This window comes from Mirounga leonina, unplaced genomic scaffold, assembly GCF_011800145.1.
Source record: "Mirounga leonina isolate KUSES-001 unplaced genomic scaffold, KU_Mleo_1.0 Mir_177, whole genome shotgun sequence".
NCBI classification, from domain to species: Eukaryota; Metazoa; Chordata; class Mammalia; order Carnivora; family Phocidae; genus Mirounga; species Mirounga leonina.
In genome coordinates this window covers 4,558,190-4,626,324 of record NW_023270459.1, presented here as the reverse complement: position 1 = coordinate 4,626,324, position 68,135 = coordinate 4,558,190, and the positions used below count along the sequence as shown (strand labels likewise).

The window sequence follows — 68,135 nt, the reverse complement described above, 5'->3', positions numbered from 1 at the left end:
AACGAGCTGCTGAGGCAGCAGGTGAGGGGCGGGGCGGGGCGGGGCCGGGGGGAGCCGGCGCAGGTGTGGGCAGCCAGCCCCTGGCTCCTCGCCCCCTGCCCGGTCCCCCTGTCGTGTCCTGTGTGCCAGATCGAGGAGCTGAAGAACGAGAACGCCGTGCTTCGCGCCCAGCTGCAGCAGCACAACCTGGAGATGGTGGGCGAGAGCGCGCGGCAGTGACGCCCACCCCACTGCGGCCTCGGCTGCCCCTTCCCCAGCCCTTAGCACAGAGAGGGACAGACGCCCCTCCCCCAGCTGCGTTTTTTTATAGTAGATTTTTAACAAAACGGGGAGAAATAATACATTTCTGTGGATAAGCGCCCGCCGCTCTCCTCAACTTGGGAAGCGATATCCTCCCCCCCTTCTGTCTTGTCTCCCTTCTCCCGGCCCCCACTAAGCCCCAGCACTTCTAGTGGTCTCGCCTGGAGGCAAGAGGGAGGAGGACAGAGGCCCTGCCGTATCCCGCTGCCTCCTTGGTCTCTAGAGGTACTGAGACAGGGTGCTTTCGGGAAGGAGGGGAGCCTTTAGGGGGGCCATCCCCGGGGCCTGGACCTAAGCAGGGAGGCCATGTCCCACCCCACCTCTTGTTTCTGGATCCCTGCTCCCCTTTGAGTGTGTGTGTGTGTTTTAATTTTCTTTATGGAAAAGTGGACGAAAAAAATAGAGAGAGAGGTATTTAACTGCAATAAACTGGCCCCATGTGGCCCCGCCTTGTCTGTCTGTGTCTCTGTGCATCTCGGGGATGGGGAGGGGGCCCGGGGACCGTGGGGAGCTCCACGACGGCAGTGCCTCAGCTGCGGCGTGTGTGGCGGCGTGCCAGTCCCTGCCATCCTTCCTGTACCTCCCGGACCCCAGTCTGTTGGTCGGTCGGACGGGTGGAGAGATTAAGGACTGAATATCCCCTTTGAGGCTCCAGGTGTGCATGTGTGGTGTGAGGGCGTGGGGAGCTGGGGTCAAGGACGTGTCCCATGTTTTCGGAGGAAAGGCTGGGGTCTTTCATCTGTTACTAAAAACAGCACTGGCTCCTGACCCTGCCCTTAAGGGTTGAAGCCCTCCCCTCTGCACCAGCCAATGGTGGAGCCTGGCCTTGAGCCCCCCCACCCCCAGGAAGGGCAGATGGCCAGGAAGCCGGGCTTGGCCCGTCAGCCTGTCGCCTCACCCCGTGGCCCTGGCGCCTGCACTGTGACCCCTGCCCCGGCTGGTGACGAAACCTGGCCTGAGCTGCGATGCAGTGCTGCTTGGCGGTGCTGGGAGCCGCCGCCGTGTCTCCCCGGGGCTGAGCGTGTGGCCCGTGGCCCCATGCAACTCCCAGGACCGGGGCCTGCCTGCCAGCTCACCTGGCCGAGCTCCCCACCCGGACCCATCCCAAATGCTCCCAACTGGGCTGCCCTCGGACGGCCCCGTCTCCCTTTCCCCCTCAGCGTGAGGCCGGCTTAGAGTGAAGGTGTGTGCAGCAGGGAGCGGCCTGCACTTCCCGGACCCCACAGCCCCCATTTTTGTGGTTTCGAGTGGGCCTTGGCAGCAGCTTAGGGCCAGGAAGAGTGTTCATTCCTTGGCAGCATCGTCCACAGGCCCTTAGGCTGCAGCTGACCCTGCCTGGGTAGTCCGCGAGAGTCAGGGAGGAAACACGGCCAAAGGCCCGTCTGTGGAATCAGGGTTGTGGTTCCCGGGACCATGTGCACCCAAAGATGGCTCAGAGTAGGTGGGAGTGGGGTTGCCACGGTCAGGCCACCTGCTTCGTCTCTCCATCCAGTGGCCTGCTGGAGAACCGGCCCTCAAGAAAAAAGGCCCAGGTTTGTAGAGTCAGCCGATGTCTGTGGTTTAAATGCTCCCACCACTGCCGGATTCCAGGTGCCAGTGTGGGCCCAGTCCAGCGTGCTCCCCTGTGGCCTCCTGTGCTTGTGGGGAGACGGGAAAGCCCAGTGGTGCGAACACACGCCCCAGAGTCAGGCTGCTCAGGCTGGAACCCTAGCTCTTGCCTCTGGGTGAGCTTGGGCACTGCCCCCATCTCTCCCTGCAGTTCCCCCTATAGAATGAAGAAATCAAGTCTTGGGGTGGGCACAGTGCTAAGAGGGAGCAAGGCCTGGGCAGCCAGGCCCCGGGGATTGGGGGCGAAGAAGGCAGCCGTGGCCCCTGAATACAGAGCAGAGCCCAGCACGGGGCCGGCAGGAGCCGCTCGGACAGGTGGCACAGATGTGGGTCCGTACATCTGGCACAGAAGAGGCAGGCCTCAGGGGTTAGCAATGACCAACACTGTGGGCTTCAATGGGCAAAAACTCCAGAGACCTTTTCTGATACTCAGAAAACCACACGCACGCTGGGGGCTTGTGCCGACATAAACCCGTGCGTCTGGCTGCCCCAGCGTTTCCTGCCTGGATCTGCGCCCTGTGTGAAGGGAGCCTGAAGCGGGAGGAATGATGCTGGGCACCCCCGGGGGGGCCCTTAAGCAACGGCCAGCCTCCCTGGGGATGAGGACATCGGGAAAGGGTGGGGAATAGGAGGTCACCTCGCTCCTACTCATCGACCTGTTCAACTTCTGGGGCAAAAGGGGGAATTTTTTTCCCCGAGGACAACAGGGTGATGCTATGTCAGGGAAAGTGTTCCCAGGTGGCTGGCTAGAGGCGCGTGTCTGTGGCCCCGACTGCCCCACCCCCTGGACACACCTCTGCTAAGGGTGACATAACACTGTTCCCTGTCACTCTGTTCCCGCTTATCTCCGGTCTTGTCGGCGCCACCACCTTCTTGGAAATGAGTTAGGACAAAGGGGAGGGGGCTTAGCACCCCCGCCTCCTCCAGAAGAACCCATAAAAGCAACTGAAACGGGGCCCCAGACACCACAGCCAGTCCTGAACCCAACGGGACAGCAGGACAGCCAGACAGACGGCACGATGGCAATGAGCATGCGGATCCAGGCTGCGGGCCTCCTGTCCCTCCTCCTGGCCGGTCTGGCCAGTGGCTGGGTTCTTCCGCCCCAGGTGAGAGCCCACAGGGCCTGGGTCCGGCTCAGTGGCCGAGACCACCGGAGAGCCAGGCCCTGGGCGGGGAGTGCTGAGGGTAGCCGCAGACCCCTTAGCACGGGACAGAGCTCAGGGCAGGGAAGGGGGGGTACAGAGCCGGGGGCCTGAGTATCAGGGACTGGAGGCCCCAAACGAATTGCACCGTGAGTGGCGTGTCTGTTCCGTGTTCAGTCCTAGTCTGGACAGTGGGGAGCACACAGGGAACAAGGAAGATGAGAGGAGTTCTGCTCTCACGGACCTTACATCCCAGTCAGGGAATTAGTCCGGGAACCATTAAAACAGGAATAAGATCATTGTGTTTTAGTAAAGGCTCTTCATGAATAACGGAAAATGATGATGATACCCGAGTGACCATGAGGGGTGGGGGGAGGACTTCAGATGGGATCAAGAGTTTGGTGAGAGAATGAAATCTGACCTAGGACTGGGAGGATAAGAGAAGGGGACAGCAAACAAATGCCCGGGAGAGAGCAAGTGTGGCGAAAGTCCCCAAGGATCAGGAGGTGTAGGGAGTGAAGGGGACGGTACTTGGAGAGGAGATTGAGGGGCGGCCATGCCAAGTCTTGCAGACAACTGTGGAAATACTGATTTTCCTCCACGTGCAAGGGGAGCCCCGCAGGCTTTTAATCGGACTGCTAAGGCATGGGGAACAGAATGGATGGGGCAAGATGCAGGAGACGTGTTCCAGGCGGGGGTGGCAGCAGGCCGGGGAGGGCGATGTGCCCAAGAAGAGTAGCTGTGGGGAGAGAAGGAGACAGATCTGGGATGTCTATGGGAAGAGCTGCGTGAGCGGAGGGGAGAAAAGTCCGGACCGCCAGGCGGCTCCCAGGACACCCACGGAGCCCCAGGACACTGACCCTTGGGGAGGAGCCGGTGTGTGGGGGCAAGTCTGAGAGCTCCCCTGGGCCCTGGCCTTCCTCACCACCCCTTCTGCTCCCGCAGACAGAACAGCTCGCAGCCCTGCAAGTCCAGGACGCAGCTGGAGCCCAGGCTGGCTTGATGGTGAGAGCACTGACGACTCCCTCCTGAGCCTCCCCCAGCCCTTGCCTGGGCCTGAGCTCCGCTCACTCTCCCTTCCTCCCCACAGCCCACGCTCCCGAGGCTGAGGAGGCGAGACACCCACTTCCCCATCTGCCTGTTCTGCTGTGGCTGCTGTAATAAACCAATGTGTGGGCTATGCTGCAGGACCTAGAGCCTCCCAGCCTGGCCCCCCGCCCCCGCCGGTCCTCCCCGCCCCCGCCGGTCCTCCCCGCCTCTTGTATTTATTCCTGCCTTGCCCTCCAACCCACCGTGACCGGACGTGGAATAAAATGTTTCTGTCTGTTGTTTTCCATACTACAGTGTCTGTTGCCCTTTCTTCCTGCCCGAGGCCCATGCCAGAGGCTTGTTCTGGCCCCTGTCTGGTTACGGGTATGCGGGGTTGGTGGGTACCGGGGTTGGCACGGAGGTTTGGTGAAGGAAAATCTGTTTCCTGCTCTTCCCTTCCTCCTTCCCTGCTTCAGAAGACCTAGAACCTATGTTGCAACAGCAGGGGCTGGAAGTGAAACCGAGTTTCCTCTCATTGAAGCCTTCTTAAAAGAACGGTAACTAGGGTGCCTGGGTGGCTCAGTTGGTTAAGCGACTGCCTTCGGCTCAGGTCATGATCCTGGAGTCCCGGGATCGAGTCCCGCATCGGGCTCCCTGCTCAGCAGGGAGTCTGCTTCTCCCTCTGACCCTCCCCCTCTCCTGCTCTTTGTCTCTCATTCTCTCTCTCTCAAATAAATAAATAAAATCTTTAAAAAAAAAAAAAAGAAGGGTAACTAATGCAGAGTCCTCACAAGGGTTCTCAAAGCAAGGTCCGGGGAACCCCTGATAGGGCTCCATCAGGCTCACTCGCCTCCCATCGGGGGCGCATGGGCTCACGGGCTCGGTGACGCCAGGTCAACCTCATCGCTCCGACGGGAACGGGTTGTGTGTGCTGGTGTGCCTTGGGCTTTCAAAATGTCCCGGTCTCAGTTTCTAAGACGTGGAGCAGCTAGAGATGGAACCCACGTAAACAAGTTTTCTGGGGAGTCCTCGATGATTTTGCAGAGTAGAAAGGGATCCTGCCACCAAAAAGTCTGAGAACCACCGGCCTTGCAGGCAGGCACAGTGACCGAGTGAGGGGCGGTGGCTGGGTTTCAGAGAGCACCATAAGGGGTATCCTCTGAGTAAGGACACACTGCCCGTGAGACACGCGGGAGGAGACCGCTCACCTCCACAAGGAGTTAAGTTCCCTCCCATTCTTCTTGAAACCGTGTCCCTCTCAATGTATCCCATTTCCCCACTTTTTTTTAAATAAAGATTTTTATTTATTTATTTGACAGAGAGAGACAGCGAGAGAGGGAACACAAGCAGGGGGAGTGGGCAGAGGGAGAAGCAGGCTTCCCATTGAGCAGGGAGCCCAACACGGGGCTCGATCCCAGCACCCTGGGATCCTGACCTGAGCCGAAGGCAGACGCTTAACGACTGAGCCCCCTAGGCGCCCCGCATTTCCCCACTTTTGACAGAAACAGAGAAGATGCACCATCTTCTTAGCCCATGAGAAAACGTCAGCACTAGCACGGTGATAAATGGCCTTGGCTATTTGGCCTCAATGTTGCATATGGATGGGAGGCCTGGGTTAGATCGTTAGGGGGACCGGGAGATGGCTTGTCATGCCCAAAGGCAGGCCAAACATGGCTAGAGCTTCTTTTCAAGAGAAGGCGGCCATGCTTATTTTGATGTGAGATTTCCTGGTTTTTAAGATATTGGCAACTGATTACAGGGATTTTGTTGTTTAAATCAACACTCTGGTAGCCAAAGTGAATTCAGCTGGGAGCCAGATCAGTCCCGTACACCACCACCTTCTACCTTCTGTCTTGGAAACCATGAGAGGCTCATCCTCTGGGAGAGGTTTCCCTGAATGGAGGCTGAAGGGTGGGGAGGGGAAGGCAGGTGGACAGCTTGGGCTCCCATGAGCTGTGGGACCTTGCCGTCATCCTCTCTCTGCTCGGCAACCCCACAGAGTACGGCTGCTTATGAGTTATGAGCTGAACTGTGTGTCCCCCCACCCTCCCAAATTTAAATGTTGAGGTCTTAACTCCCAGAACCTCAGGTTGTGACCTGATTTGGAAAGAGGGTCTTCATAGAGATAGTCAAGTTAAAATGAGGTCAGTAGGTTAGACCCTAATCCAAGAGGGCTGGTGTCCTTACAAAAAGTGGGGATTTGGACACAGAAGCCTGTATGCAGGGAGAAGGCCATGTGAACATGAAGACCGTCATCTAGAAGCCAAGAAGAGAAGCCTAGAACAGATCCTTCCCCCCGGCGCTCAAAAGGATCAACCCTGCCAACCCCTTGACGTCAGACTGTGGCCTCCAGCACCGTGAGACAATCAATTCTGTTTTTTAAGCCACCCAGTCTGTGATGCTCTATCACAGCAGCCCTATCACACCTGCCTGGTTTCGAAGGCTTGGTTGGATCCGAGTGGTGGCTCCCCATTTGGACAGGCACAGGCCCTGCAGTGCCCTATCCTCCTGTGGCCTGGGGACCCGGGATTGCAGATTTCAGCGATGGTTGCCAGTGCCCTCTGTGGACACACTGGCCTGTGCGTCCTGCCCCCCAGGACAGCCTTCAGTTCACACCTAGAGAGGGGGTGGACCCCCAAATGGTGCAGGCACATGACCCCAAGGGGGTTGGCGTTGAGGTTGAAGGCTGTGACGCAGGAGTACCCCAGGATCTCAGCATCGTCCTCCAAAGCCCAGGCACCAGGGTCCTCTCTTCTCTAGGACCCAGGCGCTCAAGCCCCACCCCACTCTCAATGGGCTTTTGTCCCTGTCTGGGAAAGGCACGGGCAGAGTCTGACATCATGAAGCCTGAGGTGGGGGTGGGAGGGACTCCCCCTCCCCCTCCATCAGCCTTCTCTGACTCCACACGCCTGGGTCTGAGGGATTTCCCTGCCCCTCACCCTCCCCACCCCAGCTGGGTTCTCCCTTGGGAGAAAGGACCCCCCCACCCCCACTCCCCGAAAACTGCTCCGGCCTAAAGGAGGATAGAAGATGCTCCAGTGTGACTGAGCAGCTCATGGTCAAACCATTACTACACTTGGTCACAGTACCATCAGCTCCCTCCACCGCCCCCCCACACAAGCACCTTGCAAAGGTCATGATCAATGGGCGGGGTTGGGCTGGGAGGAGGGTCACTGTGGAGTGTGGAATCTGCACACAGTGGGTCCTCACCTAGCTCAAAGAGTAAGCATGGCGCTAGATAAGCCCCACTGTGCACCAGGCATTGTTCTAGGGGACAGAGGGCGAAGCGGACAGACAGTCAGAAACCCTGCCCTCTGGGAGCTCCCGTGCTGGTGGGGAAGGAGGCCCCCCTGGAGTGCAGTCGGCAAACGCGCTGAGGGCCATGGAAGGACGGGGCAGCATTGAATGGAGGGGCTTGGCGTGGTGAGAGGGGCAGGGCAGGCTTCCAGAGGAAGTGGCATCCAGGCTGGAAGCCTACAGGATGTGCAGGCTGTGGCCCATGGCACTGGGTAACCAGTGCTGCGGGATGGGGTGGGGAGGCCTGTCCAGGAGGAAGGAACGAGTGCAAAGGTCTCCGGTCAGAAGGTGCCGCTGGGTATTTGAGGAACAATGTGTGCACCAGCTCTGTGGTTATGAAGCTTAACTCTGTGCCAGGAGCCATTCTACAAACAGGATAGATTAGAACTCAGCGGGCGAAGCCCTTATCTTCCTGGAGATCATGTTCTCATGAGAGGAGACAATCAATGCATAAGGTCATTTTTTTTTTTTAAAGATTTTATTTATTTAACAGAGAGAGACATAGCGAGAGCGGGAACACAAGCAGGGGGAGTGGGAGAGGGAGAAGCAGGCTTCCCGCAGAGCGGGAAGCCCGATGCGGGGCTCGATCCCAGGACCCTGGGATCATGACCTGAGCCGAAGGCAGACGCTTAACGACTGAGCCACCCAGGCGCCCGCATAAGGTCATTTTTGACAGCAAGACGAGTCTGGAAAATAGACCAGGATGTGGGCACCAAACATGACCCAGGGAAGTGATTCAAGAGAGGGTGGAGGTGACGCTGAAGGCAAGAGTGGGCAGGTCCCGTCTCCTGCTCACCCCCTCTGTGGCCTCTTGGGACCGAGGTTATACCTGTCCTGGCCACCAAGTTTCCCTAGACAATGAGAACAACACTTTCTGTTTCTTAGCCTGAGACTTCCAGAGACATTAGAAGACCCTCCCAGGGACCCAGAACCAGGGTGCACAGTGATGGAGGAGGGGAGAGCAAGTGAGGCTGCCTCCCCCTATCCCCTCCAGGAAGGAGCTAGTAGAACCCAGGCGTCAGGCTGCCCAGTTCCAACAGTGGTGACAAGGGCCCCTTTGTGCCCCCCTCCCTCGGGGGCAGGGAGGAGCTGGGCCCTGGAGGCAGGCGGCCCCTGGCACACAGGGGGAGGGGACGGGCTGGCAAGTGGGGGCCTGGACCCTGGGAGGCCAGGGGACTGTAAGTGGGGCCGGTGGAGCAGAGGGTGCAGAAGCAAGAGCATCCAAGTGAGTACTGCAGCCAAGAGGGGCCAGCCATGAGGCGGAGAGTCGAGGACTGGGGCTGAGAGGGTGCAGCAAAGGATGCCCAGAAGCACGTGCAAGACAAGGTGCTCTGGGCCATGGATGGTCACTGGGAACTGCCCCTAGTTTAGGATGGGGCAGGGTGCTGCTCAGGATGGCTTGGGGAACGGGCTGGGACTGTGGCAGGGACCGTGACCGGGCTTAGGGAAGGAACCACAAAGAGGAAGAATGCAGGGCTCTTCTCAGCATCTCTGTGGTGGAAAGTCTGCAGTAACAGCTGCCCTGGGGCTCCTAAGTTTGGGCCAGATGGCAGGGTTGGGGGTGAGGGGGGCTGGATGAAGAGCAGAGGGATGGGCAGGTGATCATCCACCTGCATCCTGCCATCTGTGAGGGGGTGGGGGCAGTGAGCTATGTGTGAGACAGTGTCAGCACCCGGGTGCATGACAGGTGTGTGTGTGTTCGCGTGCATGTGCACGCACACACCTCCCCTGGGTGAGTCTTAATCTACATCAGTGCTCCTCAACCTTGTTCTCTTTTTTTTTTTTTTTAAAGATTTTATTTATTTATTTGACAGAGAGATAGAGAGAGAGCACAAGTAGGCAGAGAGGCAGGCAGAGGGAGAGGGAGAAGCAGACTCTCCACTGAGCAGGGAGCCCCGACGTGGGGCTCGATCCCAGAACCCTGGGATCATGACCTGAGCCGAAGGCAGACGCTTAACCGACTGAGCCACCCAGGTGCCCCAACCTTGTTTTCATTATACCCCGCTAAGGAATAATTTTAGAGCTATTTTTCCTAATCCCATTCCCACCATGAAATTTTACGACCATAGACATATAGTACATACGTTTATGTACTGTGGCCCTTTAGAGAGTCACAGCTCACCGTAACAGCTAAGACTTTCCTGGCCCCCACCCTAAGAACCCATCTCAGCCCCCATTACGAACGGGTGGTCTACCTGCTTGTGTCACAAGTCTGCCAGGGCCCTGTAACCGGCCCTCGCCTGTGTCCCGTATCTTCTTGTTGCAGTGTGTCCATCAGCCTGTGTCTGGGTGGGTCCGTTCTTGGCTGCCTCCCAGTGTGTGTATGCAGGTCCATGTGTCTTTGTGTGCATGGCCTGCAGGCGGGTCCATGTGTGTGCCTGCATGCCCGTGTCAGCCCTGGGGTGTGGTGGGCGGGAGGCAGGGCAGTGCAGGGACGCTTCTGTGACCGTGTGTGTGTGTGTGTGTGTGTGTAGGGTATCTGCAGGTGCAGGGGGCTCGCTGCCCTGCCCAGGTGTGCACCTGCATCACTATTGTGTGAGCCTGTTCCTTCTGGTTGGGTCTAGATCTGTCACATTTCAGACCGGCATTTGCATGTGTCTGACTGCATTCGCCCGTGTCCGTGGGAAGAGGGCGGCCAAGGCCAGGGAAGGCAGCCACTTGAAACCCTGGCTTCGACCCTGACGCGACCCACAGAGCAGCCGGGTGCCAGGGACTCACGAGCTCCCAACCCTGGGCTCCTTCCTGGCCCGGCTCCAGGCCCAGCCAGGAGCGCCCGACTCTTCTTTCATCCCACCTACCCCGAGAAGCCCCCCAGGCTGAGGCACCCTCACCCTGAGGGAACAGGGCTCTTTTGTCCCGGGCCCTGGCCTCTGTTGAGGGTGGGGACACCAGGGGCTGTCTGTGGGGTGGGAGAGGGCGGCAGGAATTCCCGCGGCATGCTGGGAATGCTGATGCTGTGAAACCCAGTCATTGATGGGCTGGGTCCCTGCCCGCCACCCCCAGGCCTCCGCCGTGGGACATCTGCTCCCTCACCCCACTCACCACACAGCCCGCCTCCCCCCCACCCCAATGCTCCGCTGCTCCCCTTTCCTCCCCAAAGTTCTCCGCCATCACGGCTCGGGGCGGGCAGGCTGTGACTGCAGCTTCCAGGCTGTGTGGGAAGGTCCCAAGCATCCCCGGGCAGCGGAGACCACGTGGGCAGCCCTACAGCGGGCCGCCACTCAGAGCGGACACGGAGAGAGGGCGGCCGGCGCGGCACCTGTCTGGCTCTCATTCCAGGTTGGCTGGCTGACAGCTTCAAGTGAGACCCGAAGGCATTCCCAACTCAGGGAGACTGAGGTGAGGGGCAGGGTTCCAACTGCTCTTTCCCCCTGGCTTCCCCTGCTTCTTGTGGCCGGTCCAGCCCTGGCTCTGTCCTTACTTTCTGGAAACGCCCAGGGGCACGATGGCGATGAAGATAGTTATCAGCATTTCACTACAACGTAGAGACAGGGCAGTCTGGTGGTTAAGTCTGCAGACGCGGAGCTAGGCAGACTGGCCACCAGCTGTGTGCCCTTGGGCAAATTACTTAATCTCTCTGGACCGCAGCTATAACATGCGGGTTCTAACTGCCCCTACCTCAAAGAGACCAAATGAATTAATACAGCGGAGTCAAGCACTGGGGCCTGATGCATGGTCAATGCGTTAGAAATGTTTGTAATTCCAAATAATGATACTGGCAGCAGCCAACCTCTGAACAGGCCCCCTCCTGAAGCCTTACCAGAGGCACCCTTCACCTCTTCCCCCGGCCTTTAGTGCTCTCCTCTCCCCTCTCCAGCTGTCGCTCACTTGCTGGACAAAATGATGTTCCTCACGACACTGCCGCTGTTTTGGATTATGATTTCAGGTAAGGGCTAGGGGTGCGGGGGATCCTGGGGCCTTGGCCCCTGAGTGGGCTGGGGCTGTTTCTGTGGGTCCCTGCAGCCCCCAGGGGCATGGTGGAAGGTGATGGGAGTGTGGGGGGGGCGTGGTGATCGGGGAAGGACATGTCCCTCCCCCTCAGTGGTCCTGCTTGCCCACAGCCTCTCGAGGGGGTCACTGGGGTGCCTGGATGCCCTCCTCCATCTCTGCCTTCGAGGGCACGTGCGTCTCCATCCCCTGCCGCTTCGACTTCCCCGATGAGCTGCGGCCAGCCGTGGTGCATGGCGTCTGGTACTTCAACAGCCCCTACCCGAAAAACTATCCCCCGGTGGTCTTCAAGTCTCGAACCCAAGTCGTGCATGAGAGCTTTCAGGGCCGCAGCCGCCTCCTGGGGGACCTGGGCCTGCGTAACTGCACCCTCCTGCTCAGCAGCCTCAGCCCCGAGCTGGGCGGCAAGTACTACTTCCGCGGGGACCTAGGGGGCTACAACCAGTACACCTTCTCAGAGCACAGTGTCCTGGATATCATCAGTGAGTCCCCAGAGGGTGTGCGCATGCAGTGGGCGGGGGGTTTGGGGGGGGCGCCAAGTCCTCCCCAGAGCCTTTCCAGGGAGGTCTGGGATGGCCGGGCCAGGGATTTCTCAGTCTGGCTGGGGGGTGCAAACTCCCATGCCCTCACGGACCAGGTAGATGACAGAAATAGGCAAAGCAGGGCCCCAAACAAGAGGAAAAATGAGGGCTCTTCCTCTTCTAGAAATAACTGGAAGGAAAGCAGTGGGGCCCAGGGGTTAGGGGTAAGGCCTCAGGATCCCTGAGTTAGCTGGGTGCCTGTGGGCATGTTACTTAATGTCTCTGGGCCTTGTTTTCCTCTTCTGTAAGATGGGAATAAGAATAGCACTTACAGTTCAATGAGTGAATCCTTGTGGAGTGTGCAGAGCAATGCCTGGTTCTGGGTAACCAGTGCTGGGGGAGAATGTGGAGATACTGCTCTCAAGACAGTCTGAATTTTTAAGAGAAACCAGAACTGTGTGTTTTTCTGTGTAATCTCCTAATTCCTAAACATTGGCTGCTGATTCAGATTTTTAAAAACAAATCCTAAGTTTAGGCCGAATAACATGCAGTTCTGGGCCAGATTTGGCAGAGTGGGGCATGCCGCCTAATTCCTGAGAGGCCCTATAGCACGGAGTCCCTAGATTCGGGTTCCCCATCAGCACAGAGTCCAAATGAGCCAGGTTACAGCCCCGATGCAGAAACAGACCCCAATGGTACAGCTAGACATGTATCTCCAGGACATAACACACACAAACAGACACACACACACACACACACACAAGTGGAAAATAAACCAAAGCAGACAGGGGAAAGAAGTTTCTTCAGGGTTACAGTGCAGTATCCAGAGCACAGATGATGAAACCAGAGTGACAGAGTTTGAAGCTCAGTTTTACTCCACACTAGCTGTGGCCTCAGTTTCATCATCTAAAACATGAGCAAAATAACATTACCCACCTTCTGGCATGGCTGGAAGGACTGGCAAGGGAAACACTGTAAAGTACTCAGCCCATTATATTGTTATTTTCATTATTACCCATCTGAGGTCGGATGGTGGAGGGCCTCTGGGTGAAGGATAACCAGGAGGAGAGAAGATTGTAGGGAATTCTGTATGCAAGGATGGGGAGGGGACCAGGAGCCAAGAATGCTTCCTCAACCCTCCTGTTCCCCCCTCTCATCTAGACACCCCCAACATCGTGGTCCCCCCGGAGGTGGTGGTAGGCTCGGAAGTGGAGGTGAGCTGCATGGTGCCTGACAACTGCCCAGAGCTGCGCCCGGAGCTCAGCTGGCTGGGCCACGAAGGGCTGGGGGAGCCCGCGGTGCTGGGTCGGCTGCGCGAGGACGAGGGCACCTGGGTGCAGGTGTCACTGCTACACTTCGTGCCCACTAGGGAGGCCAACGGCCACCGGCTGGGCTGCCAGGCCTCCTTCCCCAACACCACCCTGCAGTTCGAGGGCTATGCCAGCCTGGACGTCAAGTGTGAGCCTGGGGGCGGGGCGAGGCGGGGGCGGGGGCGGGGTCAGGGCCAGGGGCGGGGTCTGCGGTCCCAGCCCGCTGACCCCCACCCCGTCCTTGTGTCGCGGGCCTCAGACCCCCCTGTGATCGTGGAGATGAATGCCTCGGTGGAAGCCATCGAGGGCTCGCACGTCAGCCTGCTCTGCGGGGCGGACAGCAACCCCCTGCCCCTGCTGACCTGGATGCGGGACGGCACGGTGCTCCGGGAGGCCGTGGCTGAGAGCCTGTTCTTGGATCTGGAAGAGGTGACCCCCGCGGAGGACGGCGTCTACGCCTGCCTGGCAGAGAACGCCTACGGCCAGGACAACCGCACCGTGGGGCTCAGCGTCATGTGTGAGTGGCGCCCGCGCCCCGCACCGGCCCCAGGCGGACAGAGGAGGGGAGACAGGCGGCGGAGCCAGGGGGCTGGTGGAGCTGGGCGGGGGGCGGGGGCGGGCCCCCCAGGCCACAAACAAGGTGGAGGCCAAGGTGGAGCGGAGGGCTGCGGGTCAAGGCGTTCCTTCCTGCGTCCCACAAGTATCTGATGAACACCTACTGCGCACCACTCTCATCCCCCAGACGAGGTGTGAAGACAGATGGGTCCCTGACCCCCAGGGGAGCCAGTGAAACTCCGTTTCCTTCAGACCAGCCTTCGCTGGTCTAGGAGTAGATCTGGGCCCTGGAAATCCGCATTTCCCAATGAGCCCCAGTGCAGCTGTAGGGATAGGGACGAAGGGACCCCAGACCTCACCCAGACCCTTGCACACTGTGTACATTCTGGAGTCCCCCGGGGAGGGCGGGGAACGACGGGCTGGTCAGATAAGGTTCTTTGTTAGGAACCAAGGAGAGGTCATTCATTCATTCACAAATATTTATTGAGGCAAAATGCCCAGGGCTGTGGATAATAATAATGAGAGCTGCGGCCAACATTTACTCAGCAGTTTCTGAGAGCTTTCCACAAATACGCTTACCCCGGACATCCCCACGGCTGGCCCCGACCCACCTCTTCTCTTCTCAGGGAAGCCTTCCCTCACCATCCTAGTTAAAACTCCAAATACCCTGATTTCCCATACCACGTTTCCTTTTCTACAAAGCCCTTATCCCCATCTTGCCAACTACATTTATTTACTAACACAGTGTCCACTCAGGTGGTTGGGAATCTTCATCTTATTTTGTTCAGGCTAAAACAGCGCCTGTCCCATAGGTTCTCAGTGGCTCCTGTGTGGTTGGGACTATTATTAAGTTCATTTTCCAGATAAGAGAAATGAGGTCCTGAGGGGTTAGGACATGGGTCCACACCCAGCTAGCTGGTAAGGGGTAGAGCTGGGATTTGAGCACAAGCGCTCTGACCGCAGAGCCCCTGTTCTTGTAAACAGGATAGCCAGACAGGGGTTACCTGAACCATCCTGAGCCAGTGTGCTGAGATTGGGGTATATGGGGTCACATTGGGGGTGGGAGTTGGCTGGCAGAAGAGGCACCCTTGGCTTCTGACCATTGGCGCCCCCTGTCCTGCCCCCCCCCCAGATGCACCCCGGAAGCCGATGGTGAACGGGACGATGGTGGCCGTGGAGGGGGAGACGGTCTCCATCTTGTGCTCCACACAGAGCAACCCGGATCCTATTCTCACCATCTTCAAGGAGAAGCAGATTCTGGCCACGGTCATCTACGAGAGCGAGCTGCAGCTTGAGCTGCCTGCCGTCACTCCGGAGGATGACGGAGAGTACTGGTGTGTGGCTGAGAACCAGTATGGCCAGAGGGCCACCACCTTCAACCTATCCGTGGAATGTGAGTACCCCCCTCCACTCCCCCCCCTCCCATTGTCCTGCTGAGAGCCAGCTGGACTTGATCTCTTTCCACATTCCCTGTCTCAGTGGATGGTTCAGTGGGCGCACCTGGGTTACTGGGAAGCATCCATGCATCCCAACCAAGGGTCAGCTTTGCACCAGTAGATGAGAATAAGCAAGGGAGGGAAGCTGAATCCACAGCAAGAAATTGGAAGTCCCACCTGAGAGTACTGTGTTCCCATATCCTGGGGTATGCTTTTGACCAAGGAGATTTCTGGATCCTGTGGCCTCTGACCCCTTTGCATTCACCAATAACCACAACATCTAACCCTTGAGTTGCATTGCTATGTACCAGGCATTGCTGGAAGCTTTGTACGGGGATCCACTCAATTGATCCACATGACATTCCCAGGAGAGAGGTTCTATTACTGTCTCCAGTTTCCCGAGAAGCAAACTGAGGCCCAGAGAGGTTATGCCATTTACCCAAGGTCACACAGCTAGAGAACGGTTCAAATCCAGACAGTCTGGCTCCACTGTTCTGTACTGCCATGGTTGACCTCATCCTATGTTACTACATCAGAATACATTGATCAAGCAGTTGTTATGTGCCAAGGGCAGGGTGACTCTGGGGGACGTGGGGGAGAGGACCAAGAGGACACCAAGCTTATTAACAGATGCAGTATAGCCAGATCAACAGGATGGATGCACATAGAAAGCCTGGAGGTCTTGGAAATGAAGCTCAACCTTCCACTGGCAATCAGCACCTGTCCCGACCTCCCCACTGGATGATACCAACACCCCCACCCCCATCTCGACCCCAGCCCGTGCACGGGGCTGTAGCTCCCAGCTTGCGGTTTCCATTCCCTCTCCTGCAGCAACTCCCTCTGGAATGTCACCTCCGTGTTGCCATCTCCTCTGCCTCCTCTTCAGCTCCTGCCCGGCCTCTGGCACTAGTCTCCATACTTTACCACTCCCCGCCTCCATTAATCCACCTACAGTGGTCCCCAGACGGTATTGAGCACCATGCCTACTCAGTACTTTGGATGTGGTAATAATCACTACGTGGTAGATACAGACTATTTCTGGAGTGCCACCTTGCAAGGCAAAGGGGTGGCCACGCACTGCTGTGCTAACCTTTCGCTTTGGGGCACATTCCCTCCCAGCCTCTGCTTGCTCGCAGTACCCACGGTGATCATGAGTTGTGGGGTGTTCTGCTTTCTCCATCCTCGCCCTCCTGGGCCCAGCTTCCTCCTTCTGCTACACCCCTTTTCCCTGTCACACCCCCAGCCAGTGGCCTTTTAAGTCGGAGGGTTAGAGAGTCCCCTGAGAATTGGATGGAGGCCCCCGAGCACGAACACCGCAGCGTCTCACGTCCATGGGCAGTCACAGGCTCTCCTGTGCAGCAAACGGTCGTTCATGGTCTGCTCTGGGCAGGACCCCGAGCTCTGCAGGTGTTCTTCTGTGGAGCCCGTGTGGTCATCCTGTGAGGCAGATATGCATTATCATCCTCCCGGCCTCAGGCTGCTGGGCACGGCATCCCTCAGGCTCCTCTCTGTCCCTGAAATCTGTGTCCCCTCGCCGACAATGGCAGGTGCCCCTAGTGTGGGGCTTCCTTCTTACTCGCTGAACCATCGCTGAACCAGGACCCAGCTTGGTGAGGGACATGCAGCAAGGTACTCACCTCTACTGAGTGCTCGTGCGCAGGGGACTAGTCTGAGCCCTTGGCCCATCCTGACCTATTTTGGTCTCGCCCCAACATGATTGTGAGGGACTGTTCTTCACCCCAGTTTAAGAGAAGGAAACTGAAGTGTGAGCTGGTGTCCAGCACCAGACAGAGCTGAACTGCCCCAGGTCAGAATCCCCACTCTGTCTTCCATCTTGTTGCATGATCCCAGACAAGTGACTTCACTTTTGCTGAGCCTCTCCACCGACAAATGGGTATATGATAACCGTAGCTTACCCCAGAGAAGGTTGTGAAGAGTCTGGACGTTATGCTGAGCGCCCAACAGCACCTGAGCCATCCTCTGTGCTCCGTAAATAATTTCCCACTAATCTCTCCCTTGGACTCCAGGCTCGGTGCCCATCCTAAGTGCCTGCGGTCAAGGCTTTGCTCACGTGCTCCCCCTGCTGGAATGGTTTCATTTTTCTCATCCTGAATCCTTGGGAGGAATGTTAAGCCTTTATATCACACTTGTGAGCCTGGCTTCAGAGTTCCCATAGGCCCTTGCGAAAAAGGACCAATACTCCTGTTTGCACAGATGAAAACTCCACCTTGGAGGCCTAGGGAAGTCTAATGGCCTGATCGGGGCCAGTAAATGGCAGAGCTGGGCTTCAAGCCAAAGCTGTCCCACCCCAAACTCCCCATTCTTTGTGGGACTGGGGGTCTGTAAAGGGTCAGTTCCCCAGGTCTCCCAGGCCACCTGCGAAGCTGCGGAGATACTAAGCACATGCAGGCAGGGTGGCGGCAAGGGATAGAGGGCGGACACTCTCACCAGAGCAGTAGGGGTGCAGTCTTGAATGAAAGGGTTTCTAAAAAAATGTTAATAGCTGTTGGTTCAGGCTTGTCATTATTCACTTACTCTGTGGGGTGTTAATTCACTAACACTACAACAAGCATAGTGCATGTTTGCCTGAACAGATTTCGGGCTATATATTTTTAATTTACTAAATTTAGACGCAAGTACAAATTGAGGTTCCAGTTGGAACCATCTCGAGGTCGAATCCGGCCACATGACTCCCTGGCCCGTCACTGTTACCTGCATTTTTTTTTTTTTTTTGCCAGAAATTGAAAGTAAGTGGGGGTAGATGGCCCAAGGGTCCTTTGGCCGTGTGTAAGTAGGGTTCTGGTCAGAACTGAGAACCAGGGCTCAGTCTAGAGAGAGCAGACTCTGGTGCTGGATTCTTCAGGAGGGAAAGAGAATATACTTTTAAAAACAACATTCGATGTTCTATTATATCATATTTTAGAAAATGAAAGAAACAAACAAACAAACAAAACCCCACAAAAACCAGGCCAGTACCATTTTTGTAATATAAATGGCAGCAAAGGAAAGCTCAACACAATGATCTTGGGTGGAGGGCGGGGGTTGGTGCCAGTGGCAGTGGAGGATCCCATGAAGGGGGGACAGTCAGGGTGCAAGGGGGCTCAAAGGAGTCAGCAGGGGCATCTGCAGGTGGCCAGGGAGGGGAGCCGGCAGGACTCAATAGCCCATATCAGTCTTCACAGAGATCTGCTATGTGAAAGGCGCGTTCCAAGAGTGGGGACAGAGTGGAGGCAGAGCGAGAGCCTGCCTTGACGGAGGCAAGAGCCCAGCTGTATGGGTATCTCACCTGGGTAGGATAAATGCTGGGGAGCAAAACCCAAGTGAGAAAGGGAGCAAATGGTTGGTGAAGCGAGGTGCAATTTCTGTGAGTGGTCAGAGAAAGAGATGTCATCTGAGTAGAGCCAGAGATGTGCAAAGGGGGAAATGCAGCTCGTCTCTGAGACAGCTACCACCTGTTCCGTCAAGGAGTCCCCTAAGGCTCAGCCTCCAGTTGGCGCCAGTCCCCTGAGTCCTGGTCCTTCTTGCCCCTGCAGTTGCCCCCTTGATCCTCCTGGAGTCCCACTGCGCAGCAGCCCGGGACACAGTGCAGTGTCTGTGCGTGGTGAAATCCAACCCGGAGCCGTCCGTGGCCTTCGAGCTGCCCTCACGCAACGTGACCGTGAACGAGACGGAGCGGGAGTTCGTGTACTCGGAGCGCAGCGGCCTCCTGCTCACCAGCATCCTCACGCTGCGGGGCCAGGCCCAGGCCCCTCCCCGGGTCATCTGCACGGCCCACAACCTCTACGGCACCAAGAGCCTGGAGCTGCCCTTCCAGGGAGCCCGTGAGTGCTGTGATCGGGGGCTGGGAGCCATGGGGGTGGAGGGGGCTTCTCTTGAATCCAGGCTTCCCTCCCTGAGGCTGAGCATCAGCCACCAAGCACGGGTCAGGCGACGCAGGTGGATCAAGCAGTAAAGATGCCCTTTCCAGTTGGTAAGGAGAGGCTGCCCTGGGTTGCCTGCGCTTTAATGTTTGCCTGGACCTTCTGGCCACTAAGCCCTCCAGGCCAGTCAGGCAGTGCAAGGCCATGCCAGCTATGGAAATGTTTTCACCATTACCTCTGCCCCAGCCCATCTCCCAAGACCCCGGGGTGTCCTCACTACCACCAGCATTCCTGAGGGTGCCTGGGTCTTCTGTCCTCAGACCGCCTGATGTGGGCCAAGATCGGCCCCGTGGGAGCCGTGGTAGCCTTTGCCATCCTAATTGCCATCGTCTGCTACATTACCCAGACACGCAGAAAGTGAGTGGCCTGTCAGGGCTCATCTGGGGAGGCAGGGAGTCTCCCGGGGCTGGGGAGGCAGGGAGGTCAGTTAGAGGCAGCAGGTGGGCGAGGGAGGGCAGCCCTGCATGTGTGTGGGAGGGCGATTCTGCTCTGTGGATGTTTGGCTGCATGGAGGAGGCTCCTGCTAACATGTAAGGGTGGGCCAGTGCCCAGGCGCAGCACTTTCCCCTGTTGGCTACCTTGTCTCCACATTCTGTGGCCATAGCCTCCTGGCCTCTAGGAACCCTCCTGCACACGCTGTGGTGCAATGCGGGAAAGCCAGCTACCCCTGGCTCGTAGCCACAGGGTCGGTCACAGTCGGTTCCAGGGCCCGGGTGATTACACACATCGTCCCCGGCAACAAACACACTCCCCAGCCCCAAACCACACCCACCTACCATACCTTTGCTGTTTTTCCTCCTTGTGGCACAAACACATCAGCTGCCCTGAAAACAAATTCATCTTTCTGCTCCACATCCTGGTAGCAAGAGGGGCTGACAGAGCCAGAGCACATGGAAAGAACCCCAGGAAGCCAGGCTGGGTTCCCCAAAAGTGGCAGAGACTAGGGACTAGATGGAGGGATGGGCAGTGGGGGACAGGAAGAGGCTGGTCATTCTGAAGAGGCCATCTACCCTGTCTTAGAGAGATGGGTGGGAACAGCCCTGGGGTCTCTTGAGCCAAACTCTTAAGGTAGATGGGGTGCAGAAAGGGAGCGGAGAGGGAGGCCTGGGACTCCTGCTGGGGCTGACACGTCCTGCTCTGCAGAAAGAATGTGACAGAGAGCCCCAGCTTCTCGGCGGGGGACAACCCCCCGGTCCTGTTCAGCAGCGACTTCCGCATCTCTGGGGCGCCAGAGAAGTATGAGGTGAGGGCCAGAGGCCTGTGGTTCCAGACTAGCTGGAGAAACTGGGTGCCAAGGACATGGAGGGCCTGGGAGGGCCTGGGAGGCCAAGGGGCAGACGGGAGGCTGGTCCCTTCAGGAGGGAAAGGGAGGAGGTGCAGAGGGTGGCTGCACCTGGGCTGGGAGCAGTGCTCAGGCTGATCCTGCAAAGGGGGCTGAGGGACTCAGTGGAGGGCAGCCCCCATCCTCTCCACCTGGGTCTATGACTGCATTTCCTTCTCCAATAGTCCAGAGAGGTCTCTACCCTGGAATGAGCGCCCCAGGAGGTAGGTTCCAGGGGCCTCAATGTGCCCACCTCTGGGCCCTTGTCGGGCCTCGGGGTTGGCGTGCATGTGTGTGCGTTCTCGTCAGGCATCCAGGATGTTCCCTGGTTAGGTCTGACTCTGCCCAGCCCTCCTGGCCTTGTCTATTCTGTCCTGTTACTGCTCCCTTCTATCTGTGGCCACTGTCCTGTGTCTGTGTCCAAAGGCCCCCTGTAGGGGTGGGGGCGGGGTGGAACACAGGACAGGGAAGCCAAAGTCACCCCTGAAGGATCTCCCAGATTGAGGAGGGGAGCGACCCCAGACCCAAACATAGGGGAAGGCCGTCCAGAGCCAGGCACTGACACACATTTGGAAAGGCGGGATCCCGACCAGGTGGCCTTAATCGGCGAAGATGCTATGGGTTGAATCATGTGCCCCCCCAAATTCCTATGTTGAAGAGGGCTTCCTGGATTTGTAGATGACTCTCAGGCTTAGCAAAGAAGAGGCTGTTGTGCATGGAGCACCAGCAAGGACAAAGGCCCCAGGCTGCGCCAGCGTGCCTTGAGAAAGGAGGTCTACACGGACAGGGCTTTGGGACTCAACTCTGGAGCTGTGTGGGTGCAAGTAACTGCAGCCTTTGCCCCTGAAAAAGGTGGCACGAGACCCTTCTAATGGGCTGGTTCTGTTCATAGAGTGAGAGGCGACTGGGATCTGAGAGGAGGCTGCTGGGCCTTCGGGGGGAACCCCCAGAGCTGGACCTGAGCTATTCTCACTCGGACCTGGGAAAACGACCCACCAAGGACAGCTACACCCTGACAGAGGAGCTGGCCGAGTATGCTGAAATCCGTGTCAAGTGAGGGAGCTGGGGGCAGCCTGTGTGGCCACCCCTCCCTCAGGACCCTCACTGGCCCCTACTGGCTATGGGCTCTCTTGCTCCTCAGAGTGGTGGGGCTAGGGCAGGAAAGGGAGGGGGCAGGTGACAGTGAGGTCCTGGGGGCCTGGCCTCCCCTCCTTCCCAGCTGCCCCCGGCCCTACCAGCACCCACCCTGCACTGTGGCTCCTCTCTAACCTCCTTTAACCTCATCTGTCTGGAGGGGAGCTCCGTCTGTCCATCCATGTTATTTATTGCTACCCCCTGCCTGGTCTCCACACCCAGCCCCAGGACCTGTACAGAGGGACTGAAATAAAGGCCATGAAGCCATGCACCTGTCTAGATCCTGATGATTTCTGATCCATCCTAGGGGAGCCTGCCACCCCTCTCCTTGCCCTCTGCAAGGTCCTGTGTGGGGACAAGGGCCCAAGAATTCTAGCCCTGAGCCCAAGGCCACCGCCCTGAAGCTGCCCCCACTCTGAGCTGGCAGCTGTGGGCTGGGTCTGGCCCCTTCACTCACTCACATCCCCTCCTGTCCCCTGCAGGTCGGGGTGTTTCGTGGGCCTGTGTTGGTTTGACTGCGATCTCTCACATTCATGCCATACTCCGCAGCTCCAGCCTTTCCAGCTTTACTTTTTTGGTTCAAGAAACATTAAGTAGGCACCAGCTGTGTATGGAGCCCCTTCAGGAAGCTCAGGCTATCCTGGGAAGGGACGGGACAATGCTGTGAAGATTAACACTGGGGCTCAGAGAAGCTAGGTCATTTTCCTAGGATGCCAGAGCTAGGAAACAGAGTGGCCAGGCCCTGGACTCAGTTCTTTTTTTCCATAACCCCTGTTGGCAATTTGAAGAGGGCCAGACTCTCCGGTACAAATGGTATTAATAACTAAGAGTTGCTGAGCACTTGCTATGTGCCCCATGGTTCTACCTGATCTACATTAATTAATCTCCACTTACCTTCCCTAACTAGTATGACAATGGCTCTCAAAGTGGGGTCCCGCACCAGCAGCATCTGCATCACCTGGGAACTTGTTAGAAAGGCACATTCTCGGGGCGCCCGGGTGACTCAGATGGTTAAGCATCTGCCTTTGGCTCAGGTCATGATCTCGGGGTCCTGGAATCAAGCCCCATACCAGGCTCCCTGCTCAGTGGGGAGTCTGCTTCTCCCTCTTCCTCTACCCTCCACCTCGCTCGTGTGTGCTCTTTCTCAAATAAATAAAATCTTAAAAAAGAAAAGAAAGGAAAAGGAAAGAAAGGGAAAAGAAAAAAGATTCTCAAGTCCCCACGCCAGACTGCAGGAACCAGAAACGCTGGGGTGGGGCCCCTCCAGGTGATTCTGATGCATTGACATTTGCAAACCCAGAGAAGCTGAGGCACAGAGGTTAAATCACTTCCTTGAGGTCCCCCAGCTGGTAACTGCACAGCCCCAACTTAAGCCCAGAGCCCACAGATCTCACCACTGTGCGCTCCGCCATCTTGGTGAGAAGCATCGGGAGCTCATGGGCCCGAGGGTGCTGAGGGAACCCTAAGAGTAGAGCTGCCGTGTGGTTACAGCTCCTGAACAGAGTTGGTTTTTGAAGAAGGCAGAGGATACTACAGAGGCCACAGTCAAGACTGAGAGGCAGGACTAACCAAACCATGTTGGGAGGGAAGGCGATGAGGCCGCCTCGGCTGGACTGGGAAGTCCCTTGCAGGAGCAAGGCAGAGCTGAGGCTGGTAGTGGGGCTAGGAGCGGCGGGGAGGGGACAGACCCCGAGGCCTGCCCGAGCCCTTTCCTCGCGGGGCTCTCTCAGTCTTGTAGAGAGGAGGACATTGAATCAATGGCTTCATGCATAATGCCCAACTGCAACCTGTGATACCTGCTCCCAAGACCAGTGCAAGGGGGGCTTCTAGAGCGCAGAATGGAGGTGTGTCTTGGGGTCTCAGGGGTCAGGGGAGGCATCCCACTGACAGGAAAGTCCCACGGGGACAGCGTGTATGAGGGCCCCAAGTGGGAACATATTTGGCAAAATTCCAGGAGCTGAAAACAAGGCCGGAGAGTGGTCGGGGATGGGGCAGAGACTAGTAGGGGCTTCACAGCAGCTCCGGGAGCCATCTCCACTGGATCCCTGGCACACGCACAGGGACCCCGCCCTGACACACCTGTCCTCTGACAACAGACCCTGGCTCCAGCACGTCTGGCCTGGGAGGAATGCCCCTAAGGACTTTGCCCTGAGGAGCACAGCAGTGTCAATAATGAGGGACTGAAGTAACCCTGTGCTGCCCAAAGCACTACCCGAGCACCATGCTGATGAGCCAGCTGATCCCAGGAGGAAGGGACAGCAACTTTTATGCTAATACGTATGTTTCATTTAGCACGTATCAGAGAAAAAGGACACCAGCATACCAAACTGGTGATTTTTTTTTTTTTAAATAAAAGCTTAGGAGGAGGCTAAGCTTAAAAAAAAAAAATCTATCAAGTGAATTAATTTAAAGAGATGTATGAAATAAAGGTTCACAGACAGGACAGAAGTCCTGAAAGTCATAGGCAAAACTCTGAAGTTCAGGAAAAATGAAGTGATCTAATGCAAAGACCCATCTCATAGGAGGGACTAGCATTCAGTTGATGACACACAAGGAGGACCAAAATTCAGGATGTCACACTCCACCCCTCTCCTGGGAGAGAATTCATCTGTTCCATCAACACACATTTACTGAGCACCTCCTACGTGCCAGTTCTATGCTGGGCTCTAGGGATACCGCAGTGACCAAGAAAAAACACTCTGACCTCACAGAGCTGACATCCTGTGGAACGGACCGATGATAATCAGATAAACAAGTGTTGGTCAGATAGTGAGCGTGCTAAGAAGGAAATTAAGCAGGATAGGACAGAACGTGCTGGGCCAGAATGTGCTGTTTTAGAAAGAGTAGAGAGCATTTGAGTAGAGAGCAGAAGGAAGCAAGGGAGGGAATTCTGTCCATTTCTGAGAAATGTAGATGCAGGGAAAAGCCAAGATCAGGTGCAAAGGCCCATGGTGGGAATGCACTTGTTATGCTCAGGAACAAGAAAGAAACCAGCATGCCTGGACAGGGCTGGTGAACCAGAGCAGTTGCCCAAGGGCGCCTGATCACAGAAGGCCTTATAGGCCATGGTTAGGGCTCAGGCTTTTACTCAGAGTGAACTGGGTTGTCGTTGGAGGATGAGACACAGAGGAATGTTTCAGAGGGGCTGAGGTTTCTAAGACCCCGCTGACACCTGTGGGGACAATGAGCACAGCTGCTCAGCAGATGCAGGCAAAGGGCTCAGGAGACCAAGAGAGAGGAAGTGGAGATGACGAGAGTGGACAGGTCAGGACCTCTTTCATAAGAGGAATTGATGGAGCTTGCTAAAGCAGGAGGGGAGGGAAAGAGAGGAATCCAAGATAGCCACTTCCTCAGCTGTTGAAGATGGTGGAAGGAACAAGTTTATGAAGAACACGAGTGTGCTCTACTCGGGCCCCGTCAACAGGAACAGGCTGCTGGCACCCCTCCCTTGGGAAATGACAAGCTGAGGAAGAGTCAGAACCCATGGCATGGTGGCTCAGAGAGACAGGGACAGATGCAGGAGATGACGTCTGGCTGGGCTCGCGTAGAGCAGAGCAGGTCTTGTGTTGCCAGGGACAGCCCACCCTATGTAGGAAGGAGGATGCCCAGGCACCAGGCCAGGGTCATGACAACATGGATCTCCTTTCCCTCTTCTCCTGCCAACCTCCCAGGTCCCCTCTGGCTGAGACAAGCCATCCCTGGTGGCACCCAATCCTGTTCTGAGGACAGTGCCTGCAGTAGGCAGCTCTGATATCCTCATCGATGAAAGGGCTCTAGGCCAGGGCGGGCTACTCCCAAGCCTCCTCCCCTGGGCCAGGATTGGGGACGCATAACACCGCTCAGGAGTAGCCAAGCCTCTCTCTTCCCCACCCTCCTGGCTTCTAACTCCAGCCTGCTCTCTGGACAGGAGGAGACAACCTCAGCCTCACGAGCCTCACGGGCCTCACGGGCCTCACGGGCTTCACGGGCCTCAAGGGCCTCACAGGCAGGGCAGCAGCCAAACAGAAGACACTCCCCACCCCCATCCCAGAGTCTGGTCTGCCCAGAATATCTTCCCTGGATAATGGGAGGGAAACAATAGGGTCTCTCTGTCAAGCCCAGGCTAGAGCTGAGCAGCCAGAGGTGTGTGACTCAACGTCACCAAGGACTGTTGGTCAAGCAGAGCAAGTGACAGTGTCCATAATACTAACAGCTCATTGTGACAGAGCACTCATTCTATGACAGCCACTGTGCAAAGTGCTTGCTGCACTCATGATTTCTCATGCCACACTCACCAGGTCAGTCCTGCCAATATCCGATCCCATCATCTCCCTTAGAAGGGAAACTGAAGGATGTCACCACTGACAATTGGCAGGGCTGGGATTTGAACCCAGTTCTGTTTATCACATGCTTGTCATAAGCTGTGCCCACAGCTGAGCGCATCACATGTGTAGCTGCACTAACCCTGTGAGGAAGGTGCTATTACTCTTCTCATTTTATAGTCCTGGGGAGGAGGCTCTGAGGGGTCACATGACTCACAGGGGGCACCTAGTTGCCTGGTTCCACTGCCTCCCCGGTTGGGGGGGTGGGATGTCACCCAAAATAGTGGTCACCACCACAGAAGAGGAGGCATACCACCCAATGTCAATTAGAGGAAGAATTGTCGATTATAGGCGCCAGTGGAAGAATCATCAACAGGGAGGAATCATCGATTGCAGAAAGTATTTAGAACACTTGGTCACCCAAAATGGAGACCATCTACCTCTTTGGAGGAAAAGATGGAAGGACGAGTAAAGGCACCAAAGTCACAGAGTCCTGCTTCCACCCTGGCCTCCTCCATAAGCCCTTGGCCTCCAGAAGTCAAAGCACGTCCATGAGCCTATTGCCCAGTTTCCTCTTGTTAGAAGACTGTAAGCAATGCCTGGAGTTATGCCAGCAGAGGCCTCAGGCACTCCTAGGTGATGATCAGGGATTTAAGTCCCCAGTGGGTCTCTTGTCAGAGACCTTTGGGACCCTGTCCCCCAGCTAGAGTCCCCACTGGGATTGCTGGGGATTTTAACTTTTGATTTTGAAATAGTTATAGAATCACAGGAAGCTGCAAAAATAGAACTTTTTATTTTGAAATAATTATAGATCCACAGGAAGTTGCACAGACAGAATAGAGTGTCTAGTGTGCCCATATCCTACGCAAAGATGGTACAGTATCAAAACCAGGAGTGTGGCATTAGTACAGTGTGTGTACAGTTCCAAGTCCTTTGATCACATGTCTAGATGTATGTGGCTATCACTACCAGCAAGATCCAAAATTAGTCCCTTACCACAAGGCTCTCCCTTATAGTCAAGCCCATTTCCCTTTGCCCCTGGCAACCAGCAATCTGTTTTCCATCTCTATCATTTTGTCATTTCAGGAATGTTACATAAAAGGAATCATATGTTACGTGACCATTTGAGCTTGACTTTTTTTTTCTTACTCAGTATAATGCCCTTCAGAATCATTATCAATATTGTGTCCTGTTCTTGCTACTCCATGGTATGGATGGATCACAATTTAACTGTTCACCTACTAAGGGACATGCTGGTTGCTGCCAGTTTTTGGCTATTACAAATAAAGCTGCTGTGAACAATTGTGTAAAGGTTTGTGTGTGGACGTAAGTTTTCATTTTGGGGGGATAAACGCCTAGGAATGCAATTGATGAGTCATATGGTAGGTGTATTTTTTTGTTTTGTTTTTTAAGAAACTCACAAACAATGTTCCCAAGTGGCTGTACCATTTTATGTTCTTACCAGCAACATATGAATGATCCAGTTTCACTGTATCTGTCACCGACATGTGGTATTGTCATTAGTTTTTATTTTGGCTGTTCTAATAGTTATGTAGTAATATCTTATCATGGTCTTGGTTTGCATTTCACTGATGGCCAGTGATGTTGAACATCTCTTTAGGTACTTACTAGCCATCCGTGTATCCCCTTCGGTGAAATGTCTCTTCATGACTTTTGCCCATTTTCTAATTGCCCATACAATCCACTTACTTAAAGTGTACACTTCAGTGGTTTTATGTTCACAGTGGTTTATATTCACAGAGTTGTGCAACCATCACCACAATCATTTTAAAATGTTTTATTTTAAATAAACTCCATGCCACACCTGGGGCTCAAACTCATGACCTGGAGATCAAGTTTCATGTTCTACTGACTGAGCGGGCCAGGCACTCTCAACCACAATCAATTTTAGAACATTTCATCACCCCCAAAGTAAACCCATGCCCATTAGCAGTCAGCTCCCATTTCCTCTCAGCACCCCCACCCAGCTCTAGGCAACCATTAAATCTACTTTGCATCTCTATAGATTTTCTTTTTCTAGACATTTCATATAAATGGAATCATACAATATGTGGTCTTTTGTGATCATCCTTTTTAACTTAATGTTTCTATGTTCAGCTGTGTGGTAGCATCTATCAGTACTTTATTTCTTTTTATTGCCAAATATTTTATTGTATGGATATACCGTATTTTCTTTATCCATTCATCACTTGAAGGACACCTTGGCTGTTCCTACTTTTTGGCTTTTATGACTAATGTTATTATGCAAATTTGTGTTCAAATTTCTGGGTGGTTATGTTTTTCCCTTAGGTATATACCTAGGAATGGAAGTGCAGAGTTATATGGTAATTCTACATTTAACCTTCTGAGGAACTGTTTTGAGATTGTTTTCCAAAGTGGGTGGAGAATTTTACGTTCCTACCAGCAATATATAAAAGATTCAGTTACTGGGCGCCTGGGTGGCTCAGTTGGTTAAGCGACTGCCTTCGGCTCAGGTCATGATCCTGGAGTCCCGGGATCAAGTCCCGCGTCGGGCTCCCTGCTCAGCGAGGAGCCTGCTTCTCCCTCTGACCCTCCCCCCTCTCATGTACTCTCATTCTCGCTCTCAAATAAATAAATAAATCTTAAAAAAAAAAAAAAGATTCAGTTACTGCACATCCTTTCCAGCATTTGATATTGCCACTGTTTTTAATTTTAGCTGTCTAACAATAATAGGTGTGGTGGTAGTATTACCTCTTTGTGATCTTAATTTGCATTTCTCTAAAGGCTAGTGATTGCTGAACATCTTTTTATTATTTTATTTATTTTTTATTATTAGTTTCAGGGGTAGAGTTCAGTGATTCATCAGTTGCATACAACAGCCAGTGTGAACATCTTTTTATATAATTATTTTCCATCCATAAATGTCATCTTCAGGGAAATGTCTCCTCATGTCTTTTTCCCATTGTGAAAATTAATGAAGAAAAACCTCACTAAAATGGAGCAGGGAGGCTAGAAGGGTAAGCTAAAAGGGGGAGCCATTTCACTCAATGTCAATTACAGGAAGAATGGTTAACTATAGACCCCAAAAGAATTCTCAACAGGTAAGTATCCTCAATTTACAGGCCTCAACGGGAAAAAAAGATGTACATTTCCTACAAGAAATCAACTACCCCTGCAACTCAGCCAATGAGAAACTGTTATCACCCTGACTTGTGTTTTTCTCCAACAGACTTGCATTCCAAACAACCTCTTTTAACTTCTTCCTTGTCCATAAAATAGCGTTCCTCTCCTTTGTTTGTTGGACTATGCCTTTTACCATAGCTTGTTTGTCCCACATTGCAATTCTTGTTCCTGAGCATGGATTTTTGCTGGTAAAATACCTTACCGGTTTATTTTTAGGCTTAACACCATCATCTAGTTTTATTTTTTTAATGTTGAGTTTTGAGAGTTCTTTATATATATGCATTCTAGATATGCAAATATTCTCTTCCAGTTTGTAGTTGGTCTTTTCATTGTCTTAACAAGGCCTTTCACAGAGCAAGACAAAACAAAACCCACGAATTTTTAATTTTGATGAATTTCAATTTATAGATTTTTAGGAGTTATGCTTTTGGTCTCATGTCTAAGAATGCTTCATCAGGCCCTATGTCCCAAAGATTTTCCCCCATGTTACCTTCTAAAAGTTTTATACTTTAATGTTTTGCATACAAATCTATGATCCCCACTTTGAGTGTGGGGATCATTTTTGTATGAAGTGTGAGGTTTGGGTTGAGGTTCATGTTTTGCTTGTGGATATAGCCAATTGCTCCAGCACCATTTGTTGAAAAGACTTATATTTCTTCCATTGGATTGCTTTTGCTTCTTTATAAAAAATTAGTTGGCCACATTTATTTGGGGTCATTTCTGGGTTCTTTAGTCCATTCAGTTGATCTATGTATTTATTCCCCCCACCAATAACAGACAGTTTTGATTACTGTATATTACTTTATAATAAGCTTTGAAATCAAGTAGAGTGACCACCCCTTTATTCTTCTTCAGAAATGTTCTATCTAGGGGCACTTGGGTGGCTCAGTCAGTTGAGTGACCGACCCTAGATTTCAGCTCAAGTCATGGGATCAAGCCCCCCCATCAGGCTCCATGCTCAGCAGGGAGTCTGCTTGAAGATTCTCTCCCTCTCCCTCTGCCTCTCCCCTTGCTTACGCACATGCTCTTTCTCTAAAATAAATAAACAAACAAACAAACAAACAAACAAATAAATAAATAAACTTAAAAAAAGAAATGTTCTATTCTAGTTCTCTGTCTTTCTATATAGACTTTAAAATAATCTTGTCTATAGCTACACAAACTTTTGCTGGGATCTTGAAAGTAGTTGCATGTAATTTGCTTGTCAACTTGGGGAGAATTGACATCTTTATTGTATTTAGTCTTCCAGTTCATGAATGTGGTATTTATTTAGGTCTTTTATTTTTTTAGCACTGTTTTGTCATTTTCTTGTATATGTTTTGTTATATTTATTACATCTAATTATTTTTTAAAAAGCCATTATAGGTGGAATTGTATTTTACATTTCAGTTTCCACATGTTCATTGTCAGTATAAAAAAAGTGACTAATATTTGTATTGATCCTGTATTCTGCAACCTTGCTGAACTTCCAGTACTACACTGAGTAGAGTGGTGACAGTGGGCATCCTTGCCTTGTTCCCAGTCTGAGAGGGGAAAGTATTCAGTCTTTCAGTATTGATATATTAGCTTCGGGTTTTTTTAGGTTAGTTATAGATTGTCAAGTTGAGGAATTTCCTCTCTATTCCTGGTTTTCAGAGAGTTTTTGTCACAAATGGGTGTTGAATTTTGTCAAATGTTTTTTTCTACAACAATTTATATGATCATCTGATTTTTATTCTTTATCCCATTAGTATGATTACATTGTTTGATTTGCAGATATTGAATCAGCCTTGCATCCCTGGAATAATAGCTACTTGGTCATAGTGTATAATTCTTTTTATATATTGCTGAATCCTATCTGCTAATATTTTGGTAAAATTTTGCCCCCATATTCATGAGGAATATTGGTCTGTAGTTTTCCTTTATACTGTTTTCTCTTTTTTGTTTGTTTGTTTTAGGGTAATCCTGGCTTCAAAGAATGAGTTGAGAAGTGTTCCCTCCACTATTTTCTGGAAGAGATTATGTTGCATTGGTGTTACTTCTTCAAACATTGGCTTGAATTCTCCAGTAAAGCCATATGTGCCTGGAGATTTTTTTCTCATTTTTTAAATTATCTCAGTAGTTATAGGGCTATTCAAATTACCTGACGGCTCCCTGCTCAGCCAGGAATCTGCTTGTTCCTCTCCCTGTGCCCTGCTTGTGCCCTTTCTCTCTCAATCTCTCTCTCAAATAAATAAATAAAATCTTTTAAAAACCCCAAATTACCTAATTGACATTTGGTGAGTTGTGGTAGTTTGTAGTTTTTGAGGAATTGATCCATTTAATCTAAATTTATGTGCAAGAGTTGTTCATAGTATTCCCTCACTACCTTTTTGATGTCTGCGGGACCTGTAGCAATACACCATTTCATTCTTGATGTTAGCAATTTGTCTTCTCTCTTTTGTCAGCCTTGCTAGAGGTTTGTCAGTTTTATTGGTCTTTTCATGAACTAGATATTTAATTATCTCTATTATTTCTCTGTTTTCAGTTTCATTGATTTCTGCCTTTGTATTTATTATTTCCTTCCTTATGCTTGTTTGGGTTTATTTTTCTCTTATTTTCTAGCTTCTAGAGATGGAAACTTATATTGCTCATTTGAGGCTTTTCTTCCTTTTTTTCAAAGATTTATTTATTTTAGAGAGGTAGAGAGAGTGCGAGCTGGAGGAGGGGCAAAGGGAGAGGGAGAGAGAGAATCTCAAGCAGACTCCCCGCTGAGTGTGGAGCTTGACGTGGGCTCGATACCATGACCCTGAGATCATGACCTGAGCTGAAATCAAGAGTCAGATGCTTAACCTACTGAGCCTACTTAACCAGGTGCCCCTAAAGCTTTTTTCTTTTAATGTAAGCATTCAATGCTATAAATTTCCGTCCTGTACTTAGCTGTGTCCCACAAAATTTGGTAAGTTCTATTTTCATTTTCTTTCAGTTCAATGTATTTTTTTTTACATTTCCCTTGAGATTTTTCTCTTTGACCCATAGATTATTTTACCACCTCCCAACCTCTGTCTCTGAACCAATCTGTTCTTTGTATCTATGAGTTCATTTTGTTTGTTTTTTAGATTCCACATAATAAGTGAGGTCAGACAGTGTTTTTCTGTTTGGCTTATTTCACTTAGCATAATGCCCTTAAGGTCCATCCATGTTGTCACAAATGGCAAGATTTCCTTCTTTCTTATGGCTGAATAATATTTCATTGTATATGCACACCACATTTTCCTTATCCATTCATCCATTGATGCACACTTAGGTTGCTTCTATGTCTTGGCTATTGTAAATAATGCTGCAGTGAACTTGGAGGTGCCATAGTTTTTGAATTAGTGTTTTCACTTTGTTTTGGTAAATACCCAGAAGTGAAATTCCTGACCGTATGTTAGTTCTATTTTTAATATTTTGAGGAACTGGCATGGTTTTTGAGTTAACTTCCTTCAGATAAACACCCAGAAGTGGAACTGCTCAGACATATGGTACTTCTATTTTTAATTTTTTGGAAGAAATCAAATTTGTTTTGATTAATGTTGGTATAGTATATCCTTTTACATTATTTTATTTTCAACTTACCTATCTGATTATATTTGAAGTTATTTTCTTATGGACAGCATATAGTTGGGTCATGTTTTTTATTCACTCTGTCAATCTGTTTTTTCATTTGTGTATTTACACTACTTACATTTAGTGTAATACTTACATGGTAAGGCTTAAACTTGTCATTTTGTTGTTTTTTCTTTGTTCTCTCTGTTTTTAATTTCTGGTTTTTTCCTCCCTTCCTGTGGGTCTCTTGAACTATTTTATTTTTATTTTTTAAGATTTTATATAATTAATAGAGAGAGCACAAGAGAGCAAACAGGGGGATCAGCAGGCAGAGAGGGAGAGGAAGAAGCAGGCTCCCCACTGAGCAGGGAGCCTGATGCGGGACTCAGTCCCAGAACTCTGGGATCATGACCTGAGCCAAAGGCAGACGCTCAACTGACTGAGCCACCCGGGTGTCCCTCTCTTGAACAATTTTAAAATTCCATTTTGACTTACCTATAGTGTTTTTGAGTATATCACTTTGTATAGCTTTTTTAGTGATTGATCTAAGTATTACATTATATAGAACTTACCAAAATCTACTGGCTTCAATATTTTACCAGTTCAAGTATAGAAACCTCACCTCCCTCCACATCCCTTTACCCTCTCCTATTTATAATTGTCTTAAATACTTCTTCTACATACACTAAGAACAGCATTACACAGTGTTATGGTTTTTACTGTGATTGCCAAGCATAATTTAGAAAACTCAAGAAGAGAAGGAAAGTCTGTTTTATTTACCACAGGTTTGCTCTTTCCATGTTCTTTCTTCCTTTTTGATGTTCCAAGATTTCTTCTTTTTTAAAAATCATTTTCTTTCTGTTTAGGGAATTCCCTTTAGCCATCCTTTTTGGGTCTCTGTTGGTTAAAAATTCCTTTAGCTTTCCTTCATCTGAGGATGTCTTGATTTCCTCTTCATTCCTGAAGGATATTTTCACTAGATATAAGTTTCCAGGTTGATAGTTCTTTTCTTTCAGTATCTGAGAAATGTTGTTTCAGTTCCTTAGTCCTCCATGGTTTTTGATATGAAATCTACTGTCATTTGAATGGGTTTTCTCCCTATAGGTAATGAGTCATTTCTCTGTGTTTGCTTTCAAGATTTTTTCTTTGTCTTTAGTTTTTAGAAGTTTGACTATTATGTGTCTTGCCATGGATTTCTTTGGGTTTATCTTGTTTGGGATTCACTTAGCTTCTTGAATCTGATGTATGGGTTTTGTTTGTTTGTTTTGTCAAATTAGGGACATTATTTCTTCAAATGTTTTCTAAGCCCCTGCCTCACCATCTTTCTCCTCTCCTTCTGAGACGCCAATGACTTTAATGTTAGATCTTTTGTCATACTAGCCACACATGCCCCTGAGGCTCTGTTCATTTATTTTTTCAGTTTATTTTCTCTCTGCTGTTCAAATTGGTTAAATTCTATTGTTCTATGTTTCATTTCACTGATCGTTATTTCTATAATCCCCATTCTACTGTTGAGCCCATTCATTAAGGTTTTTGTTACTGTATTTTTTTTAGTTCTAGAATTTCCTTTTGATTCTTCTTTATAGCTTCTTTCTTTACTGACATGCTCTATTTTTTTCATTTGTTTCAAGCATGTTTGTAATTGCTCACTGAAGCATTTTATGAGCAGGCCACAGGTCTGGATAGCATGGCCTTGCCCTGAGCCTTTGTGCCCAAAGCTTTAAAATCTTTGTCAGATAATTCCAACATCTGTGTCATCTTTGTGTTTGTGTCTGTTGATTATCTTCTCACATTCAGTTTGAGAATTTCCTGGTTCTTAGTATGCCAAGTGATTTACAATTGAAACCTAGGCATTTGGGGTATTATTTATGGGACTGGATCTTATTTAAATCTGTCCTTTAGCAAGCCTCCCCTGACAGTGCTCCAGTGAAATGAATGGGGGCACTGCCTCATTATTGCCAAGTGGGGTAGAAGTTCAGATTCTCCACTCAGCCTTTCCTGACACCTGATGTGTGTGTGTGTGTGTGTGTGTGTGTGTGTGTGAAGTTTTCTTATTATTGCTAGGCAGGGATAGAAGATCAGGTTCCCCATTATGCATCCACTAATACCACCCTGGCCGGGAGAGGGAGGGGTACTTCATTACTGTTCTCCACATCACTTCCGTGTAGATTCCACAGTAGGAGGTGGGCTTATGACCACTGAGTGACGGTGAAAGTCCTGACCCTCCCCTAGACCTCCTCTTACACCACTCTAGTGAGGAGAATGACGCCTCATCACCACTGGGTGGGGGTGGATGTTCGGGCTCCCCAAGTGGTCTCCACTAACACTGTGGGGAGGAATAGTCCAGTGGGGATGGAGGGCCCAGCTCCACACTCAGCCTCCTCTGGCACCACTTAGATGGGGTAGCGGGGAGTGACCTGGACTCTTCATTACGGCCTAGCAAGGGTGGAAGTCTAGGGCCCCACTCAGCCTTTGCTGTCAGGGGTGGGAGTGAAGCAGCAGGTTTTTCTGTGATATTTAGCTGGAGCAGAGCAGTTATTGCCTGAAAGATTTGTCTTTCTGGGTTACCCCTTTCTTGGTTCTTTGGCTAGAAGAGCAGAGTTTTGCTGAACTTTTTTTCTGAGCCCATTGGCATTTCCAGTTGCTTGTTTCTTCAGTATCCAGTGAAACCCAGGGAATTCACCATCATATCATTCCTCAGGTCCCAAGGTCCCTAACAGTGTGTCTTCTCTCAACCTTTCAGTGTCTTCTTATGCTTGTTTTATAACATCCAGGGATCCAGGGTTTTTAGTTGTTCTTAGCAAAAGAAATAGGGAAGAATACCCTTCCCAGAACATCACTATTTTTTGAACAAGCTGTTCTTTCCCTTTTCTGTTTCCTTCTCAATGGCTGGCAGTCAGTAGAGTTTGGTGATGCCAGGGTACAAATTTCTCAGACTTCCCTGTTCAAATCCCTGTAGGATTTGAATGGCTTTAGCTGATGTCTGGTTCTGGTCTCAAGACACTCACTGACTAGAAGCCTGACCAAGTGGTAAGGTTCCAGTCTCATGACTTGCCCATTCAATAACACTTCACGTAAGTTATCGTTTTTCTTCCTGATATCTGTGTGCTCTTTCCTTGACCCTTGTGAGCTGCTGAAGCATCAGTGTAAGTGACCAGACTCCCCACCAGTCTTGCCTTTGGAGGAAAAGTATGGGAATGAGAATAACTGGATGGTAACACTAAACTACAAGTACTTTCAGATTGCCTTGTGCCTTTTTCAGCAGGCTGGCAGTTCTAAACTGCTTGGCTTTAATTATCAGCATTTCCTGAGAGCTGGATAGAGGGGAAGTTCTGGAGGAAGTAACTATCTGATGTATAAGTCCATATACCAAAACTAAAAACTGACCATGGGTACTCGAGTGTTCCCTCCAATCTGCCTCTGAGCCCACATTGTCCTTGTTCCCTCTTTTCCCAACTCTCCCACTTTGCCATGCCTCTTGGTTGCCCTGTGAGTCACCAAGGGGCAGGGGGTGTGGCCGAGGAGGGTGAAAATCCTTCGCTGTGTTTCCCCTTTCACTCTCAGACGCTGCCAGGTCCCCGAAGAAGGAAGACACGAGGAAACAGGTAAAAACTATTTTGCTCTCTTTTGCATTTGGCAAGCTAGCGTGGAGCAACTGCTGTGTGCCAGGCACAATTCTTGGGCCTGGGAGCACAGTGGGAAGCCCCCCACCTCTCTTGCTTGTGTTATAACAGGATACAGACCCCTGTCTTTGAGCATGCCCCTTGATGGGCTTGATGAGTCTTCTGAGAGTAAGATGGGTCACCAGATGCCCAGGAGGGAAGAATGGACTCAGGGAGGCTGGCTCTGACGTCTTGTAAGGTCCTAAACAGGCCTGTGTTGAGCAGGCCACAGGTCTGGATAGCATGGCCTTGTCCTGAGCCTTTGTGCCCAATGCCTATTGTTCCCCACCTCCATGCCCTACCCTGTCTCAGCAGCCTTCCAATTCCAGGCCCGTGGTTCCACTTCTTATGTCCTGGAGACTGCCTGAGCTGCTGGGAGTGAGTACACAGCCCTGCTCTCAGAAGTGCCCTTTCCCACTCGTCCTGGTGTCCTCAAGCCATTCCCCCATGAGGGCGGCTGGTGGCAGAGGGGGCACAAGGGTCCAGCTACTGGAGGCTAGTCTTTACCACAAAGAATGGAATCTAGCCCTTGCCACAGCTCTTATAGAAACTCAAAGGGGACCCACAGCACATCCCTCAAAACATTGACCCTGCAACCCTGCCAAGTTTTTCACGAGAAATGTAAAATCAGTTCTGTGGCTAAAGAAGTGTGAGCAATGGACTGTACTTTAGCCCCCATGTTAGGAGATGTTTGATGCGCACCCAGCTGATTAAAGGGATCAAAAGGACTCACAGTTGGGAATCTATTTACTTTTTTTTTTTTAATATTTTATTTATTTGACAGAGAGAGACACAGCGAGAGAGGGAACACAAGCAGGGGGAGTGGGAGAGGGAGAAGCAGGCTTCCCGCCGAGCAGGGAGCCCAATGTGGGGCTCGATCCCAGGACCCTGGGATCATGACCTGAGCCGAAGGCAGATGCTTAATGACTGAGCCACCCAGGCGCCCCTCTATTTACCTTTTTTAACCCAGCTTTTTTCAAGTGGATGTGGCCTTGAAGACGTTTTTGTGTGTAGCACTACTAGCACCTGCAGAGCTGGTGTCAGTTCTGCCTGGAAAGTCTGTCCCCATTCAGGGCCCTCATCCCTAACCCAGGCCCGGCCCAGGCCAGCACAGGCACTACTCCTGGGGACAGACCCCCTTCCTGCTCAGCAAGCAGTCTAGCTTTCCCCATGCTGGGTACTAGACACCCAACAGCATTTGGCATGAGCCACGCAGCCTGAGGAGAGAAATAGCCCAAGGGGGTGAGGGGCCCTTGCTGGTGGGAAATGTTGGCTGGGCAGGGAGGGGTGCAGGTCTGTGCTGAGACCGGAGACACACTCTGTCACACATCCTGCTAACTCTAGAGGGACCAGCACAGAGAGGCCCAGCCATGCAAATTGGGACTTAAATTTAACTCTCTGTAAATGTAACTCTATGTAAAAGTCTAGTAAGGTGGCAGATGAGCTCACTGATGTCTCCAAGAGAGACAGACAGGCTGTGGCTGCACATTGGGGGCCCTTGGACTGCCTCCAGCCTGTAGACAGGTTTGGTTTGGCCAGCACCATGTTTATTGGTTTGTTTGTTTCTGAAAGCAGGGCATTTCACATGAAAATCTGGCTTCTTACTTCTCCAAAAACAGTGGAAGGTCAGGCAGTGCCGAGCTCATGTTCCCAATTGGCAACAATTGGCTGGGACTGAGAGCATCATTGCCTTTACCTAAGACATGACCTCTGTCCCCACCTGGCCAATTTATGTTTTCTTCCCAACCCCCGGGCTTCTCTGAGTGGGACCCTTGGACACATTCTCCTAATTTCTTCCAGACCCCTCTAAATGCTCTCCTAGATTCACACTTAATTATTAGTTTTAGACTAATTTTGTTCCTGGTCTTTAAAATCAAGTTTTGATCATGGCTCCGCCCTACATAAAACCCTTCACTAGTTGCCTCAAGGTGAGCTTCAAGTTACCCTGGGCCTGGGATTCATGGCACTCAGTGGTCTGGTGCCACTCAAAGCCTGAGAGCTGGCCAGGAAGTTTGTAAAATTATGGATGGATGGATGGATGGATGGATGGATGGAAGGATGGGATGGATGGAAGGATGGAGGGAGGGATGGATGGATGGATGGATGGATGGATGGATGGATGGAATGAAGGGTGGATGGGTGGATGGATGGGTGGATGGGTGGATGGATGGATGGATGGATGGAAGGAAGAATGGATGGATGGATGGATGGAAGGATGGATGGAAGAAAGGAAGAAGGGCTAGGAAGAGAGGCAGGTTTGCTGTACAGAGTTCTTAGGCTGACAGAATAGACATGGCATTCCCATAAAAGGCCCCATGAACAACCAGAATTCACATCTTGCAATGCAATCAGATGTGGTCCTCCTGGGATCAGGGAAGAGGGGTTGGAGCTTGGTGGGTGAGCAAGAAAAGCCATCTGAAAGAACTAAGCGACCAGATGGCTCAAAGACAAATTCTTCCCGGCCCAGGCTCCTGCCTAGACACAGCACCATGCATCTCCTCGGCCCCTCGCTCCTGCTCCTTGGTAAGGACTGTGGTTTAGGTTTGGGTTCTGGGATGTCTGTGGGAGCTGGAGGAGGAGGAGAGCTCTGGAGCAAAGAGTTTAAGTGTTGGGGAGGGTGGGGACAAGCAAGGTATGTGTGTGCGTATACACCTCTCTTTGTGTACCTTCCTCTCTCCCTCTATCTTCAGAGGGGATTCTTTATTCATTTGAAAGCTCTTTATGTCCTTCAATAATGTTTTTTGATCACTGTGGTGGGTTCCAGAATACTTGGCCTTCTCTGACTCATCTAAATGGAAGTTTGAGCACCCCCACACTCTCTACAGCTGGGATGGGGCCTGCGTCTGGATTCCCTGTCACTACGCAATTCCAGGGCGTAAGGATGATCTGGAAAACCTGACCTTGTACAGCAACTATGAATATGACAACACCACCAAGAACTTCAACGGGCACATTCTCTATAAGAAAACAAAGCCTTGGGGGGATCCTCATACCCCGGAGAGGGTTCAGTTCCTGGGAGACCAAAGATCCAACTGCACCATACGCATCAACCCTGTGCTTGAACAAGACAATGGCTGGCTGGGGCTGAGGTTGATAACGAAGACTGACAAATGGATGGAGAAAATAGACCTCAACGTCTCTAGTAAGGCCGTGGGGGATGGGGTCCTCTGCCTTGGCTTCAGGCAAGGAGGAAGGTGGGAAACACCCAACTCCTGGGACAGGGGTCGCAAACCAGACTGCTTGTAGAGGCCAGGCAGGAGGTGCCAGTAAGTGACTGGGGCATAACGAGACAATGGGACCTGCAGCCCGAGTACTTGTTTCTCCTCAAGCATTGCACCTGCCCCTCAGCTTCCACCCATGCTGGAATCTGGGTTCCAGGTTGCCTGATTTTTCTTTTCTTTTCCTTTCTTTTTTTTTTTTTTTTTAAAGATTTTATTTATTTATTAGAGGGAGAGAGAGAGCACAAGCACAGGGAGTGGCAGGCAGTGGGAGAAGGAGAAGCAGGTTTCCCACTGAGCAGGGAGCCTGATGAGGGGCTGATCCCAGGATCCTGGGATCATGACCTGAGCCGACTGAGCCACCCAGGTGCCCCCGGTTGCCTGATTTTTCAAAAGAAGATGGAAATCTTTGATTTGAGTGAAATCTCCCAATGCCTTAATGTTGGCGATTGATTCTAATTAGGCCTTCATGTCTAAAAGACACAGGTAGGGGACGGGGTAGGGGGTGAATGAAACCTAGGCCTGGGACCTCCACCCCACAGCCTGTTTCTTCAGTGCGGGGGTTGGAGGGGTCTAAGCTAAGCAGCCCTACACTGCAATGAGAGATGTAGCTTCAGACCTGCAGTCCTAGGGCGGCCCAGCCCCGGGGATCCCTAAAGGAATGCCATGCTGGATGGCTCCCAGCACTGAGGCCATTACAAATGCAGGTTTGTCATCAAAGCCAAGAAAGGCACGGGGACCTAACCTGGTAAAATTCCCTCGGGGTGGGGCAGCGATCTTGAAAATGTTTAGAGAGCAAACATCAGGGAAGGAGAACGAGGTAAGTATAAAATATAAAATCCAATTCCTAAGGAGCATCAGCATTCACTAGACCTTTCAGAGAGTGTTTCGGCAGAGCAAAAGTGATTCAAAGCAGAGAAAGGCAGGCCCAGAGAGAGGTGGAAGGGACTGGCGAGGGGCTCCTGAGGGCTTCTTTGGGGGCAGAGCATCTACAGCCAGGTGTGAGAGGCTGGCACAGGCCCCTGGTCTCCCAGGCCTCCAGCTTGGCCCATACTCTTTTGCAGAGACGCCCCTGTCACCTCACATTCAGCTCCCTCCAGAAATCCAGGAGTCCCAGGAAGTCACTCTGACTTGCTTGCTGAATTTCTCCTGCCCTGGGTACCAGATACGGCTGCAGTGGTCCCTGAAGGAGCCTGCCGTCACCTCGACCTCCCTGACCACCAAGACTGTCTTCACCCAGAGCAAGCTCACCTTCCAGCCACAGTGGACACACCACGGCAAGAATCTGACCTGCCAACTCTGGGGCCCCAAAGCAGGGCAGATCCTCTCTGAGGAAACGGTGCTGCTGGATGTAAAGCGTGAGTGTCTCCCAGTGCCCCCAGGGAGGGACGAGGGTCTTACCTCTTCTCCCCAACCCCTCAGAGTGCACCAAGGGTAGCGGGCACCTCCACGGAAGGACACATAATCGGTCCATGAACACCCACAGCTGGAAAAGGTCCAGCTGGGGCTGCGTCCCTCCACCACCCCTGTTGTCAGCCCCAGTGTTTCAGGGAACAGATTCATCTTAGCATCTGCTTTGGTCTAGAAGAATAACATAATTTAATATCCTCGAGCCACGATGTGAATTTGAGATCATGTGGTTAGGTTTATTTTTCCCCCTGGGTAGAGGGCTCAGGGTAAGAAATGTTTTCACATCATTGTTTGTGCCCCATTCATTCATTCAGTAAATATTTACTATGAGCCTCCTGGGTGCCAGGCCTGTTCTTGCCCACTGAGGAGCTGGCACTGCCGCTGGGGAAGACAAACAATTACTAGATTAACAAAGAAATACCGAACTTAAGGGTAGGCAGTGATAAGCGTATTAGGAGGACGTAAAGCCGGGCTCAGAAAGAGGGAGGGAGGGAAGGATGGAGGCTTCTCTGAGGACAGTGAACTTGGGTGAAGGGAAAGATTGAGGCAGGCAGCTATTTGCCAGAAGATCCCAGGAAGAGAAAAGAGTAAGGACAAAGGCCTGGGGGTAGGAACTTTGTGTGCCTGCACCAGAGCAAGGGGCCGGAGAGCCTCAGCCCTGCGTCTGAGGGGCCCAATGATAGGAAAGGAGGGCCAAGGCCAGACCTCATGGGTGGCAGCAGGGTTTTGGATTTTATTCTGGGTGTGGAATCCACTAAACGGTTTCAAGCAGGGGAGTGGCAAAGGCTGATTGACGGTATCAGGAAGACAGCTGACTGCTGGTGGAGACCAGAACTCTGAGAACAGGTGCGGGGTGGTGCGTAGAGCAGAGAGACAAGTTAGGAGTCCGTGACCATCACCCAGGTGCTTGGACCAGCCCACCCTTGTTGATAAGGGGGACAGCAAGTGGCTGCCCACACTCCCATGCTATGTGTAGGCTGCTGCTTTATCTGAATCAAAGCCCAGCAACTTCCCCCCAGGTGACACCCCCTGAGAAGTCCCTACCCCCTCTCCTGCTGCCCCTCTGCTCCTCTAGATGTCCCAAAGTTGAAGATTGAGGTCAATCCCGAAGGAGCCAATGTAACAGAGGGAGAGTCTGTGACCATGACCTGCCAGGTCATCAGCAGCAACCCAGAGTTCCAGAATATAGCCTGGCTCAAGGATGGGACCCGGCTGAGGGAGCAGGAGACACCCACGTTAACTCTGTCCTCTGTGACCAAGAAGATGAGTGGAGAGTACCAGTGTGAGGCCTTCAATGATCTAGGCTCAGGACAGTCGGATGAAGTGTTCCTCCAAGTGTACTGTGAGCCTCCTGGGAGCTGGGAGGGGGGCAGGCAGGGAGTTAGCAGGGGGTGGAACCAAGGCCCTTGAGAGGTAAACAACAGAGGCCTCTGCTCACCTTCCTCCTCTGCCTCTGCACCTTTTTCCAGATGCTCCGGAACCTTCCAGGGTTGAGATCCTCTCCTCGCCAGTGAAGGAGGGAAATAAAGTAGAGATGACTTGTATGTCACTGGCCAATCCTCCTCCAACCAATTACACCTGGTATCACAATGAGATAGAAGTGCCAGGAAGGACAAGCAAGACCTTCCAGATCCCAATGGTCCTCCTCAGCCATGCTGGGCAGTATTCCTGCTTGGCAGAAAACAGACTTGGTCCTGGACAAATTGGCCAGGAGACTGAGTTAGATGTCCAATGTGAGTAGTCACAGGGCCTCTGGGTTCTAGCGGGAGAAGGAGGCAGGCAGATGGGGCGCAGGAGATTCCTGGGTCCTAGCATGGGCGGCAAGCAGGGGTGTCTCCCAACATGTATGCTCCCTGGGCGGGTGCTTTGCTGCTGTTTCCGGTTGTATACCCAGCACCAGAACAGGGTCTGGCTCATGGCAGGTGCTCAGTAGATGTCTGTTGAATGAATGAACTGCAAGCCGCCAGGGCCCCATGAGGGACCCAGAGAACATGGTGTCACTAGGCAGTGGCTGAGTCTCAGAAGGGGGCCTGAAGTTTTCGAGAACTGGAGCAAAATGTCTCACTGCCTCTCCCTCAGAGGTCGGACCCTGTCTAACACAGTGAGTCTTGTCTGTCAGTCGAGCCCAGGACCAAGAGAGTCCCTAAGTTTGAGCCTTGGACCCTGGGATGTCAGAGTCTGAGCCAGATACTCTGACGGGGATGCTCGAATCCCGAACATCTAGACAGTGGGTGTGTGATGCAGCCGCCGCAGCAGGAATATTTCTGGAGCGTTTACTCCACTCTGAGTGCTTCATCTCATTTCCTCCCGGCTTTGAATCTATCAGGTTAGGTGCTCTTAGGACCCCATCTGATGGTGAAGCAAACTGAGTCCCACGGCCCACGGTCACTCAGCTCTCAGCCCATCTGGCTCCAGAGCTGGGCTTCCCCCACCCCCCAATGAATGCCTGCACTACAGCAAACTAGCTCTGCGCCCCAGGCCCCTGCGGAGACCCACAGACAGGGTGCCTCTACCTTGCATACACCACGCATTCTCTGCTTGAGCTCTGCTCTGACCTTTTGCCTCCTCCCGCCTCAAACCACAGCCATGGCTCCTGTCCTCGCACACTTGCGAGAGGGAAGTCCGAGCCTTCCTTTGGTTAATTTAGGAATTGTGTGAACCCAGGGGATAGGTTGGGGCGGGGGGCGGGGGTGTGGGTGGAGCAGTAAGCACTGGGAAAGGTAGTCTGGACAGTTGACTTTCCCTTGCCCATCTGTCTGGTTTCCTCCCAGATGCCCCCAAGGAGGTAACCACGGTGATTCAAAACCCCACGCGGATTCAAGAAGGAGACACTGTGACCCTGTCCTGTAACTACAGTTCCAGTAATCCCAGAGTTACCCGATATGAATGGAACCTCCAAGGCTCCTGGAAGGAACAATCACCCGGGGTGCTGATAATTCAAAAAGTTGCCTGGGACGCCAAGCCAATCGCCTGTGCAGCCTGTAACCAGTGGTGTTCATGGGCCCCCTCTGTCAACCTGGATGTTCAGCGTGAGTGACTGGGCAAGGGGACCCAAGAGGTAGCCCAGCTGGGATATGGGCTCTCAGGGTGAGGGGACTGGGGCCTGGGCTGGAACCTTCACAGAGAATTGAGGGCTGAGAGTCTGGCCTTAGGGCCAGGAAGAGGGAAAGGGACCCAAGAGGTCAGCCTGAGGCCCTTGCTCTCCAGATGCCCCCAAGGATGTCAGGGTCCAGCAGATCAGCCCCCCTTCTGAGATTCACTCCGGGCACCGAGTCCTCCTTGGATGTAACTTCTCAAGTAGCCGCCCCAGAGATGTCCACTTCTTCTGGAAGAAAAATGGAATCTTTCTGAAGGAAGGAAAAGAACTGAGCTTTGACTCCATCTCTCCAGAAGATGCCGGCGATTACAACTGCCTCATCAACAACTCCGTAGGACAGACCATGTCTGAGGCCAGGAGGCTCCAAGTGCTGTGTGAGCGAGTGGCTGGGGCTGGAGACAGACAGAAAAGCCCGTGACCAGCTACCTGGATCCTGATTTTTCTTCTCCTTGTAGATGCACCAAGGATGCTGCGTGTGGCCATCAGCCCAAAGGACCAAGTGGTGGAGGGGAAGAAGGCAGTCCTGACATGTGAGAGCGATGCCAACCCTCCCATCTTCCAGTACACCTGGTTTGACTGGAATAACCAAAACCTCCACCATTATGATCAGATGCTGAGATTGGATCCCGTGAAGATCCAGCACTCAGGCGCCTATTGGTGCGAGGCGACCAACCAGCTCGGCAGGGTCCAGTCACCCCCCAGCACCCTCACTGTCTACTGTAAGGCCCCTTCCCTTCTCCTTCCCTCCCTCCCCTGTCCTGTCGGGCAGCCCAGCCGGTCACTCCCAGGCACAGCGCCTGCTCCACACAAGCTCACCTGTCTTCCTCCTTCTTGAAGTCTCTCCGGACTCTCTCTAGGGCAGTTCCCTCTCAGGACTCCCTGCCTGCCAGACATCCTGAGATCCTGCTGGGCCCCTCTCTGTGTCTCTCTGTCTCACCCTTGGTAGCCTGTTTATCTTTTGAGATTTCTATATATATATTTTTAGGACAAGGCAAAATAAAATAGCACAAAAGGTAAATAGTAGAAAGACACTTCTCCTTTCTTTCTCCCTGAGGACTCTACCCCTCCCTGAAGGCCTTCACTGCCAGCAGCTGTCTGCATCTCTTTACAGAGCTATTCTGCACACACACAATACAATAAGTAGGTCTATGTTTGTACTCCCTTCATCACGCAAATCGCAGGAGAGCTTACACGTTGTCCTGGACGTTCTTTTTTGCCACGTTAACAATACCACTCAGAGACTGTTCTATATCCGTGCATGCACAGGGTGTCTGAAGGGTCTGGAAACAATGGGGAAGTTATTTAATTGATTTATTGTACTTTTTCAGATTAAACTTGGAGCCATGGCTTTAGATTTAGAGGATCATGGCCTGCAAAGCTGGATGCCTGAACGCGTTATTTGGAAATGCAACATATTGTATAAAAACCTGTGTCAGGGGTCTCCACTTTTGCAGACACCCTGGCAACCTGCCCCTTTCCCTCAGGGCTGCATTGTTGTTGTCTTCCTGTGCATGGAAGCAGCAAACCCTATCTACCCAGTGCTTTCCCCACAGCCCTGCGCTGTCTCTGGCTCTGGTACCCCTGAAGGACAGCTGCAGGATAAATTCCTACATGGAATTGCTGCATCAGAGGACAAGTGATTTTAAGTTCTGATAAGTATGGCCAAGCGGCCTCTAAGGAAGTTGTAGCTTTTACTGCACGTCCTGTGTGTGCCTGTGTCTGTCACAAAACAGGTGCTTTCCTGAGAGTTAGCCCTTTCCTCCCAACGGGGTCCCAGTGGGCAGGGGCCGGCTTCTCCCTTTCTGTGCATCACAGCCCCTACGTGTGGAGAAGTAGCCCAGGCAAGGAGAGCGGCCATGCAGAGAAGTTGAGGATGCCTCCCGGGAAAATGCTACAAGGCAATGCTGATCTGAGAGAGGCAGTATCCCCAACTCACGGTCGCTCCTTCCCCCACCAGACAGCCCGGAGACCATCGGCAGGCGAGTGGCTGTGGGAGTGGGGTTCTGCCTGGCCACCCTACTCCTGGCGTTCTGGGGAGTCAAACTTCAGCGAAGGTGAGCTCCTCCCAAGGCTCATGTCCCTTGGCTCTCCCTGATTCCTTCCCCGGAGTGACTCCAGTTGACCATCCTGGAGCCCCCAGCATGCCCACTGCACAGGGTCCTGTCCCCACTCCCCTGATCCTCACGAGTGGGGCTTTATTTCTTAGCTGGAAGAGGATACGGAGCCAGCAGGGGCTCCAGGAAAGTTCCAGTGGGCAGAGCTTCTTTGTGAGGAAGCAGAAGGTAAGATGGAAAAAGACCTGGAGGCAGACCTGGACGTCAAGGGGAGACAAAGGGGGGTGCAGAGCACTGTGCGGGAGGTCGGAGGTCAGAGGCCTGGGGAAGGGGACTCAGGTGGAGAAAGGAGTGGCGAGAACTGAGGCCTTGTCTCTGTCCCAGGTTAGAAGGGCCCCGCTCTCCGAATACCCCCACTCCCTGGGGTGCTACAATCCGGTGATGGAAGAGGCCATCAGTTACGCCACCTTGCGCTTTCCTTTCGGCGAGACTGACACACCAAGAACTGGGTACCTAGTGAGGGTCTTGGGAGGGTGACACGTGCACCCGGGGAGAGCTGCAGGAGGAAGGGCTCAGCTCCTGTCCTGCGTGCCCTCTTTGTGGCAGGCCTGTGAGCCAGGCTCCGCTCTGGGGTGCTCTTGGGGGTGGGGGAGTTGGAAATAGGAAGAGAGTTCACGTGAAAGGCTTCATCTGCGGTCATCCATCTACCCTCCCTCAGAGATGCAGGGACCCTGGAGACAGAGGGACCTTCTCCAAACAGGGATGACACCATCACTTACTCTGTCTTGCAGACGTGTCGAGCGGTAAGGGGGCAGGGCTGTGGAAGGAGGGGGTGCGGGGGACCTGGCCTCAGCTGTGAGTCCCAGATGGGAAGGACTTGGTGGCCTCCATGGTGGCAAGGCCTGGTGGGGGGGTTTTGCTCAGACACGGGTGTGGTCGGAGCCAGGGCAGCACGGCCCAGTCCGAGACGCTGACTGCAGACAGCGTGGGGACAAGAGGACTCCTGCTCGGGCTCTTGGCCCCCCAGGAGGAGCCAGGGAGGGAACAGGCAGGGAACGCAGACCGGGAGGCCTGTGGCCTCACACACGTGGCTTTCTCAGGGCGACTATGAGAACGTGCTTCCAGACAGTCCGGAAGACGAGGGGATACATTACTCAGAGCTGGTTCATCTTGGGTTGGGGAAGCGGCCTCTGGCCCAGGAAGCCGTGGAATACGTGACCCTCAAGCACTGACAGGCCAAACCCGCTGGAGCAGAGGCGCCGAGGGAGGGACTGCAGGGGCCGGGTGGTCGTGGAGATTGCCCCACCCCCCCTGCTCAGTCGCAAAGCCACTCGGCCTCCCCTCCACATGCAGGCACACGCACGCATGCATGCACATCACCAGTGATGCCCCAGTCAGCGCCCAGAACTTCGTATGTGGCCCAGAGGCAGGCTTCCTTCTCAACGATGGTAACCCTGACCCTCCCAAAGGCCTGCTCCCCGTCCGCTCTCTTTCCCATGGGGAAGGTTGTCTAAATACTGACCCTGCACTGCACACATCCCCCTGCCCCTCCCCGGCCACCTGCCACCGCCCACCCCCTCAAAGCCCGTCCCCAGTGGGCCAGTGTCCCTGCTGGGATCAGCTTGTTACTGTATTTTTTTCTTTCCCTCTCCATTCCTATGGCCCCCTCACCCCTGCTCTGAAAGCCCCACTCACTCGTCCTGTGCCTAATTTCTGCCTCTGGGGCAAAGCTCAGGGAGAAGAGGGGCTGTCCTGCGCTGGGTTCTCCTCCACGCATCAGTGAGGCATTCCATTATGCTGCTGCAGCCCCTGCCCTTGGGGGTCTTGTGGGCTGAGACACACACTGGTGTGGACAGATGTGTAACACACACAGAACTGCATAATAAAAATGGCTCAGATACCACTTCAAAGAACCCGTGAATGATTTCCAGTTTGTGGGGTCAGAGTGACAACGGGGAGATTTAGGAGGGCCTCATGGGGCTTGCGGAGAAGGGAAAGGGGTTGGGGCAACCTCAGGGTCAAATCAGCAGACTGGGGAGTCCAGTGTCTTGTTGCAAAGGGTGCATGGCCCTGCAGCTGGACCAGCACAAGTCTGAGTCCTGACCCTTCTGCTAACGAGCTCAGTGACCAGCTCATCTGAGCCTCAGTTTCTTCATCTGCAAAATGGAGGTGCCACCGCCTCTGGTGCAGGGGGCTCAAGATAAGAAGTGAGGGACAGGGGCGCCTGGGTGGCTCAGTCGGTTAAGCGTCTGCCTTCGGCTCAGGTCGTGATCCCAGGGTCCTGGGATCGAGCCCCGCATCAGGCTCCCTGCTCCGCGGGAAGCCTGCTTCTCCCTCCCCCACTCCCCCTGCTTGTGTTCCCTCTCTCGCTGTGTCTCTCTCTGTCAAATAAATAAATAAAATATATATATTAAAAAAAAGGAGAAGTGAGGGACAGTAGTACATATGCTGGGGTCACATTATCAGAAACCTGACACAAACAGCCAAAAGTCCCTAAAAACCAGACTGCCAGCTTGTCTGCCGCTCTTGAACAATATAAGAAGGGGAAGCTGATTCGTTCTCAAAAGTCCCGCTGCCAAGTTCGGTCACAACCCACAGTTGCCCAAGAACTTCTCAAAAGCCAACTGCCTTGAGAAACCTCACCACTTTCCTCTCACCTACCGTCACATCACCCGTTCCCTGTCACGTTCGCTAACTCAGACTTTCCAGTTAGGTCCTCCCAGCTTCCCCACCTATGCTTAGAAGCAGAAACACGTGGTTAGTCCATCAGCAAGGGGATGTAAGTTCCTGGACCGTGGTGGGCGCTCCACACGTGCCACCTTCCTTCCCTGCCCTCCCTTCCCATCTGCTCGAGACCGGAATCTGCTTTCTGAGAAGACGATGTTCTGGTCATCCTTGGAACTATGCCAGAGCGTGGCACTTATTTCCCCACCAATCCACTTTGTCCCCAGTGTGAAGTTAGCATTTCTGGAGGAAGGGGGGACAGCAAGAACTGTCTCACGGAGAGGGTAAGGGTTTGGGCTTTCTATCTCAAGAATGAGGTTCAGGATCATTCACCCATTCAACTGTTTATTCAGCAAACACTTACCAAGCACACGTCAATGCATCCAGCATAGAACATTTGTTGGGGTACAAAAAAGGAATGACATCATCCTCATCTTGGTGACCTCTAGTCTAGGGTGCCCAAAAGGTTTTAGGGCACAGTCCCCTCTAAAGACCTGAAGGCAGCCCTGAACCTGGTGAGGCCTGGCCCGGGCTCCCTGGCAACCAGCAGGGGCCCTGCCATCCTGTCCGAGCCCAGCTGCCAACATAAACCTACTTCGTGACCAATTGACCGAGAGATGTGACTGTTAACAGGCCAACAGAGTTCAAACAACTCTGAAGCCAGGGCCTCCAGAATCCAGGCAGCCCTCCATGCAGCCCCAGATCTCACGGTCCTCCCATGGCCCAGACATCCGGTGGTTCATTCAATTACTGAGCCCCTACTATGGATGCAACAAGCAGAGAACAAAGCAGACAGAAATCTTGGGCCTCACTGACCAACATTTTAGCAGAGGGGCCAGCAAATCTGATGTCACAGGCTCGTGAGTGCTTAGGAATAAACACCATGCAAGATGAAGGCAGACTGGAGCAGGGAAGGGGCCCATTTGGAGAGGGTTCGAGGAAGGCCCTCGGCGGAGGTGACACTGGGCAGAGACCTGAACGGCCAGAGGCATGGGCCAAAGCAGGGATCTTGAAGATCCAATGTCTCCCTTCACGCCCTGCTTTTCTCCTCTTCCAAATGCTGGTTACAGGAGGTGAAATGGCCCTCCTTTTAACTTTTCCTCGGTTCTGTCAGTTTCTCAAAGATAAAATACTAAACAATAGATGGAAAGTTCTTCTACACTCCAAGGGAGGTGCTAGACAACATAGGTAGGACAGGGAAGGGAGGCAACCAAGAATTAGTTGAGCGACTGAAGTAGAAAAGGGGGATCTGATTATTTCTTTGGAACCAATGGTTGATATGCTGAGAATCCCACGCTGCCCTCACCGGAAGCCTGGTGGGGAGCACTTCCGGGAAACCACCAGCAAAGCTTGTTCGGGATGACTTGGAATTTGGAAGGACATAGCGGCCTGATGACCGACACATGCACCCCAAAACAGAGAAGTCTGAAGTCCAGAGAAAGGCTGTGTTGTCTGTTTGAGGCAGAGACAGACAGGCAGACAGACAGACACAGGCATAGTCAGAGAGAGAGAGACAGAATCACAGAGACAGCCTGTGGCCATTTTAAATCTCACTTAAGTCTTCCTAGAGGGGCAGGGTGACCCCAGCAGGGAGGTAAACGGCTGACTTCTCGGAGGCTGAGAAGAAAGCTAAGCAGCCAGCTGCAGTCTTGCACCATCTGTGCTTTAGGAAGAGCCGCTCAGTGTCCCTCCAAGTGCCCCAGAGAGAAGCCCAGCACTTCAGCCCCACCAAAGGAGACCCGTCCCTTGTCTGTCCTCCTCCCCACTCCTGCCAGCAGCAGAAGGTAGGGTCAGAAATTATTGTCTTTGAGCCAGAGGGGAAAGGAGAGGGAAAACCTTCTCCTCCCAAAACGTGCCCACAGCCTGTCGCAGAGACAACACCTTGAAACGATGACTTCATCATCCCACATGTATCAGTCACCAAATGGACATGGTGTGGGCCACCATAGTGTGTTATCTATGAGCAAGCGCGTAAGGCCAGGGCCTGCCCACAGGCTCTGAAGCAGGTCTGAACAGGCTGGGGTGGGGTGGGATTGAGCTGTGTTCTGGTCGTCCCCTGACAACCCTGCTCCTTTAAGGAACTAGCTACACACTCCTCACGCTGCCTAGGAAAAAACCCTCAGTGCTACCCTGTCCCCTTCCTGTGTTTGCATCATCTGTTTGGACCCTCACCTCCTGGCCTCAGCTCCTGCTTGAGATGCCCCATTAGCTGCTCACCCAGGCTACTGATGGCTCAGGCTAATGGCCCTGCCACCCCGCCCTCCTCTCTCTTCCAGCTCATTGCCCATCCCAGACACCCTCCCTCAGCCCAGCCAGGGGGACTCCTGAGCCTCAGAGACAGCAGGCAACGCCAAGAGGTGAGTCCCTCTTTCTGTGGCTCCTCTCTTCATGGCAATTATTCCCACAAACTCCTCCGCTTACCCGCTTAGGGTGCCCCCTGGAGTTGGTTAAGGTCATTCCTTATGGCACTGATGGGACCTGGCTTACCCTTGGGCTCTGCCCTGGCACCCCCCCCTTCACCTGCCCTTGGCCACAGCCTCCACCTTACCCAAATTCTGACATCCCTCTCCCCCCGCACGGCTAGGAGTTGCCACTAACCCTCCACCAGCTGCTCTGCAGGCTTTCGGCTGTCCCTGTTGGGGGGAGGGGGGCAGCTGTTTCCCTTCCAGGCAATTGGGGGAGGGGAGTGGACGCAGTACTCTAACTTCCAGGCCTAGGAAAAACACACACACCGTGGGGCCCAACTCTGCACTAATTTTCTACCCTTTCTCTCCCCAGTCTCAGAAATCAGGAGGCCTTTCCTCTAACGGGACGTGCCCGCTTCCGTTGTGTTCTAAGAGAGGATATGGTGGAAAGAAAGCAAAGGACAGAGGGCTAGCCATCCTCACTTCAAACCCAGACTCACCTGCTCACTGGCACCACCTCCCTAGTGGGCCTCTCTGGTTGAGATAGTTGGTATCTCACTAGATGGCTTCTAATACCCTGAGCAGTCTGTGACCCCAGGAGCCCCTGACCCCTCCCCAACCCCGCCCCAGGCCGAAGGGTGGGGAGCGAGTGGAGCTCAGGAGCGTGGAGGCCAGCCCCGGCCCCATGGACCTGCCCCCGCAGCTCTCCTTCGCTCTCTACGCAGCTGCCTTTACGCTGGGCTTCCCGCTCAATGCCCTGGCCATTGGGGGCGCCGTGTCCCACGCCCGGCTCCGCCTCACCCCCAGCCTTGTCTATGCCCTCCACCTGGGCTGCTCTGACCTCCTGCTGGCAGCCTCTCTGCCCCTGAAGGCGGTGGAGGCCCTGGCCTTGGGCGCCTGGCCTCTGCCGGCCCCGCTCTGTCCTGCCTTTGCCCTGGCCCACTTCGCTCCGCTCTATGCTGGCGGGGGCTTCCTGGCTGCCCTGAGCGTCGGCCGCTACCTAGGGGCTGCCTTCCCCTTGGGCTACCAAGCTGCCCGGAGGCCACGCTATTCCTGGGGGGTGTGTGCGGCCATATGGGCCCTTGTCCTCTGTCACCTGGGGCTGGTGTTTGGGTTGGAGGCTCCGGGAGGCTGGATGGACAATACCACCAACTCCCTGGGGATCAACACGCCAGTCAACGGCTCTCCAGTCTGCCTGGAGGCCTGGGACCCAGCCTCAGCGGGCCCTGCTCGCCTCAGCCTCTCTCTCCTGCTCTTCTTCCTGCCCCTGAGCATTACAGCCTTCTGCTACGTGGGCTGCCTCCGGGCACTGGTCCGCTCAGGCCTGAGCCACAGACGGAAGCTAAGGGCAGCCTGGGTGGCCGGCGGGGCTCTGCTCACGCTGCTGCTCTGCTTAGGACCTTACAACGCCTCCAACGTGGCTGGCTTCCTGCACCCCAACATGGGAGGCTACTGGCGGAAACTGGGGCTCATCACAGGGGCTTGGAGTGTGGTGCTCAACCCGCTGGTGACTGGCTACTTGGGAGGGGGTGCTGGGCGGGTAACAAGTGTGGCAAGAACAAAAGGAGGGACATCCCAGAAGTAGTAGCCACTGCTGGGAAGAAGGGGCATGGAGCAGGAGAGCCTGGCTGCTTGTCCGGGCCCCTGGAGCCCGGAGCCAAAGGACCTGCAGGGCAGCCTGGCCTGGGAGCATCCTTGGACCTGCTTATGGAAAGAACTGAGCCTGGCAGAAGACTGCATCCCAGCTGGAGGGAAGAACAGAAGCCAGGGGCTAGGTCACAGAAGGAAGGTAAGCTTGCCTCTGTAGGCATCAGCACGACTCCCCACCTCTGCCTGTCCCTCTTCTCCTCCTGCCCCACCTGCCAGGGCTATGGAAGTTTTCTTCCAATCTAGAGGAACTGCCACTCTGATGATACACTTTGGGGGATGCTACTCCCAAAATGTTTCCTAGGAAAGAACAGTTTAATTTCTGAGTAAAAGAGACAGGAGGTAAGATATTGATGCTGTTATACCAGGTGGAACTCACAAGAGGGCAGCATTGGAACTGTGAACAGGAGGTTGGTAGGAAAAGCTGCTTCAGCAGGGAGAAAAAACACCAGCAACACCAGAAATAGTCACCAACAAATACAGAGTCTCTAAGATGTGACAGTCAACACATCAAGCGCTTTAAAAGTGTTGTCCCATTTCACACAATCCTTTGATTTGGCCATGTAGCTGCTGTACAGATGGGCAGGTGGTTCACTGCACAAGCGTGCCAGGCAGAGGGGCAAACGTTGACTAAATTCTAACCTGTGCTTTGCTCGCCAAGCCATGTGCCTGGCATGGGGCTGCTTCCATCCAGAGAAGGAACATGTTATCCTAATTTGAACAAAGATACCACTCACTCCTCAAGCAGTGCATCCTGGTGGAGGGTACTGCCACCTGGAGGGGGGTGCCTTTTCCTAATTTGTACAGAGGCACTGCATAAGTTAGCTACAGTCCCTGACCAAGTATTACCACCATCTTTGCAGGTTAAGAAATTTTTCCGAGGCTCTACAGCAAGGAAGGGGTGGGATGTGGGATGCGATCCTTCAAGGCAAGACCCCCAAGGGTTAAGGGGCATTTGATACTTGGGGTATCAGGGTGAACGCCTGTCCTTGTGGTCCACTTTGCAAAGGTGAATGGTGGCACCCTGAACCCCGAGAGAGTGGGTAGAGGAGAGTGGCCATGGAGGAGACAAACATCTGGGCACGTGCTCTGATGAAGCGAGGTGCAGGAAACCGACTTGTTCCTCTAAAAACGATAATGCCACGAGCACATAAGACACAGAAAGGCTGGCTACATGCCTGGCGTGCACGAACTGGTTTATACAAGCTATCTCTTTTTATGCATAAATGTCTACGAGGGCAAGGAATTTTATTTGCTGATATATTCCCAGCACCTAGAGGGGAGCTTGGCACATAGTAGGCTCTCAACAAATGTTTGCTACAGGAATGAATGTTCACAATAGCCCTCCAAGGAGAATGTTATTTCCTGTTTTATAATTAAATGAAAACAGACCAGAGAAGTTACGTAACTTGCCTGAGGCTCCACAGAAGCGAGAAACAAGTTTATTCCCTGCACAGTGGTGAGACCAGAGAATTTCAGGGTAAGCCGACCTCCAGCCCAAGTGGCCTCACTGCCCCCCTCCCAGAAAGCCAGGGACCGCTCTCTCTCCCACTGCTCGGGAGCACCTGCTGCTGCTGGACCACTTCTTCTGGTGAATTGTGCCTGCTCCTAGGGGTGGAATTTAGTTCCTCCTTAGGGTCCCTGAAGCCCCACACGATCTGCCGCCAGCACCCTCATGACCCCTGCCCCTTAAGCCCGAAGCCTTCTACAAGGTCCCCCCAGCAGGTCAGCCCGTGCACCTGCCATTCTTTTGCCTTAAGTGCTTCCCCAGTGGTTCTCTGCCTCTGTGCTGAGGCTTTATTACCCTCCGACCACTCCATCCCCCGAGACCTCACTCCACCAAACCCATGACGGCAAAAACTTTTTAACAACTTATTTGAGATAAAATAGATATCTCATAAAATTAACCCATTTTAAGTGTTCAAGTCAATGCTTTTTAGCAAATTTACTAAGGTGTGCAACTCTCACTATCATCCAGTTTAGAACATTTTCATCGGCCCAGTAAGACCCCCTCCTGCTCATTTACAGTTAATCCCCCTAAGTCCCTGGGGCAACCAGTAATTTACTTTCTGTAGATACAAATTGGCCTGTTTTGGATATTTCATATAAATGGAAACATACAGTGTATGGCCTTTTATGTCTGGCCTGTTTCACTTGGCATGTTTTTGAGGTTCTAGCAGTCATAGGTATTTCATTCCATTTTACTGGCGAATAGTAATCCATTGTATGGACATGCCACACGATCCATCCATTCACCAGCTGATGGACCACTGGGGGCGTGGGTTTCTACTTTTTGGCTATTATGAATAATGCTATTATGAACATTGCTGAAGTAGATACCTATGGTGGAGCTGGATCACATGGTAAATTGATATTAACTGTTTTAAGAAACTACTTTCCAAAGTCACTCTACCATTTTATATTCTTACCAGCAACATATGAGAGGAGTCCCATTCCTTCACCTCCCGCCCACCATTTGGCATTGTCCAATTTTTTGCCCATAGCCATCTCAGCAGGTATAAAATGGTTATCTCACTGTGCTCCATAAATATTTGAATGAATAAATCCATAATCTCTGAAGTCGGACAGAACTGGGGTTTGAACCCTGGTGGTGATTCTTAATGAGCTGTGTTGCCTGGAGTGAGTCACTTCCCCACGGGGGGGCCCAAGGACAGAACGGCGATGCCCTCAGAGGCGGAATGTCTGCTACGGATTATGCGCCCCCTAAATCGTCATTGTCATCATTAGTCTTATTATTACCATCACCCCAGAGACAAGCCCACACCAGTGACTGGCATGATGGCAGCTAACATCTGTTAAGTACTCACCACAACATGCCAGGTTCCTTTCTCAGCCCTTGACAGGTATTAATGCTTTCATCTAATGACAACCCCATGAAATTAGTACTGTGATGGTCCCTGCTTTGCAGATGAGGAAGCGGAGATAGAGAGTTTAGGTCACTTGCCCCAGATCACAGAGTCAGTGACAGAGCCGGCAGTGTACCCAGACCACTGGCTCCAGGTCCCAGGCTCTCCATCACTGCCGCATGCTTCCTGCCCTTACAAGGCAAATTGGATAACTGCCATCCCAAAGAAGCAGATAAAAATCAAGTGGAGGATCCGGGAGGGGAAGGTGAAGTCAGCTCAGGGCTGGCTCGAGCATCCCCTCCGAGACAGCCCAAGAGCAAGGCACATAGTCGTGGAATTTGCTCCTCATTTTGCATACTGGCACGGTGCTGGTAAAGGAACTAAAGGTGTCTTTTGTGCAATTGGTCAACGGTGAATGATGTCATGGGTCTTTATTAGTTCTGCCAGATAAAGAGCTAACTTACACTGTTCTGCAGGAGTCGGCCAAGTGCTGGGGGCAGAGCAGTTGGGTTCTCAAATAAGCAGGTGAGCATGGGGCCATAAGGGGCTTGGAAGGGGGTGAGGCTGACCCTGCTGGAGAAAGCATCAGGTGGCATGAGGTGGTCAGGGGTGGGGGGGATGACTGTTCCCTGCCAACGGTTGAGATGCTGCTGGCATGGGGAATGAAGGTCCCCCTCCCCAGACTGCCCCCTCCATCTAGCTGTCTCTTTCTCCAGTGGCCATCACCATGGGCACAAGCCTGAACTTATCCTTCTTCCCCGGCAATCACTGGCTCTACTTCTCTGTGTACCTCTTCACCTTCCTCGTGGGGCTCCCCCTCAACGTGGTGGCCTTGGTGATCTTCGTAGGCAAGCTGCGGCGGCGCCCCGTGGCCATGGACGTGCTCTTGCTCAACCTGACCCTCTCAGACCTGCTCCTGCTACTCTTCCTGCCGTTCCGCATGGTGGAGGCTGCCAGTGACATGCGCTGGCCCCTGCCCTTCATCTTCTGCCCCTTCTCCAGATTCCTCTTCTTCACCACCATCTATCTGACCTCCCTCCTCCTGGCAGCTGTAAGCATCGAGCGCTTCCTGAGTGTGGCCTATCCGCTATGGTACAAGGCCCGGCCCAGGCCTGGACAGGCCAGCCTGGTCAGCGGGGCCTGCTGGCTCCTGGCCAGCGCTCACTGCAGCGTGGTCTACATCATGGAATTCTCAGGGAACTCCTCCCACAGCCAGACTATCAATAGCACCTGCTACCTGGAATTCCAGGACAACCAGCTGACTGTTCTCCTGCCCATCAGGCTGGAGATGGCTGTGGTCCTTTTTGGGGTGCCCCTGCTCATCACCAGCTACTGCTATGCCCACCTGGTATGGGTGCTCAGCAGGGGAGCCAGCCACCGGAGGTGGAGGAGGGTGGTTGGGCTTGTGGCAGCCACGCTGCTCAACTTCCTCGTCTGCTTTGGGCCCTACAACATGTCTCATGTCGTGGGCTACGTCCAGGGTGAAAGCCCGGCCTGGAGAACTTATGTGCTGCTTCTTAGCACCCTGAATTCCTGTGTCGACCCCTTTGTCTACTACTTCTCATCATCTGGATTCCAGGCTGACTTTTACGGGCTGCTGAGACGGCTGACTGGGGGCCGGGACCCTTGGAGGCAGGAGGGCAGCGTGAAGCTGAAGAAGAATGAGGAGGGGGGCAGACGCGGGAGCTGTCCGACATAGAGAACAGGGAGTGGACTCCAGGACGGCTTTGGAGCCAGCAACTGAATGACCGGGCAGTTCCTAGCTTGAGTCAGGCAGGACCGGGGAGTGGGGGCCTGGGGGCTGAGGCAGCTGGGCGGAGCAGGCACCCAGACTTCCCAAGGACGTGCTCACCCAAGCCCAGCTCTCGATCTTACCCAACTGCCCTCCTTTCCCATCTCCCTCTGACCCTGCCCCCCCTCCCCCAACGCTGTGGATTTGGCCCTGGGAGATAGTTAGGATGAGAGCATGCGCTGGAGAAAAATGAGCTCCCATGGCAGCAGGCCGGCTCCTGTGCTTTTCGGACGGTAAAGGAGGAGCTGAGAGCAGTGACCAGGGACTGAGGGAGCTGCCTGGTGGCCTGGGACGGGAGGGGGAAGAAGCCATCCTTCAGAGCTGCTCCTACCCAGCAGGTCAAGAGTGGGTACACAGGACCCTAGGCTTGAGGGAGCATCCTGCTTTCATGTGGATTTTTCCAAAAAGTTTCCATTGTTCAGTAAATTGAGATTTTCAGGGACATTTATGAAAAATGACAGAAAAAAAATTACCTAAATAAATCTGGTAGCAAGTAAAAGAGAACGGTCTTTCCTTATTCTGTGTGTTTTTTTGTTTTGTTTTGTTTTGTTTTAGAGAGAGAGCGCACACGTGTGAGTGAGGGGGGGCGGTGCAGAGGGAGAGGGAGAGAGAGAATCCCTCCCTGGCTCCACACCCAGCACAGAGCCTGACACAGGGCTCCATCTCACGACCCTGAGATCATGACCTGAGCTGAAATCAAGAAATCAAGAGTTGGATGCTCAAGCAACTGAGCCACCCAGGTGCCCCTATCATTTTCTTATGGTATATCTGGGCCAAATGGGATTGGTGGATGGAAGGATAAAACACCCAGACTCCGAAGGAAAAGGGCTAAAATGCCTAGATGTCAGGAGAGGATCTGGATTGGAGGAATAAAAGTAACAGCTAACCTATGTGAAGGACTTGGCCTTACCCACTATCTTCTTCGATCCTCTCAGTAACCATGTGGCAGGTACTATCATTATTCCCACTTTGCAGATGAGGGAGGGGATGGGCCCAGAAGGTGAAGTCTCCTACCTGAGATCCTCCGTCAGTAAGTGACTACAGCAGGATTGGAGGCCGGAATTAGCTGACTCCTAATCCCATGCCCCTCATCCACTCTGCTCTTCTGCCTCCAGCTGTGTATCATCCACAGAGAGGGGGCCAAGTCTGGCTTCCAGAGCCAGTGAGACAGTCTGGCCAGGACAGATGTAAACAGGCCATGAGGACAACTGGAACGGCATGCAAAGCAGCTCGGCTCTCAGTGTTGCTAAGTCCTCTTCCCTTATTATTAGAAACCCGCTCGAAAAAACAAAGCTAATCAGTCAGCACAGTTGACTTCAAAGACAGTTGTATGTTCTTAAGAGCTATTTTTTCGAGATGTGATCATTTAGTAAGCTTTCCTTTCCTACTGAAGGATGGTGCATGAGAATGCATGGGTTAGAGCCTCCACTCCCAGCAAGGCAACCAGAGAAATGCAGGCACCTGTCTGTACTCACTCAGCTTTAGTTCAAAAACATTTGTTGTGCACCTACTGTGTGCAGGTGGCTGGGCTGAGAACTGCAAAGACTTTTAATATGAATGTGTTTAGCATCGGCTTTCTTCCTGGGTGAGGGTCACTGGAGAACCAGGGCTGGCAGTGGGTGGGGGATTGGATTTCAGATGGAAGGGGAGAGACATCATCTCGGTACAGAGATGGAAGCATGTGCTGTCTCTCTGACTTGTGACTCATCTTCTGTCCCAAGGCACTCAGCCCTGGTGACAGCTAAGAAGTTAATATAAACATGAGTCTACATGGTTCAGAAAGGGAACAAAGGTGACATTGAGTCTTGTGACTCCAGAATTGGTAACAAGGACCCAACTCAGAACAAAAAGGAACTGCAAACCCCACATTCTAGAGAGGGCCATGAAGGACAGGAGCCTGACTCCTCTCCCAGGGTTTATAATGAGGGAGAAGAGGTGGCTCAGAGGGCTTTGCTGCTTCCAACTATCAGCCAGCACTAACCCCTCTCCGGTCTGTACAAGCAGAAGGCTAGGGGTGGGGAGGGTGAAAAGTCATCAGAGGCTGGACCTTTGTCTGGGCCGTGGTGAGGGGACTGTGGCAGCGTTTTCCATATCTTGCAGAAGCCAAGGGAAAGGGGTGCTCAGGGAATGGCAGGTGTATTCTGCGACCATTGCCCTGTGCCCATCTAGGCAGAGAAATGAGACCGGCAGACAGGTGGCGTGGGAGCGTCTGTGTGCGTGACGAGCATCATGCTCTCTCACCAGCTGGCCGAGCAAGCAGGTGGGAGCTCCCCATGGGTGAGGTGGAAATTCTAGACGCTGGAAGAGGTCAAACCAGGTTGGCTCTCCCAAGACAGAGGTCAGAAGAACTCAATTCTAGCTGCAACAGAGAGCCAATAAGTGGGCATCTGACGCACAATGGACACCAAAAGCTACTCAATATTTAGCTAAAGCAATGTTTCTCAAAACTTTTTTGTCTCTGTCCCCTGAAGGAGCCTTTTTGGGTATTTTTTTTTTCCTATTCATCACCTTCTTCTCCCCTGCCCATGAAATTTTAATACAACAGATACACTAGATACCTGTTTATGGGTACAGCCCTTTGGAAGGCCACAAACCATCGCTCCCCTGCAACTCATTTCACCTCTTTGGGGGGCAATGTTGGCCCTGCTGAGAATGCATGAGCTAGAGAAGTGGTCTTGCATCACAGAGTGATAAAGCCCATCTCACACAACGGCAGCCCGTTTATTAGGCTGCTGGAGCAAAGGAGACCACATTCCAAGGAAGCGTGGGTGTCTCACGAGAGAAGAGACAGGGTTATTTTAGGATTTGGGGTGAGGGGAAGGTCTGGGTGAACTTTCAGCGAAGCAGTGCTTGACGGGCTCAGAGCAAAGAAACCTGTATGCAAAGAGGTCAATGTCAGGCCCTGGCTGAGAAGTGGACTCGGGGTCCTGTTCCTTTGGAAAATACGAAGAGAAGATAAAGGCAGAATCCTGGGTCTGAAAACTCTTTTTCTGAAGCTCTGGGGGTTGAAAAGCTAGGCTGCTTCTTGGTGTCACATGCGCCCGCTCAGATCATCTGAGCAGCAGCGGGATGTTCCATTCTTCACTGACCAGATTTCAAACAGCCGGGTTTCTGACAGCGGGATTTTAGAAAGCAAGGGTTCTCAGCAATATAATTTTGTTAAGTAACAAAACAAGTTTTTCAAGATTTACAAAAGGAACTCATCGATGGCCATTATGGAGGAGGAGATTTTTCCCTCCTAGAAGGAAGCCTTTCAGGAAGCCCGAAGGCAGCACAACACAGAAGGACGGGAGGCAGGGCAGACATGACCCATCCCTGCCGCAGGTACCCTGGGCCAGAAGTCAGGTTTCAGTGTATAAGGAACAGAGAGGAGGCCAGAAGTTTTAAATCTCCACATGTGACCAGAAACTGAGGGAGGCTACTCACAAAGTCATTAAGAAACTGAGAAGAGAGGGGTGCCGGGGTGGCTCAGTCGGTTAAGCGGTTACCTTCGGCTCAGGTCCTGATCCCAGGGTCCTGGGATTGAGCCCCGCTTCGGGCTCCCTGCTCCACGGGAAGCCTGCTTTTCCCTCTCCCTCTGCCTGCCACTCCCCCTGCTTGTGCTTGTGCTTGTGCTCTCTCTCTCCCCCTCTCTGTCAAATAAATAAATAAATAAATAAATAAATAAATAAATAAATAAATAAATACATACTCTTTAAAAAAAGAAAGAAACTGGCAGAGACTGTTCGATACGGCTTGGCCAATAGCAGTGACTGTTGCAGGGTTGTGCAGCAACAAGTTCAAAGTATTTGTAGACCAGTGCCCACCAGAGGAGGGTAGAGGGGCAGGAAGGAAAGCAGTGAGAAAACTAGGTAAGGTGAGGCAGGCTGACTTGCTGACTTTTGAATACACCACCTGTGACCAGAGCCTTTGGCTGTTTTAGCAAGTGGCCTCTCAGCCTGGGAATGTGCCTGGCGGGGCAAAGAAGCTGTGATGCAGAGCAGGAGAGGTCAGTCTGCCTCAACTGGATGCTGGGGAGGGGGCGAAAACTAGACCAGGTCAGGGTTGGGGGAGCAGGAAGGAAGGTGAAGAACAGATGGGGGTAAGCAAGAAGGCTGGGACTCTGCAAAATTAGTTGCAATAATCATCTCAAAGCAGGAAGCAGAGCAGCAATAAAGGTAAAAGAATGTGGAAGATGTCAGGCCACAGATTCTGGGAGAGGAGAACTGTAAGTGGGACACAGAGTCTGCCGTGGAGGGAAAAAAAAAACGAACTAGTGTGAGAAAGTGCTCAACTTTTTACCTTCCTCCCTCTGACGTGACCTCTTTGGTTAAAAAAAAAAAAGAATCCAAGGCAATATAGGTAGTTGTGGCCCCTAAAACTCTGCAGAGTCTGTGAGAAGCCTGCTGACTTCCTTTTAAGGCCAGTTCTGAAAAACATCCGAATGGAGGGAGATCAAGGCACCAAGATGGCGGCCTGAGATCTAGCAAAAGGATGCTGGGATCACATTCCAGAAAAGAACGGGAGAGAAGAAATGAAGTTTGAGGAACCTGCTGGGCGTGGGATGGTGCACAGAGCTCACCCGCCCCCCCCAATGGAAGTGTGGAGTAAGGGGACAGAAAATGTTGCAGAAGAGGAAACGGGTCAGAAATATTTTTGGAAGGGAGGTGATTTTACCGAATTTAGACTCATTTCACTGAATTTAGACAACCAAATCAATCATCCCCTCATGCAAACCCCCTAGTCCCAGGGTCAAATTGTAATTGGCACTAACCACGACAATATCGTTCCCCTTTATTGGTGACTGCTCTCAGAATGTACACACAATGACCCAATTCTAGACAGTAAAAGGTAAGAAGTCTGCTGGGGGGGGCACCTGGGTGGCTCAGTCGTTAAGCGTCTGCCTTCGGCTCAGGTCATGATCCCAGGGTCCTGGGATCGAGTCCCACGTCGGGTTCCCTGCTCAGCGGGAAGCCTGCTTCTCCCTCTCCCACTCCCCCTGCTTGTGTTCCTGCTCTCGCTGTCTCTGTCAAATAAATAAATAAAATCTTTAAAAAAAAAAAGAAGAAGAAGAAGAAGTCTGCTGGGGGAGGGGGGTGTCTGGGAAAGATTTTTCTCCATACTGAAAGAGACAGATGTGTGAGGAGCTGCCCTCTCCCTTCCTGGTTTGGAAACTTTTACATGAGGATGTGATACTTGGAGCTGTAGCAGACGCTTGGGGGTCATAAGGCCACAAACTTGAGGAAGGAAGCTAACAAGCTAAGGGAGCCAGAGGAGAAGGATAAAAAAGGCCTTGCTGAGCTGGGATCCCCACCTCCACACTCACTGTCAATAACTATAACTGACTCCCTATTAGCCAGAGAGTCTCTAACTTGTAGCAAATGCATCTTAACTGTAACAGATAAGCCTCTATCTAAGCATCCTATATCCGACTAGAATCCACTTGGTGACATCTTCTCATCTTCTAACTAATTTTATGATCCTGGAATTTCTAAATTCTGACTATTCGTTTTGGAGGAACTATGAAATCCTAGTGTTTATCTTACCTATCTTAGCTAGACTCAAGGGAGATTTCTTATGGGTCCCGTCAAGTAGCTCTGGCACCAAGATGTCGGGACTCCCCTCATTTGAAGGCTTTTGAGAGCTGATTGGCTGGGTCCCTGCATGACACAGCATTACAAGACAAAAACAGAAGAAAACAAAACAAAAAAAAAACCTACTGGATGGGACCCTCTTTGAGGTTGAATATCATCTGACTGACAGTCTGTGCTGCAGGCGCCTCTCCTTTTATTGATAAAAATTCCCATGCTTATTATGGGACACATTGCCATGGAAACAAGAGAAGGTTGAACAAGTGGGGATCATGAACGATGTCCTCAGTGTTCTTAGAAACAGGAGAGCTACGCAGTCTTCTGGCCTGTGGAGTCACCGTCACATACAAAAACGGCTACATGAAGATGACAAGATGTGTTCCTGGATGCCTAATTCACCACTTAACAATGCGTGCACACAATTAGGGGCTTGCGGCTTACCTTGTCCCTGGCCTCCCCCACCCTTTCTGATAATCGTTGCCTAGTGGTTCTCAGCACTCAGAGCACAACCCTCATCTTTCTGACACCCTAGAAACCTCCTTCAGAATAACTCCTTGTTTGCTCATCCTTTGGAAAACAATCAAATTATATGCTGTGAATCAAAAGGTCAGCCGGAAAAGACATATACAGGAAAGTTCACTGCAGAGTGGACTGAACAAACAGGCCAGCAAACCTGGGCCCTGGTTGGGGGTGCTGGCAGTGTTCCTGCTGTTACACGCGTGCCCGCCGTACCCCAGCCAGCCTGGTGAGGCATCGGGCCAGGCTCTGGGACAAGAGAAACACACGAGGGCTTGGGAGGCATCGCTTCTGACCTCACAACACAGCAATGTCCTCCTAGGTGTTACTCGGGAGGATGAGAGCAACCCTGTACACACAGACCATACAAATATTCACAGCGGCTTTAATCACCATAGCCCCAAACGGAAAATGGTGCAGGTGTCCATCAGGAGAGAATGGATTTAAAAACTGTGATGTAGCCATGCAACAGAATACCTCCAGGCAATAAAAGTAACGAACTGCTGACCTAGGTAACCATATCCTCTGACTCTGATACGTGATTTATAATAACAAATATATTTGGACTTCAGCCAAGGGTCTTAGTTGCTCCTCAGCCCATTCCTGCCATAGAGCTCCTAAAACCCTTGGGATTTCCTAAATGATGAGAGCAACAAAGGTGTCTTTTGTTATGCTGAGGTGACTCTGGGACCTCCACCTAAGGATGGGGCTGGCTGGTTGCCAAGGGAACCAACTGAGGGATCAGAGGGTTAGAAAGGGGACAGGGGCTGGAGGCTGAATCAATCCTGATGGCCAGTGATTTAATCAACCTTGCCTAGGTAATGAAGCCTCCATATAAACTCAAAAGGGTGGGGAGCAGAATGTTTCCAGTTGGTGAACACGTGGAGATTTGGGGAGAGCAGTGCGCTAGGAGAGCGCATGGAAGCTCCGCACCCCTTCCCCATCTTGTACCTTGCCCTATGTGTCTCTTCCATCCGGCTATCCCTGAGTTTAGCCTTTTACAATAGATGAGTAATCTAGCAAGTAAAATTTTTCGGTGAGTTCTGCGAGCCGCTCTAGCAAATTAATCGAGAAGGGGGTCATGGGAACCTCCAATCTGGAGCCATTGGGTCAGAAGCACAGGTAGACAAACTGGACCAAGTGTCTCAAGTGATGGTGGGGCGTGACTGTGGGGTGGGGGGGTGAGGGGAGGGGGGAGGGTAGTCTTGTAGGGCTGAGCCCCGTAACCTGTGGAACGTGACACTATCTCTAGGGAGATAGCGTCGGAATTAAGTTGAATCACAAGACACCCAGCTAGTGCCCAGAGAATTGCTTGGTGGTGTGGGGGGAGCCAGCCCTGCCCCTGGTTAGAATTGGTACCAGAACCCCTGCACTGACAGAAAGCAGAAGAGTGGTTGCCAGAAGCCAGGGATGAAAAGGGGAGGGAACTGACGGGGAAGATGACAGAGGGGCACTTGAGGGGGATAGAAGTATTCTATAACTTGATTAGGGTGGGGGTGACACAGATTTCTACATTTGCCAAGACTAATCGAACTCTAGGCTTAAAATGGACGCATTTTATTTTGTGTAAATTTAGCCTTTCCAAAAACAGTTGATTACAAAAGTCACGTCACCTTGCCTCTCTGGGTCACCTCATATTATGTGTGTACAGAATGTCGGCCGTTCACCTTCCCCCGTTTCGACAAGCCACGCAGGTCTCTGCCTTCGCTGTGCCACTCTGCAGACGTGACAGCTGCAGGACGACCCAGGTTGTGGGAAAGGGCCAACAACATGGTGCAAACAGGTGAGAAACGGCAACGGGCTTTTATCTTGGTGCTGGAGACCCACGGGGCGTAGCGGGGATGAGGCCAACGGGGGAATGCACAGCTCGTCACAACACAACCGTCTGGTTGCTGAGAAGGGTTGGGGTTTGGGGCTGCCCTACCTTCCGATTCTTCTAGTTGAAAACCCAGCTGTTGCTGCTGGCTTTGAAATCTTACCTTTTTTTAAGCGGATACAATGTTAACGTTACTGCTGTGTGTGGTGAACACGAGTCAGGCCTGAGGGCTGTGGTCTGGTGCCCAGGCTTGGATCCAGTGTGTGGCCTCTGCAGCAGCAGAGGCTGAGGAGGGTTCAGCTACTGGCAACGGGTGGGGAAAGAAGCGGGAGGAAGTGTCGTTTTGCTACAAGTGCAGCTCTGAGATAACTTTGTCCAGATCAGCGGGCAAACAGTTGCAGAGATCTGCTGACTTTCTTTTTTTTTTTTTTTTTAAAGATTTTATTTATTTATTTGAGAGAGAGAGAAAGCATGAGGTGGGGAGGGTCAGAGGGAGAAGCAGACTCCTCGCTGAGCAAGGAGCCCGATGCGGGACTCGATCCCGGGACTCCAGGATCATGACCTGAGCCGAAGGCAGTCGCTTAACCAACTGAGCCACCCAGGCGCCCTCTGCTGACTTTCTAAAATCTAAAATCATTCTTAGCATTTCCAAGTTCCCGGCCGCCCCAGCAGCCCGGCTCAGAGAGCTGTGCCCCCTGCCCCCCCCCCCCCCCCCCCCCCTTGGGGGGGGCCCTGGGGAACATAGGCAGAGGGGAGCAGAGGAGCCCCATGGAGGAGTTCCCACAATCTCCGGGGCCCTCTATCTCGACCCTGGCCCCTCCTTCTGCCCCCAAGCTCTGGAAGCCGTTGTTCTGGAAGGCTGTCCCCTTTTGCTGTTGCTCTCCACCCGCTCTCCTCGGGTGTTCTCATCCATGACCACAGCCTTAGTCATGGATGGCTCCCAAATTTCCATCGCCAGCCCAACTCTCGTGTACTCAACTGTGAACGTCTCAACTTCACACGTCCCAACCAAGCTCTTCATTCCCTCCCCCAGAGCTGTCCCTCACCCGAGCCTAGGCCACGCTGCTGAGTAGTGGCAACACCATCTACCTATCCGCCCATGCCAGAAACCCAGGAAAGGCTTTGGTTTTTAATTAAAGGTTTAATTCTTTTCTTATGTTTAAATGATCATAGAATAAAAAGGAACTTTTTCAGGGAGGACTATACACTCATGGATTCCTGTAACCACCATCATAATCAAGATAAAGAACAGTTCTAGTCACATCCTCCCCTGGCTCCTAACCACTTGACAACCACAGATCTATCGTAGTTTTATCTTTTAAAATGCCACCTAAATGGAATCAGTCACTAACCTTTTGACACTGGCTTCTCTCACTGGGCACAATGTCCTTGAAATTCACCTCAGTTGCTGTGAGCCTCATGGTTTGTTCCATTATCTGGCTCTACCACAACGTGCCCATCCACACACCCGCCGATGGACACCTGTGTGCTTTCTGTTTAGGGCAGTTGTGGACAGAGCTGCTAGAAACATTCATGTACAGGTGTCCGTGTGGACTCAAGTTTTCATTTCTCTAGGTCAAATATCCAGGAGAGGGACGGCTGAGTCATCTGGCATCTTTAACTTTTAAAGAGACCTTCAGCCTGTGTGTCGGTGGTTGTACCGTTCTGCATTCCTTCCAACAATATGAGAGATTTGGTTGCTGCACAACGTTGCAGCACATGGTGGGGTGGCGTTTCTATTTTGGCCATTCGGACAAGTGTCTCGTGGGCAGAAAGCCATTCTTGATGCCTGCTCCTTTACGGCCCACAGGCAATTTATTATCAAGTCCTACTGCTTCTATCTCCAAATCATGTCTTGCATGAATCTGCTTCTCCGCAGAATGCACGGCAACCATTATCTGTCACCTGGACTACAGAAGCTTCTAACCTGGTTTTTCTTCCTGTTCTTAACCCCGTAAGTCCACACCACAGCCAGAGGCACCGCTGAAGAACACTAATTGGATCAGGTCATTGTCCACTGTCCATTCCTCTCCCTTCTTCCTGGCCTTCCAGGCCCTGTGCCATCTGGCCCCATCTCTCAGAGTTTCTAAGCTCCTGCGGGGCCATCCCACCTTCACTGACATCACTGTGCTGGCCCAGCCTCAAGCAGGCCAAGCTCTTGATCTCCACAAACAGTCTCTTCCATGCTTGACCTGGCTGACTCACCTCTTCCTTCAGGTTTTCTCCCCAATGTCACTCTTTAGCGAGGTCTTCCCTGAGCACCCAATCTCAAATAGCCCTCCCCCACCCTGACATTATCTCACACTGTGCTATGACAGTTTGGTTTATGTATTTGTCTGTTCATTTGCTTAATATGTGATTTCTCTCTACAGACTAGGAAGCCCTTGACCGCAAGTCACCATGTCTATTTTACTCATTACTGCATACCCAGGTGCCTAAAACAGTACCTAGCACAGAGTAGGCATTTGGTATTTGATAAATGAATGAATAATAAAAAGTATCTCTGATTTTCCACTATTATAAATAATGCTACAAGGAATATCCTTTTCCATAAATGCTAGTGCATTTGTACATTTCCTAAAAGGGGTATTGCAATATTACATGGTATATATATTTAATTTTATAAATATTGACAAATTATCCTCCCCAGCTGAATCAACTCTGTTCCCTAACCATCTGTAGGAGACTTCATAACCCTGCCAACAGGGGAAATAGCAAATTTTTATTTTTTTAAGTTGACATTTAATTTTTTTTTTAAGTAGGCTCCACACCCAGGGTGGAGCCCAATGCAGGGGCTCAAATTCATAACCCTGAGCTGAGATTC

General features: G+C 52.2%; 6 protein-coding genes across 11 annotated transcripts in view; all 6 read left to right on the top strand.

Annotated features, from left to right (window-relative positions):
* The window catches only part of USF2 (upstream transcription factor 2, c-fos interacting), a 9,617-nt gene extending 8,862 nt beyond the window's left edge, over positions 1-755 (top strand). For both annotated transcript variants that reach the window (XM_035023785.1, XM_035023784.1), the window contains exons 9-10: positions 1-21; positions 130-755. The exon at positions 1-21 is cut by the window's left edge and continues 108 nt beyond it. In XM_035023785.1, coding sequence (XP_034879676.1) covers positions 1-21; positions 130-219 — 111 coding nt within the window. In that variant the 3' untranslated portion in view covers positions 220-755. The remainder of the gene's footprint in view (positions 22-129) is intronic.
* Positions 756-2,873: 2,118 nt separating this feature from the next.
* HAMP (hepcidin antimicrobial peptide) lies at positions 2,874-4,245 on the top strand. Its single transcript, XM_035023849.1, has 3 exons — positions 2,874-3,014; positions 3,996-4,055; positions 4,141-4,245. Exons 1-3 carry the CDS (start codon positions 2,928-2,930, stop codon positions 4,243-4,245), a joined length of 252 nt encoding a protein of 83 aa, XP_034879740.1. The 5' UTR covers positions 2,874-2,927.
* Positions 4,246-10,616: 6,371 nt separating this feature from the next.
* On the top strand, positions 10,617-21,782 carry MAG (myelin associated glycoprotein). 4 transcript variants are annotated; one of them, XM_035023674.1, is made up of 10 exons: positions 10,617-11,262; positions 11,438-11,806; positions 13,007-13,303; positions 13,415-13,672; positions 14,843-15,103; positions 18,680-18,967; positions 19,327-19,423; positions 20,210-20,309; positions 20,573-20,611; positions 21,280-21,363. In XM_035023674.1, the coding sequence occupies exons 1-9, from the start codon at positions 11,217-11,219 to the stop codon at positions 20,597-20,599; spliced, it is 1,743 nt and encodes a 580-aa protein (XP_034879565.1). In that variant the 5' UTR covers positions 10,617-11,216; the 3' UTR covers positions 20,600-20,611; positions 21,280-21,363. The 4 variants fall into 4 exon arrangements, with proteins under 4 accessions (XP_034879565.1, XP_034879563.1, XP_034879562.1 ...); XM_035023672.1 differs by lacking the exon at positions 20,573-20,611 and having other exon boundaries at positions 21,280-21,782; XM_035023671.1 differs by lacking the exon at positions 21,280-21,363 and having other exon boundaries at positions 10,617-10,715; positions 11,194-11,262; positions 20,210-20,864.
* Positions 21,783-36,016: 14,234 nt separating this feature from the next.
* CD22 (CD22 molecule) lies at positions 36,017-47,881 on the top strand. 2 transcript variants are annotated; one of them, XM_035023596.1, is made up of 14 exons: positions 36,017-36,138; positions 38,663-38,718; positions 38,960-39,337; positions 40,478-40,771; positions 41,899-42,165; positions 42,293-42,556; positions 43,595-43,852; positions 44,031-44,294; positions 44,376-44,639; positions 45,878-45,974; positions 46,127-46,202; positions 46,359-46,483; positions 46,693-46,777; positions 47,075-47,881. In XM_035023596.1, the coding sequence occupies exons 2-14, from the start codon at positions 38,685-38,687 to the stop codon at positions 47,204-47,206; spliced, it is 2,538 nt and encodes an 845-aa protein (XP_034879487.1). In that variant the 5' UTR covers positions 36,017-36,138; positions 38,663-38,684; the 3' UTR covers positions 47,207-47,881. The 2 variants fall into 2 exon arrangements, with proteins under 2 accessions (XP_034879487.1, XP_034879486.1); XM_035023595.1 differs by lacking the exon at positions 36,017-36,138 and having other exon boundaries at positions 38,389-38,718.
* Positions 47,882-51,788: 3,907 nt separating this feature from the next.
* Positions 51,789-53,068, top strand: FFAR1 (free fatty acid receptor 1). The gene has a single exon (XM_035023794.1). The coding sequence runs from the start codon at positions 51,789-51,791 to the stop codon at positions 52,686-52,688; it is 900 nt and encodes a 299-aa protein (XP_034879685.1). The 3' UTR covers positions 52,689-53,068.
* Positions 53,069-56,281: 3,213 nt separating this feature from the next.
* On the top strand, positions 56,282-57,570 carry FFAR3 (free fatty acid receptor 3). The gene is given in 2 exon segments (XM_035023582.1): positions 56,282-57,281; positions 57,284-57,570. Coding segments are annotated over 2 exon segments (1,224 nt in total). The 5' UTR covers positions 56,282-56,344.
* Positions 57,571-68,135: the final 10,565 nt, after the last annotated feature.

Coding starts and splice junctions, on each gene's coding strand:
- HAMP (XM_035023849.1), top strand. CDS start 2,928: ATGGCAATGAGCATGCGGATCCAGGCTGCGGGCCTCCTGTCCCTCCTC. Junction 3,015..3,995: donor GCTGGGTTCTTCCGCCCCAG/GTGAGAGCCCAC, acceptor CTGCTCCCGCAG/ACAGAACAGCTCGCAGCCCT. Junction 4,056..4,140: donor GAGCCCAGGCTGGCTTGATG/GTGAGAGCACTG, acceptor TCCTCCCCACAG/CCCACGCTCCCGAGGCTGAG.
- MAG (XM_035023671.1), top strand. CDS start 11,217: ATGATGTTCCTCACGACACTGCCGCTGTTTTGGATTATGATTTCAG. Junction 13,304..13,414: donor TGCCAGCCTGGACGTCAAGT/GTGAGCCTGGGG, acceptor CGCGGGCCTCAG/ACCCCCCTGTGATCGTGGAG. Junction 15,104..18,679: donor CTTCAACCTATCCGTGGAAT/GTGAGTACCCCC, acceptor TTGCCCCTGCAG/TTGCCCCCTTGATCCTCCTG.
- CD22 (XM_035023595.1), top strand. CDS start 38,511: ATGAACAACCAGAATTCACATCTTGCAATGCAATCAGATGTGGTCCTC. Junction 38,719..38,959: donor CCCCTCGCTCCTGCTCCTTG/GTAAGGACTGTG, acceptor GGTGGGTTCCAG/AATACTTGGCCTTCTCTGAC. Junction 44,640..45,877: donor CAGCACCCTCACTGTCTACT/GTAAGGCCCCTT, acceptor TTCCCCCACCAG/ACAGCCCGGAGACCATCGGC.
- FFAR1 (XM_035023794.1), top strand. CDS start 51,789: ATGGACCTGCCCCCGCAGCTCTCCTTCGCTCTCTACGCAGCTGCCTTT.